Source organism: Argentina silus (assembly GCF_951799395.1).
Source record: "Argentina silus genome assembly, chromosome: 21".
NCBI lineage: Eukaryota > Metazoa > Chordata > Actinopteri > Argentiniformes > Argentinidae > Argentina > Argentina silus.
Window position 1 is genome coordinate 11901374 of NC_139675.1, and position 72089 is coordinate 11973462.

The 72089-nt window shown below is 42.6% G+C and overlaps 1 protein-coding gene and 1 long non-coding RNA gene across 2 annotated transcripts; one reads left to right on the forward strand and one right to left on the reverse strand.

Annotated features, from left to right (window-relative positions):
- Nucleotides 1-24777: 24777 nt before the first annotated feature.
- sfrp2 (secreted frizzled-related protein 2) lies at nucleotides 24778-26613 on the forward strand (the record flags this gene model as incomplete). Its single annotated transcript, XM_083692889.1, has 3 exons — nucleotides 24778-25279; nucleotides 26036-26116; nucleotides 26309-26613. 3 exons carry the CDS (start codon nucleotides 24778-24780, stop codon nucleotides 26611-26613), a joined length of 888 nt encoding a protein of 295 aa, XP_083549015.1.
- A 1564-nt stretch (nucleotides 26614-28177) lies between these two features.
- LOC310820909 lies at nucleotides 28178-42777 on the reverse strand. The gene is made up of 3 exons (XR_014554846.1): nucleotides 42709-42777; nucleotides 41777-41885; nucleotides 28178-28846 (listed from the first exon to the last, which is right to left on the reverse strand). It is a non-coding gene; the product is annotated as an uncharacterized lncRNA (long non-coding RNA).
- Between the last annotated feature and the right edge of the window lie 29312 nt (nucleotides 42778-72089).

The window sequence follows — 72089 nt, forward strand, 5'->3', positions numbered from 1 at the left end:
TGTAATACGCTGCAACCAAGTTTCCACTCCATGGATATTAAAGATGTGTTAATATTCCTGTTTGTGTCTGTGCAGCCTGACTGCAATGTGTGCAACCTGGAACACAACCCTTGTCTGCTGTTCACGACACCTCATCTTGCTCTTCTCACTATCCCAGTATTGTCTTCCCATCATCAACCACACAGCTATGAGACAAGTGGAGATGATTATTAGTAGTATTCTGTCTTTCCAAGTATTCTGTCTTTCCAAGAGGTTTTCTAAGTGTGACCCAACACTCATTCTTGCTCTTCACAGTATTGTCTTTGTCCTTCACAGCTATGAGGCAAGTGTCAGAAGCACATGATGGTATCCTCTCTTTCCGGAAGGTTTTAGGACCATGGCAGTCCAAACCGTTTCTCAGAGTGCCTGAAGGGCCGAACACTCCTCGGTCTTGCTCTTCGAAGTTCACATTCCCGATATTGTCTTTTAGGTCTCCCCTATGGTCTTCCATCACAGCTATGAGGCAAGTGTCAGATGACGATGATAGTATTCCCTCTCTTTCCAATGACTTTTAGGGCATGAGCCTGTAGGACGGAACACTTAATCTTGCTTTTCGCACCATCTATGATGGAGACCAATGGTCTTCCTTCACAGCTGTGACGGAAGTGTCAGATGGAGAATACCATCTTCATCTGTGTCTCTTTACAAAAGGTTTGGGGCCATGACAGCCTGCCTGAGAGAGGCTGTGGGATGAAACCGCCCCTTCATCTTGCACTATCCCTGCCCTCACTGTATTGGTTTTTTTCGGACAACCAGCACTCCACTTGAGTTTCACTCGTCTTGGCTTGTCTTGAGTGTTACTGGTCATATTGATGAGCCATTTCCTTGCGTTGGCTCATAATGGAGATAATGATACATCGATTGTTCATGTTTGGAAAGCAAGAATGTCTTCAGAGACTTGGCTCCGAGCTGTGTTTGTTTTAGTGTGGTCTGAGGCCTGTTTGTGACCACAACTCGTACTGCCGTATTGGTTAGTGATGTGGGTCCAAATGCCTCCACCCTTTTAAACTACTGATTGACACATGAATTCACTGTCTATCGAATATCTGGAATTTCGTTTGAAGGTGTGTCCCAGCCTTTTCATGCATAACTGTCTTTAGATTAGCTCTGCTCAATGTGCCTTTTGTACTACACCCATTTTCACCTGTCAATGGAAAACATGAAATGCTTTCAAGTGCCATCTGTGGCTAAAGACTATAGATAGATGACCTAAACTGGAGGACTGTGGGGAAAGTCTTAACCAGCTGTGATGACATTCAGACATGTTTCTCATAGCGCCTGTCACCTTTACCGTCTCTAATAGCATTCTGAACACCCAAGAGTTTTAGCTCCAGAAACAAAAGAGCACCACAGATTTTTCCACTTGGTCTGGTTTAAATCCAGAAAATTCTATCTTTAGCAACATACGCCTGGAGAGGCCAAGGCCCTTATCAGATAGCTTCATTCAGAATAATAAACAGTCCGTTTGTGTTTGAAGGCACCGATAGGTGCTCTATTTATTGATTTAGTTCTGGGTCAGTGTAAGCCTGCTGGGTGGGTTTGGGCTCGCTCTCTCCGCCCTGCTCTCTCTCCGTGGTATTTTGTGATTCCAGCAGTGAGTCCTTGGCCTCGGGAGTATGGCGATGGGAGAGGGAGAGCTCCCCGTGTCATGTGATCTGACCAAACAAGCAGAGGTGTCATGTCTCAGCACATAACTCAACAGTCAGGGGAACTGGGGTGGAATATAGGAACTCCTCTGTGTGCCGGCTGTCAGTCAGTGTGAACCATGTTTTATACAAAGGCCCTGTTCGAACAGGGCCAGAGACTAGAGAGATGGGAGGTCTGGGGCACACTGGCCTGGGGTGGAATGTACTGTATGGGTTTTGGTCAGAGAGCTTCCATCACAGCTCTCCTCTGTCTGTCAGTCAGTGAACAATGTGCTGGACAGAGGCCCCTGTATGAGTACGTAAAACGTGTGTCCTTCCTGCAGGAGGTGATGGGCTGGTAGGGAATTCACCATACAGTACAACTAGCACTGGTGGGGCCCTCAATAGTTGAAGTGGCAGATATTTGTTTCAGTTGTTATCTTTCATGTTTGAATTACTAACTATAGGGGTGTTGAGCAGACCTGGGTTCAAATTACATTAGAAAACATTTCAAATACTTATCTGTTAAAACCAATGGAATAGTCCCAAAAGTGCAAACCTCGTCCATCTGGCACGACAGGTAAAGTAGCCTCAAGCAAATGTTCAAAGTATCTGAAAGGGTTTCAAATCCTGTTCGGCCCAGGTCTGGCGTCAAGCAAACGAAACATTCAGCCACTTCTGTCATAATGATTAGCTGTGTCAGCTCTGATCTGCTCTTATGTGAGGAGTCAGATCTTCCCTCCTCGTGCCTTCCATTCACAGAACAGTAAACCGATCGCCTTGCGTCAGACCCAGACAACTACCTCATGCTTATGCAGGTCTGATGTTGTCTTGGGAAAGGGTGGGGGGAGGGGGCAAATTCAAGACAGATGCACTCTTAACCTGGCTTAGATTGAATACTCATGCCCCCCACCCCCCTTTCGCTTAATATTGAAACATGCACATTGGCTTCTAAACAAGTCCTGCATTGTGGCCTGTTTTCTCGGTTGCTGCTGTTGCTGCTAGCTCTGTTTGTAATGTCTCAACTGTCTTTTTTCTCTTCAGTGGTCACTGTAAAAACCTAGATTTGCATTTACTTGGCAGAGCAAAGCTCAACAAGGGTGGCGGGCGTTCAGTCTGGGTGACAAGTCATTTTATAATGATTCAGTTCTGGAACATAGTCAAACCCAGCGTTAACAGATTTTATCCAACGTTAAATCTAATTATGATATAAAAACAGCTACTCCAACTCCAGCTTATCCAAAACCAGAAAGAAAGGCATGTCTGCTCTGCCTGTTCAGACACGTGAGGACCAGACTTGCCTTTCTTTCTTCCTTTTTTGAATGTTCTGAAGTTGACTGACTTTCACCTTAAAGAAACGTTAATTCTATTTTTGGCACCAACAGGCGCAATGTGTGACTCATTTGTCAATGTTTAACGACTCTAACAGTAGACAGATGTTCTAAACATGAGAAACACAAAGAGACACATTTCCAAAGGGGCTTTATCCAAAAGGTGACCTTTACGGTACAAGAAGGAAGTTATTCATTGGAGACTCGTGTAGTATATTGTTTCTTGTATTTCAATTTTCATTGTTCACTCTCGACTGCATATCACCTTGCATGTATCCAAAGTGCACATAGTTTGTGACTTCCAGACTGACAGTTTTGACATTTGACAAAGATTGTGTAATTATGTGAACCTGAAAAAAAGGTTTATGTTTTAGTATAACTTAAAATGAGCACATTGGATTGATAACCATTTAGATACATACGAGTAAAGTGAAGAAGGCCTATGCAACAACAGTGTTATATTGCCTCACAGCATAAGCTCTTCATTATGGTTTCCACCCATAAGTGTATTTTGAAAATTATCTCCTCAAAAACATGAGTTCATATGAGTTGCTTTTAACAGCATCTGTCTCTGTTTATTTTGCGGGCATCTAAGGAGCAATGGGGAATTCAACGGTAAAAATTTCACAATTTTGAAAATTAATACCCTCAGACCCGAACATTACTGGGGATTATAAAATAAACACTGTAGCGCTGGGGGCTCTTAACGACATCTTTGTTTTCAAACACGGTTGAAGAGGGTGAGTTTTTGGCCGGACTATCGAGACAATTGAATGCAGCCCTTATGGAATTGAAATGGCTGTATTCGAACGTTGACTCAAAGACTACGTTTCAATACTCATGCTTCAATAACATTCAACTTGGAATTAACGGCCAATACATTGACTCATTATAAATGTTGTGCAAGTGTGGATACTGTATTGGATCAGAGTCAAGCTCTAAACATGCTTTTTAGTTGTTTTTTTTATGATTTATTATTATTAATCTTCATATTTTATCATGAGAACCATTCTGTACAGTTAATTTTGTTAATTTTGTTCCATGTGGGAAAACATGGACCTGTTTTGAAACTTGAATTCAACTTGGTCATACATATTTTCCCATAAGTCGTTCATCACTTTGTCATAGATTTCAGAAGGATACAAGGAGGCATGTGAAGGGGTAAATTGGAGGACGGGCTCATTGTAATGGATGGAACATAGGAGTGGTATCAAACACATCCTCATTCCATTTCATTCCTTACAAACGAGGCTATCCTCCAATTTCTCCCGCCGCCAGCCTCCACTGAATGGTCTAAATGGTCAGAAAGCATAGGCCGACGTTCACATCTGCATCAGGTTTCATATAAACCAGTTCCACATTAAAAGTCAGAGAGATGCCAGAGTGGTTGGATTTACGACAGTCTGTAATCTGTTTACTGTCCTTCAGCACTACTGTAGCGTCTGTTGCACTAATGTAGCGTCAGGGAAAACAACAGTCTGCTCCTCCATAACTCACCACTCGGCCCTTTAACTCCAGACTCTCAGCAGCAGATGGGCACAGAGTCAACGTCCTCGCTGCTTTCTCTGAGATCTGTACCATGCCTGGGTCCAAAAGTATTGTCAATACTTTTCAAAATTGTGTGTTTGCTTGAGTCTGCCTGGAGTGCCAGACTGGTGTGGATACAGAGATGGTCAGGGGGCAGGCTTTGTGCTTTGTTTGAGAGCTGGAAGAGAGGCCAAGGTTTGTTTTTCGATTCTTTCTTCTTTTTTGGAGTGGGTCTGCAAATGAAAGTAAGATGGTTGACGAACAGCGGGAGAGGGTCATGTTTACTCGTTGAAAGTGAAAAGTTGACAATAACAGGCCAGAATGCTCTTGCAATCTGTATACCTTATTGTTAAGAGTAGAATGACTTTGTCCCAGGGGGAACTTCAGATGTTATATACAGTATTTGTTATAAACAATTCTGAGGGGGAAGTGTATCATTAACTCATACTATCATTTATATCTAATGTACCCTGTGTTCACGGAGGTAAGGCCCTACAGTGCAATGGTACAGTGCAGAAGTAGCAACCAGTAGAGTGGGCTTTCTCCTCTGTGACCACAGCGTACATCCAGAACCCTGATCAGAACCACATGGAGCATCCTCTCTGTGGCTCTCAGATGTTTGACAAGCGTATGAGGAGATGTATGCCAGAGAGTGTGGCATTGCTAGTGCTCGTGAGAGTTGGAGAGAGGAAGGATGGATGGATGGATGGGTGGATGGATGGACGGATAGAGGGACAGGGTCACATGAGGCTGTAGGGGAGTATGTTTGTGTGAGTGAGAGATGTAGGGCCTTTTTTATGATCTGATGAATCTGATCCATCTGATGAATTACCCTCTGTGTCAAGTTCAATCACCTTCAGTGTTGTTATTTTTCCCTGTCATGATCACATTATCGACATCAGAGTATTATTATTAGATCTGTGCTTGAAAGCAAACAACTTGTTGTTCTCATCTATCCAGCCACATCGATGTGGGTTTAGAACAGGGGCCCTGCAGAAAGCCAAATGACCCTCGTCAAGACCCCAAATCACACGCATGAGAGAGGCAAAGGGAGGTGTGTGTGTGTGTGTGTGTGTGTGGCAGATCGTCACATTGGGCTGTAGACGGATAAAGGAGCCTGAAGCAATACATTTGGATCCAATCAACCCAGTGAATGTTTTTGTTGGCCATCGTATATGAAACAGATTAACTAACTGTTGGAGTTAAGACAGGCCAACAATTAAGGCTACAACGCGCTCACATTCTGGGCTCTAGTTGGCCTCTTTGTCCCCCCTCGCCCCGTTCTCGCGAACCCGGAAGTTGCTAACACTAACCGTTCAAAATTACGATTAAAGTTAAAAATTGATTAAGGTTAGGGAAAGTGGGTAAAAATGTGGGTGACTGTGACTCAAGGCCTTTGATATAGCTCAAAGGTTGGCTGGGTACTGTTCTTTGGCAAAAAGTCTCTTTCAGTGGGCAAAAGTAGTTTGATGAGGTGTACCCTTTTCTGTGTTAGGAGATTCACAACGCTCGGCAGCTTTTCTGTTTTTCGAATGTTCATCTCGGCTCATGCATAATGGATTTCTTTTAAATTAGATGTTTTATTATAAAATGCTGAAAGCCACAGCCTGTAATTCCCCAAAAAAACATCAGCCCGCCGCATCATGTTGAAGGGATGAGGTTGGAGACATGTTACCACTCTCCTCCTTAAATGTCTTTTTATTATTGTTTGTTTAAGCGTGCAAAGACAGGCGCCCTCCCTCTCTTGATACCCTATCCCTCTCCCTCCCCCCGTCCACTGGCCTTGTAGACGTCAGATAGTTACTCGGGATGTGGCAGCTAGACAGTACAACAGACAGACTTGCAGACATCAACAGACAACATAGGTTTTAGAACAGAGAATAATACCACAAATGCAATTAAATAAAAAAAAAGTATTTGTAAGACAGCACAATGCCTATACATGTCTTTTATTTTTTCTATTTGATTTATTTTATATATTTATTATGTCATCTACTTGGTGGGGTATAGGATGAGTCATGTATGTAATACTTTGTACGCACTGATGTTCAACTGGGCCAAGTATTTCAGAATAGTAAAAATTTATTTTAATCAGTTCAGTCAGGACACTCACTTTTAGTTTACTTTTCACCATTTATCTAATGGAAATGGTAATCCATTTAAGCTTGGCGTAATTGGATGGATCCGCTCTGTATACCCCTCTGCCTGGAGTAAAACAACCATGAATACTTATATATGATATGGCAGGGAGCCCAGGACCCCCCCCCCCCCCACACACACACACACCACCCCGCCATACATACAAAGCGACCAAGCGGGTCCAGCTGTCCTATCACCTGACGGACAGCTGTGGCATTGACTCAGAATGCCCCGCCTGAGCTAACTCTATGCTTCACTTCAGTCAGGACACTCACGGCAGTTTAAGCATTTATTGCATGAAAGTGGGAATACATTTAAGCTTGCTGTAATTGGCTGACTCCGCTCTATGTAGCTCCCTGGATCAGACGGGGATCATTCATCCACGCGTTGTGACCTCAACTATTGACTATTAACCCATACAGCACAGTGACATCCCCGCTGCCCTTCTCATCTGTATTTCATAGGGCAGGGACTTCTTTTTGCAACTGCGCTTTAGAGATGTGACTTTGGCTTTTCGACTCTACGCACGTCAGCAACCATACAGTGTTTGAAAAGCAGATACTAACTCTGGTTCATGGGAATATTCTACGTTGTGAACTGTGTGTTTACAGTGAATCCATTACTGTTTTTCTGCATATGTTTCAGGATTGTCCGAGGGATGTCAAGAAACATGGTTCTGTGCTAGTTTCTCAAGAACTGCTTGGTCATTCGACATTCATACTATGCAGTCAGAACCCAGCCAACCACCTGCTTAAGTGTGCGTTCTGTACTTCATCACAGACTGGTCTCATACGTTGCCTGTACACCAGGCTGTTAATTGCTGCACGCCATCGCAGACATCGCCATGTCATAAATGAACGCTGCTCAGCGCTTTTGCTTTGAAAATTCCATCTCATGTAATGATGCGTATGATGTTGAGGACATAACCGATCTTCGTCAGGGTAGCCGTCGACATCGTTGATGCCACTGAGGCGGCAGCGCCGAAGTGGAAGGAGTGGGGTGTGTCTATTGTAACACTGATTCCAGTTTAAAAAGTATCAAATGTGAAAATAAGTTGTCATTTCTGAAATGGTGAAACCAATATGTACACAGATATCAAATAAATCCTGAGCATCTCTTCTTTAACATCATAGTAATTGTTTGATTTCAAATCCAATCTTTTTGGAGTGAAGAGCCACAATAAAATAGTGTCTTAATTTACGCTCTTCAGCGTCCCCCTCAGTAGTGTAGGGTGATTGGGGATCTGTTTTAAGATGGTTGATCTCTTGGTGATGCGTCTCGCTCTCTTCTGTGTCGTGTGCTGTCAGCCTTTGAATGTGTACTGTTGAATGTGCAGCGTTGTGCTGACATGAAGAGGCTAACCCTTGGCTTATAACAGGCCTAATGGATTAACGTGTGTGTGTGTGTGTGTGTGTGTGAGTGAGAGAGAGAGACAGAATGCCTGCTCAACAGTGTAACACTGGATGTGTGGAGTTGTCAGACTTCCAAACTTGACCTTCAACCTCTACGGTGGAGCATTTCTCTTTCCCGAGAAGAAATGGAGGAGAGAGCAGGGGCAGAGATGGATACCTTTGCACCAGACAAACTCCAGGTTAACTCAATCATACCTCAAATGCTTTCAAGTACGGTATCTGACAAATGTGTTTGACCCAGGTCTGATCCCCGAGTCAGGGCCGGTGGGGTGTGGTCTGGCATTTCCCCCTGACTGATGCATCTGGCTGAGATGTCTGGTCAGGCCTCCATGGCGGAGGATGCCCTCTGTAGGGAAAGTGTGTGTGTGTGTGTGTGTGTGTGCGCGTGCGCGTGTGCGGGGAGAGATTTATGTTCCCAACCTCCAGGGTCAAATGGCCATCAGTGGTCACCCTGTAGAGGAGGAGAGAGAGACAGGTCCATGAGGTCCTCCTAAGCCCTGGAAAAAGAACAAGGCACATCCATGACTGTCTCTGGGGGGCCAAGGTGATCAAACTCTCTGGGGCCAAGTTTTTCCAACCCACCCAAGTTCCCAATGTCTCTCTCAAACACGCACACAAACTTCGACACACACACACACACACACACAGTGTTTTCCTTTCCCTGTTGACTACTTGAAAGTGTGAGGTATGGATCAGGAGCTCTGTATTGTAGCTACAGTGTGGGTGAAGTGAGTTATTTTGTGGATCTACGTGACGGAGGGTTGTTGCTTGTTGTTTGTTGGTGCTCTGTGCTGTGTATGTCAACAGAGGAAAAAGAGAGCATCTGGAAACATTGAAACCCCCGACCCAAACACACACACACACACACACACACACACACACACACACACACACACACAGTCACAGTGGTGAGGGTTCTCAGGGAAAACCTTGGCTTTTCAGAATAACTATCCAACCCCTCTATCACACACACACACACACACACACGCACACACCCCAAAAACCACCATGACCACATCAACCCCAATGCCAGTGGTGGAACAAACCCAGGTGGTGGAGGGGGTGGGCGGAGTTTATAACCGCTGACCAATAACGGTTAGCCATGGGTTAGCCCCACACTAAGGAGACTCAGAGGCTGTGACCGTGGTGGCTTTGATGGCTCTGCTAGTGCCTTGGCTGTAGTGGAGGTTGGAGGGGGAGAGAGAGAGAGAGAGGTATCACACAATTAGGCCCACAGACCCAGATGTGGGAAGATGAGAGTGTGTGTGTGTGAGAGTGTGTGTGAGAGAGAGAGAGTGAGGGCGCGTGGTGGGGCTACAAGCAAAGCACCATGTGGAGTTCATTTTACTCTCCCTTTATCCCTCTTCATCTACTCTTTGCCCCCCCCCTCTCTCTCTCCTTCTCTCCTTATCTCCCTCCACTCTCTCTCTCTCTCTTCCTCTCCTCCCACCCCTCTCTCAGGGTATTCTGCAGGCATTGGATGGATGCGTATGGCCTAGGTGAATTACCCATGCTAATGTGCCATATCCTTTTTGTGAGGCTCCTATTCACCCCTTAGATAGGGCTGTGTTCAGAGAAGGAAAATGTGTGTTCTACAGTATGTGCTACTGTTAAAGTTCAGACTTCTTTGAACCAAATCTCTATTTTTGATGTAATTGTTTGATGCATGTTGTAGAAGGATGGAGACACTTTTTTTGATTTCGTCTGGTTTTGAAGAACTCCATCAGTCTACAATGGAAAAAATAAGTGGAACTGCAAACAATCCCGCATCACTATACTGGGAGCTTGGCAGTTTCACGTTCACACACGGTTGCCCCTATTTTTTCCGTTGTAGACTGATGAAGGAGTCCGGTGCCGGTAAGTTCGGTGCCGGTAAGTTCCTCAAAACCACAAAAAACAAGTGTCTGTACCCTTCTACAACACGCCATTGACATAAAAAAAAAATTGAGATTTGCTTAAAATCCAAACATATCCTTTAAGGCCGATAGACACTACACAGCTGACCCCAACCATATTGTGCTGGCTCCAATATTTTCTTTTCCTTCCCTGCACTGTAATAGCAACTATGGTGGATGTGTTGCGTAACCAGGCCAGCCCAGTACAGCCCGCCTCAGTTCGGTTGGGTTCTGTCGTGTGAAAGAGGGTATGAGAGCTAGTGACTGTTTGGGGTCAATAATCGTGTTTTGAATGGTCAGGTGTTGTGACAATGGCTCTGTAACAAGTACAGAACATGCAGAATTTTCAGGTTTCGAGTATTGTATTCATAATCTCTGGTACTAGATTCCTGCTAATATCAGGAAAATCATGACTAAAGACCAGAGGAAAGAATTGGCTAGAATTGCCCTGACCTGAACAAGCTTGTAAACCTACTTGATTTCCCGACATTGAAGGGCTCACACTTATGGCTAAGCATTACTCACGTTTCACACATGTTTGAGACATTACTCCCTCTCTGTTTTGAAATGTGAATGGTTGAAACGTTGTCATGTGAAGAGAAGTTAGACGAACGTCCCAAAGTGAACCATGCCACGCGAACTATAGAAACACAAACAATAACTCCTAATCCCTTCCCTGCTGGCGGCGATCAGGTTTCTGGTGAACTATGTCTGTTTGTTCTTTTAAATATATTGTTTATGAACTGAGATACTTCATCCCGTTCTGTTTGGCGAGGAAGAGTGGCGTGCTTTTCTCAACAGATCATCATCATCTCCTCCACCCTCAAAGTTAAGCAAAATGGAATGGAGCACCATGTTGATACTGAATAAGTTTGTCACTTGTTGTTTTCTTTTCTATGGCTGCATCTCACAATTTTGTTCTTTGATTCCTCACCTACTCTCGTCTTTGCCTCTTTCTCAAAATGCGTTGGAGAAGTTCCAAGCTTACGTCCCTCTCCTCCACTGCGTTTGGAATCGTACGCGAGGAGAGAGAGGATGTGAGGAGAGGGGACGTGAAGAAATCAAGGACGTGGCCTACGTGTTGGAGCAGCATTCACGCAGAGCGGTGAACATGGAACGGATTAGGAGAACAAAGTGTCGTCAAGCTTCATGTAAACTGGTAATTTCATCTCAGAGAGCACGTAAGGTCTGGCAGTCACACAGGGGGAACTAACTAACTCTGAGAGTGTTTAGTTGGCCCAACTATAACCTAAAGGCTAATATGATTTAGGCTAAAATGCTTTATTGGATTGGAAAAGAAGGTAAAAGTTTTGATTGGAATCAGACGGTTTTATTGAATGCTATTCTATGTCACAGTTAGAAAGTTGGCCTCCCACAATCGAGATGGATAGAGTACAACATAACATTAGTTCTAGCTCTATTAATGCGTCCCAATTCTCCACTCTTATTCCCTGAAGTGTGCACTACCACACATGGATTTAAAAAGCATAATGATTGGCGTAAGGGCCCATGCTTACACCAAATAATTTCAAAGCATAGGATCGGTGTAAGAATGGGCTCTTAGACGAATCATATGCTTTGAAGTTCACGAGGGGTAGTGCACAAGAGCAACCTCAGGAAAAACGGCAGGGGCCGTACCACAGCAAAATGACCATGATTGTGCACAGCACCAGCACACCAGATTCAACTGATCATCACAAAATTCATCTAATTCATCAAAAAGACCTTGACTACTGCAGCAGGTTTTCTGGCAACCCAGGATCAGCAACTAAAAAAGGAATTCAGGTCAACGGTAGGACTGACCAGCTGACTTAAAGTACAGTATAGAGATGCAGTGGTATCCTAATTAGTTTTTTCTCAATACAAAGTCTCAATGCTAGCATACTGTAGCCCTACGGTACTTGATTGCAATTTAGAGAAGCTTGGCTCAACATCCTACCCCTCTTTCTGCAAATAAGGCCAAACGTATCAAACAATTACAGCTGAGGGCTTGAATGGAAGTTGTCTACTGTCACAAGAGTAGCCAGCTCGTTTGAGGTTGGAAATGCCCTCAGCGTTTACAAGGAGGCCATTGTTGGTGAACGTGCAGGCACTTTTTAATTGTGTGGGTGTGTTTTGATAGCGTGTGTGTGTGGTTCTAGTTTTAATGTTGGGTCTTTTCCCTCTCCTCCTCACAGCAGGACTCTGCAGGTCTTATGTACAACGCCTTGGGCTTGTTCCATTCACCTCCGCACCATTTCAGAAGCACACTCCCTCCCTCCTCTGTAGACCGCCTCCCTCCTTGGCACAAGGGGATTGAGGGCAAAGGAGAAGCTACTGTACTGTAAGTCAAAGCGAATAGTGTTGTAGTAGTGAAATGTACTGAGAGAAAGTAAGAATTAGGGTTTTTCATAAGACCAATTGGAGATTTTTATGTCACCGGCTTCTTATGCCACCGGATTTCATGTTTGTGGTTTAGGTAAAACAGAATATATTTTGTATTAATACATATGCACATAGGATGCCATAGACCTTCTCCTTGATACTTGCATTTTTGGTTGTTCAGCAGGCTTGGTGGAAAATAATGTCTTCTGGATCGCATGTTAATCATCAGTCACCTGGTCCAATGCTGTCTCAATTATAGGAATCATTTGAATTTAGTGCCTTACCTTGGTCCAATGTAATAAACAATGATTAATTCCCAGAGACTGCATTAAAAGTAGGTCTTGGAGACATAAAGAGACAAGACCTTTTAAATCCTCTATTTCTGCCTCATGAAATACTTTGGCATTTGGAAGCAGGTACATAATTTCATCTTGGGCTCTTAAAAAGTGTGAACTTAGATGCTGAAGTTTATAATAAAAATGCAATTTTTTGACACAAGAACGCTGTAAAGTTTAAAACGCTGTAAAGTTTCAGGGGAAAACCCAGCTTTTTTAGTGTGGTAAAATACACTGATGGAAGGTGTTGGATGGAAAATTTCTCCTCAGTATACAAAAACTTTAAGTAAATGTTTGACCCTATTCAAAATGGGCTGATTTTGAATAATATCGTCTGTAAATACTCTATTGCTGTACAGTTGAATGGTGACTGATACATAATGTGATCCCATCGAAATCATGTTTTTTATTTTACTTTTTCAATATTACCTTATTTATTTTTGTGGTTCCATTTGACCCTGTCCCAGATGATGTCTTGCCAAAGGGAATTACCCCATTGGTATGTACATGCTGGGGGACTCATTTCATCATCCATCAAACATTGTCAAAATAATTAGACATCTTCCAGCTGAAACGATTCAACATGCTAGAGCATGGCGGTGGTGGCTGTGAATGAACACTATACTCTGAGCGCACAGACTGGGTTCGATCCCGGGTCACCTGTTCGCACCACAAGACTAATAGCCTGCTGAGCTAAGGCCAGAGCACGGTGAAAGGCAGCACACTGCATAGTGTGGGCACACTGACTGAGTTTGATACCGGGTCACCTTCCGCACCTCAAGACTGTGTTAGCCCGCTGAGGTAATGCCTAGGCATTTGTCTCAGGTCAAGGTTACTCATCACAAGAGTGTTGTTCACCAAATCACCACCTGGTTTTTGCGGGCAGCAACATGTGGATACAAGCACAGTCAATTCACCTGAACGCTGTTGGCCATTATAGTAATGTGAAAGTCAGGTTATAGTATAGGTGTACTGTTGTAAAGTCAGGGCCAGGACTGACATTTGCGTGCAACCCTGTTACCTTAGTCATGTTGGACTTAAAGACCCCCCATTGTCACATTGGCCACATGAAGGCAAAATCTGAGTTGACCTCTGCCCTCTTTAACTCCCCAGTGTGCCCCTGTCCCTTCGCAAAGTCCTTCTTTTCCATGAGACCTTGATCTCATGCTGTGACTTTGAACACGCTATCCTAGTATTCGTGGACATGGCTTTTGCCAGTGCACGTACACGCGTACACACACACACATTAAATTGCAAGTTATTTACCATTTAGATCAAATCTACTATGACATCCAAGGTAAACTTGAGGACTTTAGCAAAATCTGGCAGCCTCATATAGAATGCACAGCAATGAGAACAAAATAATAATTCGTTTTTCATATTTTTTTTATTTAGTTAATTTATTGACGTGATTGAAATAGTTTTTTGTCCCAGTTTGTACTTGTCCGTTCGTGGTTTTCTTGTTTGTTTTAGACCAGTTAGTTTTGGGTTGTCTTGGTTTGCTTTTCTCGGAATAAACACTAAATTGCTTCCACATAATACTGACACTCACTCCTCCGCGTGGCTGGGTTTGGGTATGGGAGCTGAACCACGCAGCAACCCAGAGCATCCTTCCATTCATATGTATTGTATGTCTTACATTGTATGTGTAATTGTATTTTGTGTCATTGAAAAAAACTACCAGAAAAAAAAACCCTGTCAGGTTGAAACATACAGTAACCATTAATAATTTGATCTGCTTCAATCACTGATTGTTTCTCCTAGATTCTTATCGCCTACATGCTGGCTTTCATATTTCCTAGGAATTGCTACATTGTATGCTTAGTTTACATACATTATGCTTCTCCATGGTTTGGTTTGTATCAATGAATATTATTGGATGAAATCCAATTAAGATGACGACAGTTGTAAGCTTATTGATTAATGGATGATATCTGGAAAATGTAGCCATTTTACGGACATAAATGAAAACCAAACCTTATCTTGAAATACATCTGAAAATGAAATATGATTGTTTTTCTGACGATTAGTATGTTTTGCCAGCTGAATAATTATATTTTTATAGTATCCCTTAATTATTCCAACTGCAGAGACTGACCACATGCAGGTCAAATCATGTTTCATCTTACAGGGAGGTTGTTGTTTTTTGGGCCAAGATGGCTGGCGGGACCATTGTGTGATAGTTTTCTCAAGGTTGTGTGGAGGTTTTTCCAAGTTGTGAGGGTTATCTAAAGGTTGTGTGAAGGTTGGTTTCCCGTCTGAATCGGCTGAAGAGGGACATAATCGGTCTCAGCTGATCCCTGTAAACCAACTCCGGCCTTGTCTCCTCGGCCGCCTGCTCTCCTCTTGGATGCCGAGTCTTTATTTACACATGAGCCCATGTCTGGTATTCCAGAGGTCAGAGGTCACCCGGGGTCACTGAACAACCCACAGTCACCTTAGCTAAATTAAGAGAGTGGAGGGGGGGGGGACCCTTCCTAATACCTCTGCGATGGGGTTTGTGAGATTATATTTCACAACACAAACAGTCAAAGAGTCAAATGATCCGTGACTGGTGTTGAAACAGTAATTTGTTCATGTCACAGGGACTACCGTAGGTCCTTGTCTCAGTGCACTCTCCTGTTTTAGATACAAGCTTTATAGGGCTTCATGTGTTCTGGGATAACATCCGGGTTGCTTTTAAGAGCAAAGACTGTCTGAGGTGGAGAATTTGTGTTTCCGTCCCCATTTCCACCAAGTGAAGTTGTGCACTTCTAGGTTTGGATAGTGGATAAATGGATAGTTCACTCTAAAATAGAATTAATTCCTCATTAACTGTTTCAAATCTAATGGAAGTGGATGGGGTCCAGTTTCTGGCCACAATTGGACCCCATCTGCTGTTGAAAGTTGCTAAATAACCGGGATAAGGACTCATATTGACCTGAAGGTAGTGAAGGTATGTGGTTAATCACATAAATGAACTATCCCTTTCACTCTCTAGAAAGCTCAGATCATGCACGTGCTGTCAACTTTCACTGATATACCAAAATATTCAGCGATATACTCTGAAACAAATCTAAGTTCAGAGCTTGTACCAAAAATAATTTTACATATTTATTTTTTGTTTTACACATGCATGAGGTTAATGAAGGTTCAGGTTTTAATATATTTTGGCACTCAATGCAGAACTGATTCAACTGATTCAACCTTTTGAGTAAGTTCTGTAGATACCAAATGCATTCTGTATGAACCTCTGCTTCTCCTCTTGTTCGACCTGTCCATCCACCTCTCATTTTGCTCTACTATTCTCTCAGAGAGAACCCAGAGCCCAGTCTCTTCACAGCTCATTGTGGCCTCCTAGACAGGGACTGGAGTTGGACCAAACCAGCAGGTTCTCCATGATACAGGATGCAGATCTGGATCAATGTACTCTCACAAGTTCACCAAGTAGAGTGTGTGTGTGTGTGTGTGTGTGTGTGTGTGTGTGTGTGTGTGTGTGTGTGTGTGTGTGTGTGTGTGTGTGTGTGTGTATGTGTGTATGTGTGTGCGTGTGTGCGTGTGTGTGTGTGTCATGTATGCAGATACTAAAACTAAATGAAAAAGATAAAGCTTTATTTGAAATGAGGTTTCTATTCCAAATTAGCTCCACAGTGAAGCTGCATGTTCACATCTGTACGTCTAAGTTTACATTCTGTATTTACCGTATCTCCTGAAGGGGCCACTAACTTACAGCAACAACTATGTATCAACTGTGAAATGCCACTAATTTAAAAGTCTGGGGTTAAAAGTTGGTTTCTGAGGGGCATATAGACTTGCCTTTACACGCCAGGAAACGACCCCACCTCTGTGACAATTTACAGTTGGCCGCCATCGACGTCCGGCCACCACTCAATCTTGTTTAATTTCTTAACTCAACTCTCAACCCTGGTCTGTGTGTTTTTCCAGCGCTGTTCTAATATGTGATTTAGAGTGGTGGGTAGGTCGGTCGCCTCTCTCTCTTTTTCCATGAGGACTGATTTAGTTAAATGCCAAGGTCCCCCTCTCTGGTGGAATGTTTCTCCATGGGGGTGTGGTGTGCGTTTGTCTGCACTTTGTGTGTGTGTGTGCTCTTCTCTTCTCCTCTCCGTATGGGGTGGGGATCAGGTCTGGGTCTCCCAGAGACGGTGCAGTAACAGAGGGACTGCCAATGCTTTGGTCTGTGTCGTAAAAACCCCTCCATAGCACCCACCTAGTGTGAGTCTCCCAGCTCCAGTGTCGCTCAGGGGTTGGAGGTCAAAGAGCAGGGTCATTCGGAAGCATCCGCTTGTCGTTGGTTGTTGGTTTGCGGACATCCTGCCAGCGTAAACCTGCTAGGCCCAATTCTTACGTGCAACATTTTATGTTGTGACGCCCATTTGGATGTTTAACGGCAATGTTTCTTTTCTTTTTTTCTTTTTTACCGGCTGCCCCTTTCAGAACATTAAAGCCAAGCCAAAGAATTCCCAGAAATGTAATCATCACATGACTTAAGGCGAGTCACCCCAAAGCCCATGTGGTTTGAATTGTGAACCCACAATATGTGTTTGTTCAATGTACCCAACACAGAAGGTTTTATGGCCATTTCAATGGTAATCATAATGGTGTAGCCTTTCATCCAGGCATCTTAACATGCCTTGGTTTTGGTTGTTACTCATCCGCCACAAATCCTGACACCTCTGTTCATTTGATCAAGGCTTAGAGACGGGGACGTTTCCCGGATCTTCTCTGAAAGGGGAAGACCCTACGTGTGCTTAGGCAGTGGTTTGTGTTGTGAACATTTTTTGGCGCAGAAAAAAGTCATGAAGGTGTTTAACCTTCCCATAAAAGGCACTGAGCCTCATAGTTCTAATTCAAGTAGAAGCTGAAGTGGACCCATACTATAGTGTGTGTGTGTGTGAGTGTGTGAGTGAGAGGGAAAGTGAGAGAACAGACTTTGTCTCAGTCTTACCATAAAAACAGAATAAATAGAACAGACATGCCCATTCAAATCAACATTCCATGCTGGGTGTACTGGTGGCCATCTTTTCGTGTACCATTTGGAAGTTTTAGCTTACAGCTTTATTAACAACCAACTCAACTCAACTGACATTGGAATGTACAAATGTCAAATGATGGTTAGTTGCTATGGTGCCGTCTCTGAATGTGTAGCTTCTCTAATGAATATCATGGTCATTATTTATTACAATTCCATGTCAGCCATCTTTTGGTGGACTAGCCAAGTCGATGGTTGATGGTCGGAGGGACCACCTTCTGTTCATTCTATGTCTCTGGGTCTGACCCCACCAACCCCTATACTGAGCCATTATACCGGAATAATGGGAACATTTCATAAACTGCACTGAGCAGGCATCTATACGACTCTCTGGAACACCTAACAAGATTATTAGGGTTTAGATGAGGATGAATTCCTTCCCCCTGAATGTCGAGAGTAGCAGGAGAGATTGAGGCTAACAAGCTCATTAGTGAACATGGTCTGGTGTGCACTTCAGGACATATTGTCAGCTATAGGTTGATCCTCTGTTGGGGGTCCGGGGGCCCTCATAAGTGATAAGTAAGTACAGGCTAGTTGCAGACCTGGGTCAAATACATATGTGAAACACTCACATACTGTCATTGAGCGAGCTTGATAAAGTTTGTCTGTTGGCGACTTTGATCTAGTGCAGTCTAGCTCTCTCAGACAATGAATAGTCATATTAAAAATATTTGCATGACTTATTTTTTTTCCTGTTTTGGATTCTGTGATATGCGTTGGATTGGAGAATATTTTTCAGAATTAATGGGGCCCTATAGGGACCAAAATATGACTACCGTAAAACTTATTTGAGTAGCCCAGACATGTATTTGCTTTAACCACAGAGTGCACCCAGCGTGTTTTGGAGACCGGGGGGTTTTGGGTTTTTTTTTTAACCCCCGCTGCTGTTGCCAAACTGCTGCTCAAACCCACAACATGACAGAGCTGAAAATATACCATACTCAGAACAAATATCCACCAACATGATATGAAAATGATTAGCCTACAATAAATTAGTCAAAACCTTCATCTTTGATAGATATGGTAATTTATTATCGGTTTCATAGAAAGCTGACGTCGTCAGACTAGAATACATACTGGTAATGTTGCAACGGTCTCCCAGAATCGCAATGCTTTAATCATCTGCTAATATCAACAGAGAATACATACCAGTAAACATTTATTTTTGACCCGTCCTGTATTAGGGTTATTTATTACGCTTATTTGCTTCAATGTCATTAGTGGCTCGGTTGTTATGGGTGACAGGCGTTTGTTGGATACTCTACGCTTACTGAAAGTTGTACGGTACTCAGTATCCAATGAAGCAACATATGTAACTAAAAAAACTGTCTGGGCGAATCAATGACAGCCAAGGTCAGGGCCAAACCAAGGAGCAACCATTCAACAACATCACTTTACCAGTGGGTGTGGTGTGTGTCAGGTTATTCTCCGTTATTCTCCAGTTTGGTGCTGTTAAGTTGATTCTGTGGTTGTCATTATGGATTGTTTATAAGAACGACGAACGAGGACGTATTACATTATTTAACCGACACTAAAACTAGTTTCTATATTTACCGTAGAAATGCATCGCTAGTAACAACCGAATGACAGTAAACATAACCAGAATCTAGGTCCTACTGCTTTTCCTAGGCTTTATTCAAGTGAAAGAGGAGGGGGAAAGGGGAGTTCTGATTGAGGAATAGGACTTTGATGTGAAGACATGAAAGAGAAGTCTTGTTTTACATTAGAGCGGCCCGATGGTCAGAGCATGGTGCGGCCCCTTCACACTGCGAGAGGAACTTTATAGACGCACAATGAATTGATTCCTCAAAGGCTTCCTGTGGGGTTTGGGTTACTCCTGAACCCCAGGAAACATGCACTCTGTAATCGCTTGTGACAGTAGTCCGCCCTGAGATTCTCAATAAAAAAAATTGGAAAAAGAGAGAGTGAGGGAGGGAGGGAGGAATGTATGGTGGGGGAGAGATGGGGAAGGATGGAGGGAGTAAATAGTTGGGAGGAGTGGATGGAGAGAATGGAAAGAGATGGAGAAAGAGAGGGAAGGAAAGGAAAGAAAGAGAGGGGGAGGAAAGAAGGGTTAGCAGGCTACAGATGGTTTAGTAAACCAACAAGCTGGGTCTCATTTTCACACACAGGGTCGTAATGAGAACCTTCTGGAAGGCCTTCAAGGGTAGAGGTTTCCCCTTAAGCACAGGTCTAGGATCAGCTCACCCCTTCCCTAAGCTTAACCATTATGTTCACAAATACTAGACCTTAGATCAGTGCTTAGTTCTATCTACATCCTAAACTGCTGTACTCCTCCTCCTCTGCTATGAAGGACTCACTTTGGACCTGAGGTGTGTGTGTGTGTGTGTGTGTGTGTGTGTGTGTGTGTGTGTGTGTGTGTGTGTGTGTGTGTGTGTGTGTGTGTGTGTGTGTGTGTGTGTGTGTGTGTGTGTGTGTGTGTGTGTGTGTGTGTGTGTGTGTGTGTTTGAAATTGCATCCATTCATGCTATTTGTGTAGGCATAGTGAGTATGAGTGGCCACAGTATGCTTGGAAGTCATACTGCATTCACTCGTGCAATCTTGGATATTAAATAAATAAATGTGAAGTAAATAGTGATGCAGTATGTAAATATTTAATAAGTTGTACCTGAACACAACCCTTGTCTGTTTGCAGAGTACACAGGTTGACCTCACCGATGATTTAATAGGGCTATTCCGTGTTTTTTTGTTTTTTTTGGAACATTGTCGTGACACACTGGACACAACAGAGAATATGACCTCTGTTATCAGAGGTGTTGGGATCACAGTGGAAGAACCATTGTATGTGTTTCTTTGTCCATTAGTAAGTGGTCTCACTCAACCGTATTTCTGTTTCCCAATTCTGTACCCTTCTCCCTGAAGTGTGTTCTTGTACACTCCTCCACATGACTTTAAAAGCATTAGTTTGGTGTGACCTGTGCCTCTCTGTTGTCATTTGATCACCTCATTGGCCTGCTGAGAGACTAGCCCATTACTTGAACTGTCACTCCTTAGCAACAGTGTTTTTATAGCTGACTGGCTGATTCCCTGATATTAGTCTCAGGACTCTCGTTTTGGTACCACCAAAGTGGGATATTAGATATATTATTATACTAAAGTATTATATTCCTTACAGTACAGTACCACTATCCGGTCCTGGTTAAACTACGACGGCCTGTGTCATCCTAACAGCGGGACGAGCCCATCACTTGAACTGTCTCAACCTCGGCAACAGTGTTTAAATAGCTGACTGGCTGCTTCCCTTATATTAGACTCAGGACGCGGCGAGGACCCGAGGGGAGCCCAGTAGCAGGGTTAATAGGGGGCTTTCACGCTTCTAAGACCTCACAGGTGTCTCCTTAAAAGCCTGAGTGGAATTCACACACACGTCTTAGGGGAGAGGATGAAGAGGGGGAAGCCTTGCCCTATAAACCCTGGGTTTGACCTTTGACCCTGAGGCACTTGAGTGCAGTGTACCAGCCAACTCATGCTGTGTCCCAATGCTCCACCCTTACCCTGAAATTTAGACTTGTCTTGTGCAATCCCCCACAGACTTAAAAAGCAAATGATGAGTGTAAGATGGAACTCTCTTACACTAATCCACCCTCTTTTAAATCCACATGTAGACGTCATAATGATAATATAACATCACATTTATATAGTGCTTTTCTAAGAGCCAAAGGCTGAACGAAGAACCATATATGTGCCATTTTCAAATTCAGATGATCTCTGATTTTGCATCTAAATATCAGTAAACATTGTGTTCTTATGGTTTGTATACAACATCAAAACTCTGGGAAGATTCATATTGACTGTAGAGAAATATATCACATCACCGACATGTACCAAAACGGAGATGTATGGTCTTTCATGGCAAGGGTTCGAGTGTACAAGTGCACGCTGCAGGAGAAAGGAGGAGAATTCGGACGCAGGCAGCATCAGAGGTCCACACAGCCCTTAGATGACAAGACTATCATGTAGTGTTGCAGGGGAGGCATGTTTACTACTTGCATATAAAGCAGGCAAACTTCCAAGTCACTTTCAGGGACACGCACACTTGACACTGTGACTAGAGGTTGTTCGCGATGACGTTCGTGGAGGCTGACTAAATCTTCAGTGGTTTAAACTGTTTCGTGGAGAGTGTTGTAAAAGGAAGTGCCTCCCAGTCAGCAGTTTGCCCTTGCAGACAGTGAATACGTATTTGAGTGTGGAGATTTTACTCTGTTAAAGTAGGTGGGAAATAGACTTGAGGAATGTATTTTTTTTTTATAGCTGGGAAAGAACATGTTCCATAATCATTTCATCCTAAAAGCATCCGAATGCATGTAAGCCTCTTCTATCTCGACGAGTAGCTACAGTTCCTACAGTATATGATCAAGAGAGATGAAATGCATGACTCAGTTGGAGGTATGCCCTCGCCCCTAACACTCTATGATGACTCATTCCAGATGAAATAAAGACATATTTTCTCATCGCCAGCGAGACAATAAAACACCTAATTTAAAGGGACGGGTAAATGCTCAGCTATTCATTTGGAATTATAAACTGTTTATTAATGCCTCATACTTCTCTAGTCGTTTATATAAGTTCTGTCTTGAAGGGGAAAAAATCCCCAAATGTATCCTCTTTATCCCTCCCCAGTGAAATTTGGCGCACTTAAAGCCGTAAACTTTAATGATAGGTTTAATTCAGACGCAATAAACTGCTCTCTCTTTTTCAAAATTGAATTACATTCCTCCTTTGCCATTTACTTATATCAACTTGCAGAGCAAATGGAGTGATTGCCTGGCGAGTGGGGCTGGATGGGGGTCAAGTGTGTGTGTGTGTGTGTGTGTGTGTGTGTGCGTGTGTGTGTGTGTCGGAGAGGAATCTCTTGAGGAGTAAAGTTGAGATGGAAATACCACAGGACATTGCACTTCCTGGTCCCGATGGACAGTTTTCGAGGAGTAATAGTCATAGGATTTTCCGTAAAGATGTAGGGTATCAATCCTGCTTGTATGACTTTGATGGCACACGGCTCGGCCCTAACCCTAACCCTTTATGAACCCCTTTAAAATGTTCACCATTTTGAAAAAACATCTTTACTACTACATCCCTAAATGTTTAAAAATAATCTTTAAAATGGCTTTTGAAATACAATAAAAGTAAGTCTCAAGTTGATTTAGTTTTATAGTGCATTCCCAACACACTATACATCATATAAAAAGAAAACACATTAAGAAAACACATTACATAAATAAAAGCATATCCTTGGGGTACACAGAAATATGAACATGGGGTATGGCAGGAAGGAGGGGGGAGTTGCTACCGGCAACTGTATGCAGCAGGGGAGGCTGGTGGAGGTAGAAATCGGAGGATGGGTTCATTGTAATGCATAGGATGGTATGAAGAATAGTATCAAGCATGTGTGTTTGATACCATTCCTCATTCCAATGAGCCCGTCCTCCGATTTCTACCTCCACCAGCCTCCCCCTGGTATGCAGTTCTAAAATGGTGGGTCCTTGGGTTAGATTTAAAAGAGGTAACATTCTCTAACAAGGGCAGGTCTGCTATTCCAATTGTACTACAGTATTATGATATCATAAACTGCTAAGAAAAAGTCTCTAGCCTACTAAACACGTGCCATACTGTTTGCATTCTTTCAAGTTATTAACTACGTGGCAATAGATCATGAAGTGAACAAGCAAGATTGAATTTATTTTGTTTTTATAGAGAGACTCTGTTTGGACTGATTGTGTGAGTACTGTAGATACCGAATAAATAAATGAATTCTATTTTATTCATGTGTAACTTATGGGATCATTGCGCACTATTTTCTGAATTTAAACAAGACGCATTGCAATACATGATCGTAAATAAAGGTACTCCCAGTGCTAAATTGTACATAGGACTATGACTGTTATGTGCTCGTACTTACTATTGCGAGGTAGTGGTTTCCCACTAAGGTAAATGAAAGCATACTGTGTAGTCCCTCACCACATGTCAACTTCAACTCTCCCCTTTACCCCATAGATCAGGCCATCGGCTGCACGTCAAAGCGAATCCTGCAGGCATGAACAATGTCAACATTTAAGATGGAGCTTTCACCATCCTCTTTTTTTTTTTCTTCTATTTTTTCTGAGGGAGAAAATAGGGCAGCGTGTCAAGGCTGAGATGAACCATAGGGGCTCCAGAGACCCAGACCCAGGGGGTGCTGAGAGGGATGAGAGCCAGGCCAGGGCTGCAATCGCTGGGGGAGATTGAGTTTCACCCCTGGGTACTGAGCACAGAGCTCTGGTTCGACCAACCGGGGCATATTTCACCATGTGGTGTATAAACCTGAGGTATGGGCCAGAGGGTTTTAGCCGGCTAATGATGATGAATTAATGCATGGATGAATGGAGTCCAGAGGCACTTTACTTATGGACCTCTTAACTGCTTACCCGCCCCCTATAAATCAGGTTGTTAGGAGTTCACATTAGTGGATGTATTACTATTGTTTTGGGCATTTGACTCCACGAAAGCACAGGATAATGGAAAACCAAAATGTAGTGTTGTATAGGCCTACACTAGTCATTAGCAGCACTAAATTTGTGAAGAGAAGGTAGTTTTGTCGCACGTACCCTATCTTCATTTACAAACGGGTAAACGTCGAGAAACACTAAATTTGCATAAACGTCGAGAAACACAAAATTTGCATATGTCCCATCATAGTCTCATTTACAATTAAAAAGTGAAATTGTTAAATACCAGTGTACAACATAGAATGTACAGTAATGGCCATTAATTGCACTCAATCGGACTCAAAATAATTGCTAATCCGATGTCTAGTTGTATTTGTCTACCACTCGAAAGTTTACCTGAAACCAAGGAGTGAAAGCAAGTTTAGAGTAGATGAGAGTAGATGACCAATAGATGAGAGGTCTTCCAGCGCTGTGACTCCTCCCAAACAAACCTACAAGAAGAAAACCTCTCGTTTCTACTCAACTCGGAACATTGTGAGTGGTTCCCTCCTCGTGTACTGATGCTGAAGAATACCTGGATGAGAGCACAGAAGAAGTAATAAATTACGATTTCAAACAGTTTACACATCTCTGCAACAATGAAGCACTACATTCTCTCAGCAATATGGGCGATGATGGCGTTACCTGCGTGCATGGAAGCTATCCACGGATTGTACAATTTCGGTCAACCCGAGTTATTCTACAAAAAGAACACTTGCAAAGCTATCCCGGCCAATCTTCTCCTGTGCAACGACATAGAGTACACCGAGATGCGCCTCCCCAACCTGCTGGGACATGAGACCATGAACGAAGTGTTGCAACAAGCTTCGTCGTGGATCCCGCTGGTACAGAAGCAGTGTCACCCCGATACCCGAAAGTTTCTCTGCTCCCTTTTCGCCCCGGTGTGTCTGGATGATTTGGATGAGCCCATACAGCCGTGCAGGTCGTTGTGCGAGAGCGTCAAACAGGGGTGCGCTCCGGTGATGTCCGCGTTCGGGTTCCCGTGGCCCGATATGTTGGACTGCGACCGTTTCCCACCCGACAACGACCTGTGCATACCTCCCGCGGGCATCGAGAACTTCGTGCCAGTCACCAAAGAAGGTAACGTGATGTTCTTAGAGCAATGCAATATAGTTTTAATAAGTCACAATTTAACGTGTTCACCTGTAACCTGATCTGAGAAATACTATGTTAGGCTCTGGTTTTTCATGTTAGGGTAATTATTGATATCAGCTCTGAAAAAAATTGCCTATGTTGACTTATGTAGAATACATGAACACAAGGCCAGCACATACATAAACACACCATTTAAAATGACAGCCACAGAATACAAATGCTATTGGGATATTTTGTGTAAGTTGCTGCACTTATTTAAACATAGTCTGAGTTTATAGTACTGTTGTGCAGGACATGTACTATATAATAGCTTAGAACTATCCTGATCCCTGGGTTTGCCTGAAAGGATTTAGTGGGGAGTCGAGTGGATCTCTCTCTCTTTACACGGTTGGTGCCTTAATAGGGGGGATGTGTAAACCGCAGGACTTTTCCATGTGTCTGAGATCATCCTCGACACTGGAATGTGTGGAGGAATGACCTCAACACACAGTAGCAGACTACACCTACTCAGACCTGGGTTGAATACATTGTCAAATACTTGAACGTATATGACATGTATTTGACACAGGTCTGGTGAGTTACACTTGCTCTTAATACCTCTACTCCCTAAAGCTGTATTAATTGATATTGTGCTTGATGTGATATCTGTATTCTTTGTATTTCCATCGAATATGTAACCTGCAACATTATTGTATCATATGATGTGCTCTCTACAGTTTGTATTCTTCATTTCTCCTGTAGTGCCCAGGGTGTGTGAAGCCTGCAAGGAAAAGGAAGAGAACGACAATGAAATAGTTGACAACCTGTGCAAGAACGACTTTGGTAAGTCCCTTCTGAATATCCCAGGTGACAATTTTGTGACACATTGACGCACGCAATTCAAGTTCCGCAATTGTAACCTAAACTTTCCCCTCTCTCTCTCTTTCTCTCTCTCTGTCTCACACACACACACACACACACTCTCTCTCTCTCTCTCTCTCTCTCTCTCTCTCTCTCTCTCTCTACACCCCCTAGCCCTGAAGATCAAAGTCAAGGAAATCTCCTACATAAACGGCGACACCAAGATCGTCCCGGAGACCAAGAGCAAGACCATCTACAAGCTGAACGGTGTGACGGAGCGCGACCTGAGGAAGACGGTCCTGTGGCTGAAGGACGGGCTGCAGTGCGTCTGCGATGAGATGAACGACATCAACGCCGCCTACCTGGTGATGGGCCAGAAATTGGACGGACACCTGGTCATCACCTCGCTCAAACGCTGGCAGAGAGGGCAACGGGAGTTCAAGAGGATCTCGCGCAGCATCCGCAAGCTACAGTGCTGATCCGAGCCAGACCCCAGACCATCATGAGTGTTCTACGTCGTGGTTATGCCCCATCATCAATACTAGCATAGAGTGCAGGAATGTACCAGCCATGCATTGTCAATGGTACGCTAGTGTCGATTTCCGATCAGAGCCCGAGACGTCCGACCCAACGACGATGCCAATTAATTAGTTAGTCTGTCTGATGTCAGTGGCACAAACATCGCCGTTTTACTACGTTTATGCGGCACTGCCATACAATTCAGCTGTGTGTATACAGTGGTCAACACAGCCCGACATGTATCTCAATGTAGTGATCGAGTAAAATGACGGTATCGCCGCCTTTCTGTCGTCCTTCCCTAGGACTCTTGAGAGCAGTGTTTTAGCGTTGTCGATACAAGTTTATGTAACTACCTTAATTTCTCATTAAACACATATTTCTGTTACATTTATTATCCAGACTTGCTTCCGAGGCTTGATACATTTACTACATGTCATTAGGAGAGGTTGCGGTCCCTGTGTGCATGGCGTGATGTTGCTCAAACGTATTCTTTGAGATGATGATGTGAGACAATGTTGTGTGCTTTTGGTTTATTTTTTAAACTTTCTCCTTTTTTCTCAAGCAAAATGAGAGATAGCTGGCTATATTCTCTGCCTAAAAAATACTTCAGATGTGCCATTGATACCATTGTGCAAGTCCAGCAGAACCAGAAACAGGTCTGTAACATTTCAGTAATGCATACTTGGAGGCCTAGATCAAGCTCATTCTTAACCAATGATTTAAGTGCACAAATCTGTTTTCCAGATTTGTTGTCAATGGATCGATTGTGTCATCTTGTTGTATGTTAGCCGTAATACTGCACTGTGTCTTTCTTTTTTACCACAATGATTTCATGAAATATCTAGTTCACAGTTAACATTATGAGCTAAGAAATGATGGATGAACGTTCCATCGTGGTTGGTTCTGTGTTTAATACCTGTCTCTGTATTTCTTGTTTCTGCCAGGCAGCCTTCTAGATATACTAAGTTAACATATCAGGATTGTATATTTGTGTGTTTGATCATGATTTGTAGTGGGTGAATGCAGTGTGTGTGCGTGTGTGTGTGTGCATGCGTGTGTGCGTACTGTAAAATATACCTTCATGCAGTACTCTGTAAATATCAGATACATTTTGTACATAGTTTTCAGAGACGGCAAAAGTCAAGATGTGTGTGAATTCAAAGATGGTGACATTTGTTGAAGATTGAAACCTATATTTGTGTACTGTTAACCTGAAAATTCAAAATAATTTCTACTCGTCACCTGACACTGCATACTCAATAAAGGAAACATTAAATCAAGGGTCCTTGAAATACTATGTTAGTAAAGAATTGTGTGGTCTTTTTTGTTGTCTTTTAAAGGAGGGGAAGTCTGTTCACCTTGTTATTTTCGTATATATGTTCTAGGCAGTAGTTCTGAGAGGGTAGTTGGCGTCTGATAATACAAACTGACCAGACAAGGATTAAACCCACAGCCTTCTGGTTACTACGTCTGTGCCCCAACCCACTGAACCATTGAGATGGTTGAGGTATCATTTTTGTCAGTCATTGCACTTGGATTTTAATCAAATGTACATTACTTGTAGAAGATAAAACCAAAGTGTAATACAGATGAATTGGATCTTATGATGAAAAATGAAAAGATCTAAAACATTCAATCAGTTTTTGCATAAAATGTGTAGAATTACATAACTGCAGTTTGGGAGACACATTTCACCTCAGGAATTGAACACCCAGCCTTGTTATTGCCAGCTTTGAGCACCAACCAACTGGGCTATTGACTCTCACTCCTTTATATGTTGTTCTTACCTAGACGTTTCACATCCTAACTAGTACTGGTGGACAAGTACTCAACTTTAAACAAGCTCTCAGTGGGGTCAGTCACTACTATGTGTAAGAGTCTATAAGTTCAAGCCCAGCTGATAACAGGAATCTTACTACTTGTTTACTCAACAAAAACATGTCACAAGAGTTAATTAAACCGAAAAAGCATGTCCCAGAGTGAAGGGTCTCAGGGGGTGCATGGGATTAGATGACTTGCTCCCAATGAATGCAGTCTCTGAAGCCTTTTCTGACTTGTTAGGAACACAACTCCTCGCGTCTTCTCTGTCCTCCACTTGCGTCCTACAGGAAAGGCATCGGAGAAGAAGAGCGAGGTTCCTCCCCTTACGTATTCCCTTCCAATGCCTCCAACGAATCAAAAAGAAATGCACTTCTAGATGGGAAAAAACAGCATTGAAGCAGGTGAGCTTTGAATTGCTTTATTTCAAAAGATAATAAGATAATAATTGAAAACAAATAACACTGATGATTTATGACAATGATGATTTCACCATTTAGCTGTGACTGAATCTAATGTGTTTGTATTGTCTGTCCTCTGCTGCCATCTTGTGGTCAGATTGGACAGCCTCTAGGTCATCTTAGAGCTTTTCACCCTTGCTCTGCTTTGGTTCAAACCAACAGCAAAACATCCCATGATCATTACATTACATACAAAACAGTATTTTGCAGGGCAACATGCCAAGTTGTGTTCTGTTGTGTTTCCGCCCCTCCACCTATCTCCATCCTTCTCAGGCATTCCAGCAATCAGTTTGGTTCAGCTGCACCTCGTTCCTCATCACCTCCGTAGCCAATCAGAGGACAGCCCCCTCGTATTTAAACCCTGCACTTCCTCCCCTCGCGAGATCTTTTTGTTTCTGTCTGTCTGCTCTGAGTGTGTGTTTGTAAATTCAGTGTGATAGTTCTCTGTTCAGACCTCATTCCTTCATAATTCATCCATTGTATTTTCATTCCAGTTACAGGAGAGAAATGGTATAGGTAAGAGCAGCCCATGGGTATACATTTATGCATGTAGGTTACTCTTGTCTATATAAACTAGTTAGTTGGGGGCAAGGTGCCATTTGTTGTGTTTTTGGTTATCTTAGACTGTGTCTAGCGGCATTCTTAGGTATAGGTTAGTCTTAGTTTAGGTACCTTGTCTTTGGTTCTTTCTTTGGGCACAATTCCCCCCCCCCCTTGTCTCCTTAATCTTGGTACAATAAATCATCATTACATTGTTCCCCTTGTCTCCTTGTCATTGTTTTCCACTGTTCTCACTCCTTTGTAACTGTCTGCGTGTGTCCTATGTTTACGTGCCTCCTATCCCCTAGACCTGGGCCAGGGTCACCCGTCCCCTAGACCTGGGCCAGGGTCACCCGTCCCCTAGACCTGGGCCAGGGTCACCCGTCCCCTAGACCTGGGCCAGGGTCACCCGTCCCCTAGACCTGGGCCAGGGTCACCCGTCCCCTAGACCTGGGCCAGGGTCACCCGTCCCCTAGACCTGGGCCAGGGTCACCCGTCCCCTAGACCTGGGCCAGGGTCACCCGTCCCCTAGACCTGGGCCAGGGTCACCCGTCCCCTAGACCTGGGCCAGGGTCACCCATCCCCTAGACTGGACCAGGGTCACCCGTCCCCTAGACCTGGGCCAGGGTCACCCGTCCCCTAGACTGGGCCAGGGTCACCCGTCCCCTAGACCTGGGCCAGGGTCACCCATCCCCTAGACTGGGCCAGGGTCACCCGTCCCCTAGACCTGGGCCAGGGTCACCCATCCCCTAGACTGGGCCGGGGTGTGTAACACTACGTCTTTGTAACGGGCCTCTGGGCTTCTCTGTTGGGACCACCTCTAGACCTGGGCCAGGGTCACCCGTCCCCTAGACCTGGGCCAGGGTCACCCGTCCCCTAGACCTGGGCCAGGGTCACCCGTCCCCTAGACCTGGGCCAGGGTCACCCGTCCCCTGGACCTGGGCCAGGGTCACCCATCCCCTAGACCTGGGCCGGGGTCACCCGTCCCCTAGACTGGGCCGGGGTCACCCATCCGCTAGACCTGGGCCAGGGTCACCCGTCCCCTGGACCTGGGCCAGGGTCACCCGTCCCCTAGACTGGGCCAGGGTGTGTAACACTACGTCTTTGTAACGGGCCTCTGGGCTTCTCTGTTGGGACCACCTCTGTTGGGACCACCTCTGTGTATTGCTGTGATGAAAACGACTCATCCACAGGATATGACATTGTGACCTGGGTTTGGAGAGGGACGGACTGGTCTCTCCAAGTGGTGGGGTCTGACACTCAAGATCCCACTGACCTGAAAGTGGACTCTGCGCAGATTGAGCGGGCAAGCATAAGCAGCATGGGAACCGTAAGGGGCCAGTATTGCTGTGTTTACACAGTAGCATAACATTTTGAGATCATGAGAGCAAATGCAAGATTATGATTATGGAGTATGGTTACATGAATAAGCACATAAGAATATTAACAAGAAAACACATATAGCTATGGCAGAATTCATTGATTGGAGCCGAAGTTTTGCTCTTGCTGTTTAATGTTTCATGGTTCAAACTATATTCAAAGGTACTCTTCACCATTAGTGTATGACAGATTGTTCCTAATTTGTACCATTTTGCCTAACATCAGTGATTTCTATCAAGGTGCCTCCATCAATATGCTCCCCAGAATGAAGCTGCAGATAGGACAAGACAAGTGCTGCTATTATTGCCTGGCCTGTCCTGCTGCTACTCTCCTCAACAAGACTGGTGAGATTTATACCCCTGAATACAGAAATAACACCACAGGGATGTGTTCCCATATCATTTGAATTCATACATAGTGTTAAGCCTTAACTTAAAGTTATATAATGGAAGAATTTGCCATTCTTTGGCAGTGAAACTGGTCAGGACAGGGAGAGGCTGTACTTCACTGACTGTCACAGAGCTCTCCCTGGTCCTAAAGGGAACACGGTTGTCAGAAGCAGCTCTGTCCAGGGTTGTGAGTAGTGTGGCCTGCAGCTGGCTGGAGTTGTATATGAAGCTCAGCACAAGGATTTGACTCAGTTGTTCCGAGAGAAGATTGGTGGAGACCTGACCTCCTGCACTCTGGACTGGGAAGTGCTTCTGAATGGTATGGTCTTAATTGAAAGGAAAAACCAAGAACCTGCTGACACTCAGCCCTCCATGGAATGAGTTTGACACCTGTGACATAAGTCCTTGTCACTTGGTGCAGAACTTTTCTTCTCTGCAATTATGGTACAAATGCCAACCGACCTAAAAGTTGGAAGTAACTTTACAATATGTCAAGAAAGTATACTGCTAAAATAGTGAGCAAACATGAGTCCTTGCTGAAAGCATGTGCATTTAGTTTTTGAGGTGTTTTTCCTGTGCATCTAGTAAGTAGTTTTAGTTTTGCAAATTGTGATTTCCAGTGTTTGGTTTGAGTTTTGGCTTCACCAGATCAAATTGATGCTCCCAAACATGAAAATTAGGTTTCTGTCATTTTCCAGGACTCTTTATGTACAAATCTAGCCTTGCTCAAATCCTCTATTTTTGATAGGTGTGATTTAAGAGGTTGAGTTGGTTAGCATGATCTGCTCATGTTATAGGGTGCATGCTCTGGGTAGTAAAACTCAATCAAATAAACAAATTATATAATTTGTTGACATTTTACTTTCCTCCCATGTTAGTCAGCACAAGACCTGTTCACTAACTTATCTGAGTAGTTGCTGACAATTTTACAAAGCTAGCTACAAAGTAACTCAACAAATGTAATAGCATCCAACAGCAAACAGAAAAGCTGCGTAAATTCACAAGACACTGTAGGCTGCTAACAAATTGGTCAACATCATTCATCCCAGAACCAAGGAACAATTGCTGCCACTTGCTGCTTTTTGAGCAATTTAATTATGAACAAATATATTATGTAGCCTAACATTTACCCAGAAATGATTTGATATGGAAATCAGTCACTTTAGCCATGGTTTTCCCTTTTGGGCATGCAAGTACAATTGAGTCTCAAATCTGTACCCTTTGTCCTGAAGTGTACACTTCTGCTCTCCTCAACATGGTTCCTCAAGGATTAAAAAATAAGTTTAATCTCATGGTTTTACATCCATGGGTTGCAGTACACAGAAATAGGAGTGCAGAATTATGATGAAGACCATGCCTATGCCATGATGCTAAACCAAGATGGCCACCTTAGCCTTGACAAAATGGCCCCTGCATGTTCGAGGTGCTGTCTCTAAACCTTTACGACTTCTCTCCCATATTCAAAGCTTAATATACTCAGTAATACATCAATGTACTGGCCTGAACTTTGCTGACACACATTACCCCTTTGAGATATTCCAAAGGGGTAATGTGTTTGCCCACTATTTTAACAATATACTTTCTTGACATATTGTAAAGTTACAGAAACTTTTAGGTCGGGTGGGACCTAACTTCCTGTCTTGCTTCTGCAAGGTTAAGTATTGCATGGTCCTGAGTGGCAGAGTTGGAGGCAATGGAAATGTGCATTTGTTGTAAGCAGCTTGGTGACGGAATGGTATGGAACATGCTCCATGAGCAGAATGTAGCTATTTGAAATGTTCATGCTACTGATGTTGTTGCACTTCTTTTTTTTTTGCAGGTGTCTGCTGACGTCAAAATGACAGAGTGATGTCTTTGCGTCCCTGTGGTGTAATGGTAAAGGACAGGTCCCGCAAGCCCAGCTGAGGCCATGAGGTAAGTTGAGCAGTTTCCAAGTGACCTTCCTTTGGAAGGTTTAGGTGGTGGCTAATTATTGGTGAAGATGCTTCTTAGAAGAAGAATTTTATATATATAATATATAGAAAATTCTTCTTCTAAGAAGCATTTTTACCAAGAATTAGCCACCACCTAACCCTTCTGAAGGAAGGTGGATAAAGAGATATCTATAAAAAAATTTATTTTAAAAAACAGCTTTCTTCTCGATAACCACTGCTGGACATTGTTCTGGAAGGGCGGGGGGGGGACGCTCCCTCACATCCCCCCCACTTTCCTTTTCCCCGAGCCTTGTCCACAGCTTGCGGGGGGGACACTCCCTCACATCCCCCCCACTTCCCTTTTTTTTTTTTTTTGTCTGAGCGTTGTTCGCAACTTGCAGGGGGGGACACTTTCCTTTTTTTTTTTTGTCTGAGCGTTGTCTGCAACTTGCGGGGGGGACACTCCCTCACATCCCCCCCATTTCCCTTTTTTTTTTTTTTTTTAGTCTGAGCGTTGTCCGCAACTTGTGGGGGGGGACACTCCCTCACACTTTCCTTTTTTTTTTTTGTCTGAGCGTTGTCTGCAACTTGCGGGGGGGACACTCCCTCACATCCCCCCCATTTCCCTTTTTTTTTTTTTTGTCTGAGCGTTGTCCGCAACTTGTGGGGGGGACACTCCCTCACACTTTCCTTTTTTTTTTGCCTGAGCCTTATCCGCAGCTTGCGGGGGGGACATTCCCTCACATCCCCCCCACTTTCCTTTTTTTTTGTCCAAGCCTTGTCCGCACCTTCCAAGTCATCCACCGTGGTGACATACCGCTGGTCAGACCTTGCACTGATGTTCCGGTAAGCTACCTTAGGCAGCACGGCTTCTCTACCTTGCGATAGCAGCCACAGGGTCTCGCACATGTTCCAGAGCCATGACCGGGTCTCGAACCTCTAACCCCGTTATGATGGGGCAAGGTACTAACCGCACAGCCACGACTCCTTCACACTTTACATACTTCGTTTCTTTTATTTGACTGGAAGGTTTGAGGAATGTGCATTTGTTGTAAGCAGCTGGGTGACGGAATGGTATGGAACATGCCCCATGAGCAGAAGGTAGCAGGTTTAGATGTCCATGATGTTGTTGCACTTTTTTTTCTTTTTTTTTTTTTGAACCTGTCTGCTGATGTAAATGTCAAAATTACGAAGAGATGTGTGTTTGTTGTGAGCGGCCCGGTGGCACAGTGGTAAAGCACTTGTTCTGTAAGTAGAATGTTGCTGGTTCGAACCCAGCTGAGGCCATGAGAGGAAGGCGCAGCTGAGGCCGTGGGAAGAAAGCGCAGTGAGAGGAAGATGAAAGGGGTAGAGTAGACTTTACAAGTGAGATTGTCTTATACTTGACTTGAAGGTTTGAGCAAACATATTCAAAACCGAACCAAGCTCCAGAGCCATCACCGGGTCTTGAACCTATTACCCTTTGATGACGGGGCAAGGTACTAACCACAGAACCACAGCTCCTTCACACTCACCATACTTTGTTTCTTATATTTAACTTGAGGGTTTGAGGAAACATATTCAAAACCAAACCTAGCTCCAGAGCCATCACCGGGTCTTGAACCTACAATCCTCTGATCTTGGGGCAAAGTATTAACCGCTGAGCCACGACTTCTTTGCATTTTTTGTAATTCGTTTCTTATACTTGACTTGAAGGTTTGAGCAAACATATTCAAAACTAAACATGGCTCTAGAGCCATAACCAGGTCTTGAATACCTGCCTCTGACCCTACTTCTATGCTGTTCCACTCAAATGTTTTGAGATATCCTTTTACACAGTGTAGTTGTATGTGGAGTTTTACACAGTTGTGATGCATTGCTGCATTGATGTGGCTTGGGAGGGCAATGGTCTGAGCAGTGTGAGGTCCAATGCATACACATGCACCTGTTTGTGTGTGGAGTGTGCATGAAGTTGATCAATGCCAGGATTTCCATCCACCACAGTGGCACTGCACCTATAGTTAGATTGACATCCCTCTAACCCAATCAATCCATCCAATCTTGCCTTCAGCCAATAGGCTTCATCGGCAGGGCCAGTATAAAAGGACTGGGACACACCCCCAACAAACCCTTTACCGATGCACTCCTTGCTGAAACCATGTGCATTTAGTTTTTGAGGTGTTTTTCCTGTGTCTCGTAAGTGCTTTTAGTTCTGCAAATTGTGATTTCCAGTGTTTGGTTTGACATTTTACTTTACCCATGTTAGTCAGCATTAGACTTGTTCGCTAACTTATCTGAGTAGTTGCTGACAATTTTACAAAGCTAGCTACAAAGTAACTCAACAAATGTAATAGCATCTAACTGCAAACAGAAAATCTGCATAAATTCACAACACTGTAGGCTGCGAACACTTCATAGTCATCCAAGAACCTAGGAACAAATGCCACATCTTGCTGCTCTTTGAGCAATTTAATTATGAAGAAATATAGTATGTAACCTAACATTTACCCAGAAATGATTTGATATGGAAATCAGTCACTTTAGCCATGGTTTTCCCTTTTGGGCATGCAAGTAAAACAATTGAGTCCCAAATCTGTACCCTTTTTCCTGAAGTGTACACTTCTGCTCTCCTCAACATGTTTCCTCAAGGCTTAAAAAAGCTTAATCCTATGGTTTTACATCCATGGGTTGCAGTACACAGAAATAGGAGTGCAGAATTATGATGAAGACCATGCATATGCCATGATGCTAAACCAAGATGGCCACCTTAGCCTTGACAAAATGGCCCCTGCATGTTCACGGTGCCATCTCGAAACCTTTATGACTTCTGTATTTTTTCTCTCCCATATTGAAAGCTTAATATACTCAGTAATACATCATTGTACTGGCCTGCACTTTGCTGACACACTAACCCTTTGAGATATTCCAGAGCTTGTTTGTCTTGTATGACTTGACAGTCCTGGGGTCAGTTTTCTGAAAGCTTTGTAGCGAATGCAATACTTTATCAGGCCTACTCTGTCCTAGATCAGCACAGTGTAATAATGTGACAATAACCTTCTCCCCCGTCACCCTAACCCCAGTTACGGCGAGGAGCTGTCCCGGTGTCAGGAGGAGGTGCGGAGGCTGCAGGGGGCGCGGGAGGACTGCAGCGGGGTCAGTGACCAGAGGCTGCAGCTGCAGGCTGAGAACATGCAGCTGCGCAGGGAGATGGACGAGCTGCGAAAGACCAGCCTGCTGACGCAGAGACGTGCCAAGCAACGGGTATGGAGGGAGGGAGGGGGGGACAGGGGGGAGAGGAGAAGGGAGGGATAGATAGAGGGACAGGGAGATGGGACAACTGTGCAAGACCAGCCTGCTAACGCAGAGACGTGCAAAGCAACAGGTATGGAGGGAGGAGGGGGGAGAAGGGAGCGATAGCGATAGCGAGAGGGACAGGGAGATGGGACAACTGTGCATGACCAGCCTGTTAGCCCAGAGATGCGTTTTACAACAGGTAGGATGGATGTACAGAGGGATGGAGGCAGAGTGGGAGGGATTGGGAGTCAACAAGACGACCAACAAGTAGGAGTGAGTGGATTTAGTTTGCCTTTCTCATATTAAAAAAAAGTATCCAAAAATATGGTCTAAGCTGGGGGTTGAGGAAGCTGAGTTCCAAGCTGAGTTGTTATGGTCCGATCCCAAGGCATCAGGTTTATGAATCAAACATGTTAGACTAGGTTCAAGCAAAAGGAAGGAGGATGGAGGGAGGGCCAGCCTGAAGAAGCAGGGTGTGGATGTGCCAGACAGAGTAACTGACACACACACGTAGACGGATTTTGGTGGCACCAGCCTTGATTTCAACGTGTATAACTATTTACAGTTGAATGAGCCTGGCTCACCATTTGTCAATTCCTTTGCAATTGTAATGTCTGAAAAAATTGCACCCTCGCCATTCCTTTGTGATTGTAATGTATCTCACACCTTGTCCTTTGTTGGGAATGATATTTGAGGAGAGGGACAGCAAGCTGTTCTTTGAGTTTTGGGTTAGGCCCGCCACGGGCACCATTCTCCCGTGTCCTTGACGCACGTTAACGTATGGTTAAAACTTAGTCATATGTTGCTTTGAAACTGTTAAATTGGTTATTTTGTTGATACTCTATTCTCATTTTCTGTTAAAACAGCACAACATAATCGTGACCAGGTTATCACAGAGTTTACCATTAATGTCTAATGTTCACATGCATAGTTAGCAACACGTACACTCGAGTCATCACATCAGGTATTTGACCATGTGACCACTCCTCACAATTTCTTATAAGTATGGTAATAGCATTTTGGGTATTCTTAATGGAATCTAGGGTCCAATATGATCGACTGTCTGTCACACAGGGATGAGCAAAGCATTATCAATCATGAACTATCTTTTGGAGTCAGATATAACGTAATGTGAACTTGTGTTAGTTGGTCATGAGACCCCTTGTGTTGAGTTTGTTCGATCGTGTCCATAACTGTTAGAAGTAATAATTGGGAATAAATGTGTCTTATGTTTGACCCGTCATCTATTCTTCAGTGTTTTATTTTCATACTCTTCACACACACTCACCCACCCACACCGTGACCCCTTTCCTCCAGGTCTCCCAGATGGAGCAGGAGTGCAGTCAGAAGGAGCAGGGTCTGGACGCGAGGGTCCGAGAGCTGGAGGAGAGCAGCCGTAGCTCCAGCGCTGACCTGACCCATCTGCTCTCAGCCCAGCAGAAGACCACGCAGCGCTGGAAGGACGAGGCCAAGACCCTGACCAAGGCCTTTGAGAACAAACTCACCAGCCTCAAGTACTATTTATATAAAAAAAAATATTTGTACAATATTTGCTGAACCTTTATTTTACTAGAAGGTCCCATGTGAGGTCTGAGGACCACTTAAGATGGCATCTCCAAGAGATTTGATTAATTCAAGGCAGGTTCAAGGCTACAAGTTTATCCCAAAACAGACAGACATTTGGGCATGCGCCTACTTCAGTGTGTCTACAAGTGAGAACACAAAGCAGCACCTTTTCTACTGTCTCTGAATTTTACTGTATCTGAATTGTTTGAGATTAGATTTTCCCTAAATGGTGCATTAAAGACAATAATGAGCACCAGGGGAAAAATGGGAAGGGGGGGGGTAGAGATGTGGATGAGACTGGGGGGGAAAAAGGGAAGCCTGAGGCTTTCTATTGATTTCTGAACTTGTTTTTCTTCCTTCCTCTGGTATCGTCTGTTGGGTTCAGGGGAGAACTAAATCGACAGAAGCAACGCTCTCAGGAACTGGAGATCCAGCTGGAGGCTGACCATGAGACCATTGTGGAGGTGATTTTTACACACACACTCACACACACTCTCTCACTCTCCCACACACACACAGGCACATTGATGACTGACAGAAAAAGTGCGTTGGTCTTATGAGATGACCGCTATAACCGACCTTAGCTGGTGTTTGTGATATGAGGTGTAAATATAGATATCATGAGGTGTAAATATCAATGTCTTGCTCTCTTTTGGGTCCAGTATGAGAGACAGACGGCAGAGTTATAGGAGTCTACAGAGGCGCCTGACGCAGGCAGAACAGAGGGCAACCACGGCATCACAGCAGGTAAGGGTCCTCAGATGGCTCAATGAGAGGCGCTCAGTGATGATGTCAGCTACCTGACTTAATGTCGGGGCTTATTATTTTTAATGTCACCTAGCCCCTGGAGTACTAACATCAGTCCCTATTCTGTATGTCAGAGAATCACGTGTCCTACACAATACATTCCCATGTCAGTATTCTGTAAGGTCATATCGAGGATAAACATCATATTTTGAATAAACACTTTGATGTTGAGAGGATGTTGTGGCTTTGAATGTTTCCTAATTGTTCATAGAAATTTTTTCTAAATGTCTTTCCTCATTATTCATTTATTTTCTTTCAGCTCAGCATGCTGACATCACAGAGAAGGAAAACTGCGTCTATGGTCGACCTGGAGACACTATGATGTCATGTGCCAATCTGAGCTAGTGCAATATGAATGTGTGACTGATTGATAGTTCGCTGTGATCCTTGTTATAATGAAATGATGATAAATTTATTTGGATTGACATATTTTGTGGTCTTCATTAAATATGTTTTGTATATTGTTTTTAGGATTTTCTGAGCACTTGGACTCCACAAACTAACATGATGAGAATTTTAGTTTGATTCAATTTTATCAGGCTACTACCTATCCATCCATGGAAAAATCTGTTTATTTGGAATAGACAGAATTAAACTGGCCTATCTATAGAATGAACAAGAATATAGGCGGTTGAAACTGACATCACAGCATTGAAACCTTCAGTCATTCAGAAACTAAACTACACAAACTGGTTCTCAAGCAGAAAACTAAGAAAAACTCATCCTCAATTTAAAAATGGTATTTTTGCCTTCATACAGATTACAACATCTCATATTACTGCAAATAATCTGGTTAAACTCATATACTTATTGGAAAAAATGTTTTACTGATTTCAGCCTTGTCACACCATTGGAAAAGGAGAAGGTAAGGATTTACTTTGTCTGCCTCACATTAAAAATCACAAATGGCTGAAAATGTGTGTAAATAGATCAGTATATTAATTTAAGGTCAAAAACATTGGCTGCTGTGTCATACAGGATACAATAATACTGCATAAACTCCCAGCTTACCTAACCTCCATTATTGAAATTCAAGAACATACATTACCAAACTGGTTCTCAGAGTAGGTTAACTCTTGAGGTTCCTCGGGTCTCCACTGAACTGGGTAAATTTAGTTATGGTGCGCGTCACTGCTGGAACAATCTACAAAAAACATGTCAGTTGGTTGTTCTGGTGCTGCTCTGGCAGTTGAGGGTGTTCACTGAAGACCTCTTTGGTGAAGGATGTGATTGTTTCTCCTGATATATTGTGATTTTATATGATATATATTTATTTAGCTATAGCTTTGTTTGATGATAATAATGAACGTCAATAAACACAGTCATTCAACATACCTCTGTCTTTAGCTTTCTTTTCATCCTCCTTCATTTTTTCAAATGTTTAAATGTGATGTCATTAAAAACAAGTGTCAACTGAGCTCACAGGCAGCTCAAATGGATGATCTCCCCTACCAAGTGCTAATCCTACTCCTGCTCCATGGGTTTGAATCCAGTAATGGCCTGCTGGTTGACATTATAACAATGGTAGCCTGAAGTTTAAATATGATGAACTAAGAGAATTGCCAGAGAATTCTAGAAAGTTCGGAGGGATGTTGCTGGTGGCTTTAACATTGAGTCTATGGGAAACTGAACTCTCAAAATTGAACACTTGTTTTAGATTTTTAACCACCTCCATCACACACACATCTGGATTATCTGAATCCATAGCTGTTGCACCATGGATTTCATAAACTCTGTGTGTGTGTGTGTGTTTCCTCAAACCATCCAAGTCAAATATACAAAATGAAGTGTGTCAAGTGTGAAGGAGTCGTGGCTGTGTGGTTAGTACCTTGCCCCATCTTAATGGGGTTTAAGGTTCGAGACAGAGTCATGGCTCTGGAACATGTGGGGGACCCTGAGGCTGCTATCGCAGGGAAGATGAGCCGTGCAGCCAGGTGTCAACACCATCGTACGGTGGTTGGCTTGGCTCAGAATTTAGGAAGGAATTCTTTCTAAATTTTGTTAAGTGTTTTTCCTTTTTTGAGAGGATCTTCTCGATAACTCCCCTAAAAAGTAGAAAAATGCCAGGATTTCCATCCGGCACAGTGGCACTGCAACTATAGTTTGATTGACATGCCTCTAACCCAATCAATTCATCCAATATTATCAGCCAATGGGCTTTAGGGGCAGGGCTGGGACACATGTATAAAAGGACTGGGAAACACCTCCAACAAATCCTTTGCTGATGGACTCCTTGCTGCAAGCATTTTAGCTCTAGCAATGGCTGTTTTTCTGTGCACCCAGTAAGTGTTTTTAGGTCTGCAAATTGTGATTTCCAATGTTTTCTTTGAGTTTTGGCTTCACCAGATCAAATTAGATTCACATTGTTATTTTCCAGTAGTCTTTCCGTACAAATGTAGCCCTGCTACTCTCCCTCAAACGCTCAGTTTTTGATGGGTTAAGAGGTTGTGTTAGTCACCGGCTCATGTTATACTCCAATAGGATGCATGCTCGAGGTAGTAAAACTCATTCAAATAAACTAATATCATTTGTTAACATTTTACATTCTTCCCATGGCAGGTACAGATAACAGATGAAACATGATGAAACTGGCCATTTAGAATACTGGGGTAAAATGAAGCAAGACTGAATACAAAGGTAAGCAAATGTAGCTAAAGTTCTCTTGTGTGAGCTAGCATAGCACAGTGTTGTATTTTGCAAGATAGAAAAATGACCTGTTTGTTAACTTATCGAACAGTTTCTGACAATTTTACAAAATTAGCTACAAAGCAACTCTACAAATGTAAAGGCATCCAACTGCAAACAGAAATGCTGCATAAATTAACTGTAGGCAACAAATTGGTCAACATTATAGCCAGCTAAAAAACCTAGGAACGAACTACAGTTCTTGCTGCTTTTTGAGCAATTTAATTATGAACAAGTGAAGTTTGTAACCTGACATTTACCCAGAAATGATTTGATATGGAAATCACTTACTTTAGCCATGATTTTCCTTTTTTGGCAGGCAAGTAAAACAATTGTCCCAAATCTGTACCCTTTTTCCTGAAGTGTGCTCTTCTGCTCTCCTCAGAATGGATCCTGGAGGCTTAAAGAAGAAGAAGAAGACTTAAAAAAAGGCTTAATCCTTTGTAATGGTTTTACATCCATGGATGGCAGTACACAGAAATAGGAGTGCAGAATTATGACAAAGACCATGCATATGCCATGAGGCTAAACCAAGATGGCCGCCTTAGCCTTTACAAAATGGTCCTTGCATGCTCATGGTGCCATTTTGAAACCTTCCGTACAAATGTAGCCTTGCTACTCTCCCTCAAACGCTCAGTTTTTGATGGGTTAAGAGGTTGTTAGTCACCGGCTCATGTTATACTCCAATAGGATGCATGCTCGAGGTAGTAAAACTCATTCAAATAAACTAATATCATTTGTTAACATTTTTCATTCTTCCCATTTTAGCCAGCACTAGCAGTGCACACTGTCAGTTCCTGGCAGGTACAGATAACAGCTGAAACATGATGAAACTGGCCATTTGGAATACTGGGGTAAAATGCAGCAAGACTGAATACAAAGGTAAGCAAATGTAGCTAAAGTTCTCTTGTTGTGTGAGCTAGCATAGCACTGTTGTATTTTGCAAGATAGAAAAATAACCTGTTCGCTAACTTATCGAATAGTTGCTGACAATTTTACAAAATCAGCTACAAAGCAACTCTACAAATGTAAAGGCATCCAACTACAAACAGAAATGCTGCATAAATTAACTGTAGGCAACAAATTGGTCAACATTATAGCCAGCTAAAAAAACCTAGGAACGAACTACAGTTCTTGCTGCTTTTTGAGCAATTTAATTATAAACAAGTGAAGTATGTAACCTGACATTTACCCAGAAATGATTTGATATGGAGATCACTCACTTTAGCCATGATTTTCCTTTTTTCCTGAAGTGTGCTCTTCTGCTCTCCTCAGAATGGATCCTCAAGGCTTAAAGAAGAAGAAGAAGACGACTTAAAAAAAGCTTAATCCTTTGTAATGGTTTTACATCCATGGATGGCAGTACACAGAAATAGGAGTACAGAATTCTGACAAAGACCATGCATATGCCATGAGGCTAAACCAAGATGGCCACCTTAGCCTTTACAAAATGGTCCCTGCATGCTCATGGTGCCATCTTGAAACCTTCATGGCTGTTGTATTTTTTTCTCTCCGATATTCAGAGTTTAATATCCTTGGTAAGACATCATTTTACTGGCCTGCACTTTGCTGACACATTAACCCTTTGAGATATTCCAGAGCTTGTTTGACTCATGTTTGCTCACTATTTTAGCAGTATACTTTCTTGTATACTTCTTCCTGTGACATAAGTCCTTGTCACTTGGTGCAGATCTTTTCTTCTCTGCAATTATGGTACAAATGCCAACGGACCTGAAAGTTGGAAGTAACTTTACAATATGTCAAGAAAGTATACTGCTAAAATAGTGAGCAAACATGAGTCAAACAAGCTCTGGAATATGTCCAAGGGTTAATGTGTGTCAGCAAGTGCAGGCCAGTAAAATGATGTCTTACCAAAGATATTGAACTCTGAATATCGGAGAGAAAAAAATACAAAAGCCATGAAGGTTTCAAGATGGCACCATGAGCATGCAGGGACCATTTTGTAAAGGCTATGGTGGCCATCTTGGTTTAGCCTCATGGCATATGCATGGTCTTTGTCAGAATTCTGTACTCCTATTTCTGTGTACTGCCATCCATGGATGTGCACCACACATGCTCTCGAGAAACATTTTTTCACTACTATTGACATTTTCCAGAAATGTGAATTGAAATAAAGACAAAGCAGTGTTACATAAACAGAAGCACCAGCAACATGAAATAGCTGTGGCTATTCAGCAAGATCTTTGACTTCTAAGAAGGTTGAGCATTCAAACCTGTTCTGGAGTGTGAGTCAACTGTGATGCAAGTGAATTGTTGTGGTGGCTCTGTGCAAAGAACTTTGCCTCGCCTGTAAGAAATCACAAATGTGGTTTGGGACTTCCCTTTGAATATGTTTCCTCAAACATTCAAGTCAAATATATAAAAAGAAGCATGACAAACCTAGAAGCAGTGGTGGCAAAAGAGCTTTTGAATAGGTTCTGTCAAACCTTCAAGTCAAACATTCAAAACGAAGTCTGTAAAATGTGAAGGAGTTGTGGCTCTGCGGTTAGTACCTCGCCCCATCATAATGGGGTTGGAGGTTCAAGACCTGGTGGTGGCTCTGGACCACATTTTTGGAACTTGCTTTTGAATATGTTTCCTCAAACTTTCAAGTCAAATATAAGAAACGAAGTGTGTCAAGTGTGAAGAAGTCATGGGTCAGCGGTTAATACCGCTCCTCCAAGATCAGGGGGTTGGAGGTTCAAGACCCGGTCATGGCTCTGAAGCTTGGTTTAGAACATGCTTTTGAATATGTTTCCTCAAACCTTCAAGTCAAATATAAGAAACGAAGTGTGTAAAGTGTGAAGGCGCTGTGGCTCAGCGGTTAATACCGCTCCTCCAAGATCAGGAGGTTACAGGTTCAAGACCTGCTCACAGCTCTGGAACACATGCAAGACCCTGTGGCTGCTATCGCAAGGTAGAGGAGCCGTGCTCACCGGACATCGGTGCAGGGTCAGAAGGTGCGGACAAGGCTCGGACCAGCGCTGTGTCAGAAACCATCGGCGGACAAGGCTCGGACAAAAGTGGGGGGGGATTTAAGGGGTTACCCCCCCCGCCCTTCCAGAACAATGTACAGCAGCGGTTATGAAGAGGAGACGAGAAAAATTTTACAGCACTTAAAGGGATTTAAGGAGAAATTTAAATAAAACTACCTATCACATGAAGGTTGTTTTTTTTAGAGTTAACAATCTCTACTCCCTTTCATCTTCCTCTCTGTGCTTTCCTCCCACAGCTGCACTCACTGTGCAGCTCTCATGGCCTCAGCTGGGTTCGAACCAGCAACCTTCTACTTAGAGAGCAAGTGCTTTACCACTGCACCACTGGGCTGCTCACAACAAACACACATCTCTTCGTAATTTTGACATTTACATCAGCAGACAGGTTCAAAAAAAAAAAAAGAAAAAAAAAAAAGTCAAATAAAAGAAACGAAGTATGTAAAGTGTGAAGGAGTCGTGGCTGTGCGGTTAGTACCTTGCCCCATCATAACGGGGTTAGAGGTTCGAGACCCGGTCATGGCTCTGGAACATGTGCAAGACCCTGTGGCTGCTATCGCAAGGTAGAGGAGCCGTGCTGCCTCCGGTGGCTTACCGGAACATCGGTGCAGGGTCTGACCAGCGGTATGTCACCACGGTTGGTGACTTGAAGGTGCGGACAAGCCTCGGAAAAAAAAAAAGGGAAGTGGGGGGCATGTGAGGGAGTGTCCCCCCCGCAAGCTGCGGACAAGGCTCGGACAAAAAAAAAAGGGAAGTGGGGGGGATGTGAGGGAGTGTCCCCCCCGCAAGCTGCGGACAAGGCTCGGACAAAAAAAAAAGGGAAGTGGGGGGGATGTGAGGGAGTGTCCCCCCCCGCCCTTCCAGAACAATGTCCAGCAGCGGTTATCGAGAAGAAAGCTGTTTTTAAATTGTTAAATGAATAACCCCCCCCCCAATTTTGTTTTAGATCTCTCTCCCCATCCATCCTTTGGAAGGTTTAGGTGGTGGCTAATTCTTGGTAAAAATGCTTCTTAAGAAGAAGAATATTATATATATATATAACATTCTTCTTCTAAGAAGCATCTTTACCAATAATTAGCCACCACCTAAACCTTCCAAAGGAAGGTCACTTGGAAACTGCTCAACTTACCTCATGGCCTCAGCTGGGCTTGCGGGACCTGTCCTTTACCATTACACCACTGGGACGCAAAGACATCACTCGCAGACACCTGCAAAAAAAAAAGTGCAACAACATCATTAGCATGAACATTTCAAATAGCCACATTCTGCTCATGGGGCATGTTCCATACCATGACGCCACCAAGCTGCTGACAACAAATGCACATTTCCAATGCCACCAACTCTGCAACTAAGGAACATGCAATACTTAACTTCGCAGACGCAAGACAGGAAGTTGCAGTTTTGCTCAAGTTCTTCAACTATTTGGATGAAACTGAAAGTCACATTAGATTAGATTAGATTCAACTTTATTGTCATTGTGCAGAGTACAAGTACAGAGACAACGAAATGCAGTGAGCATCTAACCAGAAGTGCAGAAAAGTGCAGTGTGAACAGTATATACAGGTAGTGCAGTATATGGTAGAGAAGCCGTGCTGCCTAAGGTAGCTTACCGGAACATCAGTGCAAGGTCTGAGAGCAAGTGCTTTACCACTGCACCACCAGGCTGCTCACAACAAACACACATCTCTTCGTAATTTTGACATTTACATCAGCAGACAGGTTCAAAAAAAAAAAAAAAAAAAGTCAAATAAAAGAAAGGAGTCGTGGCTGTGCAGTTACTACCTTGCCCCATCATAACGGGGTTAGAGGTTCAACACCCGGTCATGGCTCTGGAACATGTGCAAGACCCTGTGGCTGCTATCGCAAGGTAGAGGAGCCGTGCTGCCTCCGGTGGCTTACCGGGAACATCGGTGCAGGGTCTGACCAGCAGTATGTCACCACGGTTGGTGACTTGAAGGTGCGGACAAGGCTCGGACAAAAAAAAGGAAAGTGGGGGGATCTGAGGGAGTGTCCCCGCCCTTCCAGAACAATGTCCAGCAGCGGTTATCGAGAAGAAAGCTGGTTTAACCCCACCAGTAATTTTGTTCGAAATCTCTCCCGCCATCCATCCTTTGGAAGGTTTAGGTGGTGGCTAATTATTGGTAAAAGTGCTTCTTAGAAGAAGAAGAATTTGATATATATATAAAATTCTTCTTCTTCTTCTAAGAAGCATCTTTACCAATAATTAGCCACCACCTAAACCTTCCAAAGGAAGATCACTTGGAAACTGCTCAACTTACCTCAGGGGCTCAGATGGGTTTGAACCAGCAACATCCTGCTTGCGGGACCTTGACCATTACACCACTGGGACGCTGACATCACTCTGTCATTTTGACATCGACATCAGCAGACACCTGCCAAAAAAATAATAAGTGCAACAACATCAGTAGCATGGACATTTCAAATAGCTACATTCTGCTCATGACGCCACCAAGCTGCTGACAACAAATGCACATTTCCAATGCCACCAACTCTGCAACTAAGGAACATGCAATACTTAACTTCGCAGACGCAAGACAGGAAGTTGCAGTTTTGCTCAAGTTCTTCAACTATTTGGATGAAACTGAAAGTCACATTAGATTAGATTCAACTTTATTGTCATTGTGCAGAGTACAAGTACAGAGACAACGAAATGCAGTTAGCGTCTAACCAGAAGTGCAGAAAAGTGCAGTGTGAACAGTATATGAGCAGTATAGTATAAGTAGTGCAGTGTAAGCAGTATATGAATTAGCAGTAGCATTATAAGCAGAATAAATAGGATGCAGTATGAACAGTGTGCTGAGCTGTATAGGCAATGCAGTCTAGCAATATATATGTATTAACAGTAACATTAGAGTAAATAGCAGAATAAATATGGAATGCCGTATGTACAGTATGTGCAGTGTATTAACAGTAGTATTAAAGAAAAATATAAGGATATGTGCATTATGAACAGTATAGTCAGATTATGAACAGTATAGACAGATATGTACAGAAGAGCAGTGGTATGGAGTAAGAGCAGTTTGTACAAGTGTGGATACAGTATGTACAGTTTATAGGAATACTGTGAGAGTAGTGCAATTGTCCGGGGGGGGGGGGATTGCAGGGGTTGGTAGGTTGTCACCTAGGTGCAGAGTTCGAGTTCAGTAGGGTGACAGCCGCACATACGCACAGCAATAACATAATAACATCATCTATTGAGTAAGTGTTGACAACAAAATGGAATGGAATTTTTTACTTTACGGCATATAGCTATTTCTCCCATTATAGTTCATCTTACTCCATACATGTTAACTCTCATTGCTCAACAGTTCAACTAACAATCAGTCTGTAATCACAAATGAAATAGGTCATCAGTAATACAACATGTGGCCTGGCATACAGGAGAGAATAGATTACTGTAAATGTCACAGTCATGCCATTTTTGTTGCTGTAACTACCTGTAACAGACGCAGTACTACCGTAAACTATATAGTACAATGTTTTTCTGCTGTGTGAAATAACTGTTTTTAACTGTTACTGTTTTTCACATTTGTTTTCAAATTAAAGTCGTCCAACCTGCAATGAGTATTGATGGTTATAGTTACTATTTAGTGTGTCATTATGAAATTAATGGTGGACTGAACTTTTCATTCGATGACAAAGGACACTGTTTTGATGCATTGATTAGCTTTTTGCCATGTATTCTAAGTTGTGAGTTATAGTGCATTTTGCAAAAGAAATGTGGTATTTGGCAACCGTGTTGAGTATTTAGGGGTATGTGTTAACTGTTTCAAGAAATGAGCTCAAGCGCTCGAGAAAAACTGTTACCGTGGCTACGCCTGTTCTTAAAACAGTTGACAATTAACAATTTTGCTGATCTGAGAGTGGGCCTGACATTTGGGATAAAGTATTGCATTAGCTCCAAAGCTTTCAGAAAACTGACCCCAGGACTATACCCAGATTCAAACCTACAATCCTTACATTCAGAGGCACAGACAGTCATTCAACAGCCCAGGAATCTAACCCCAGAGCAACTCACTACTGCACATGTAGCTGCACCTGTTTTCTTTAGCGGACATTGTGAGTAGTGGCGAGTCAAAAACGTTTTCTACCAAGTTATGTTCTGACTTTTGGTATATGAATCCTAGACTGTGAGTGGAGGTTGTATGAACCACGACTAGCAACCACTGCTAGAGAGCAGAGGCAATGCATCACTACTGTATAAAACTCCACATACAACTACACTGTGTAAAATGATTTCACACAACACATTTGAGTGGAACAGCATGAAAGGAGGTTCAGAAGCAGGTAGCCGTGCTGCCTCCGGTGGCTTACCGGAACATCGGTGCAGGGTCTGACCAGCGGTATGTCACCAAGGTTGGTGACTTGAAGGTGCGGACAAGCCTCGGACAAAAAAAAAGGAAAGTAGGGGGGGATCTGAGGGAGTGTCCCCCCCCCCCCCGCAAGCTGCGGACAAGGCTCGGACAAGGGAAGTGGGGGGCATGTGAGGGAGTGTCCCCCCCCCCGCAAGCTGTGGACAAGGGAAGTGGGGGGCATGTGAGGGAGTGTGTCCCCCCCCGCAAGCTGTGGACAAGGCTCGGACAAGGGAAGTGGGGGGCATGTGAGGGAGTGTCCCCCCCCCGCAAGCTGCGGACAAGGCTCGGACAAGGGAAGTGGGGGGCATGTGAGGGAGTGTGTGTCCCCCGCAAGCTGCGGACAAGGGAAGTGGGGGGCATGTGAGGGAGTGTCCCCCCCCTGCAAGCTGTGGACAAGGCTCGGACAAGGGAAGTGGGGGGCATGTGAGGGAGTGTCCCCCCCCCGCAAGCTGCGGACAAGGCTCGGACAAGGAAAGTGGGGGGGATGTGAGGGAGTGTGTCCCCCCCGCCCTACCAGAACAATGTCCAGCAGCGGTTATCGAGAAGAAAGCTGTTTTTCCTTCTTAATTTACCCCCCCAGTAATTTTGTTTGAAATATCTCTCTCTCGCCATCCATCCTTTGGAAGGTTTAGGGGATGGCTAATTCTTGGTAAAAATGCTTCTTAAAAGAAGAAGAAGAATTTGATATATATATGAAATTCTTCTTCTTCTTCTAAGAAGCATCTTTACCAATAATTAGCCACCACCTAAACCTTCCAAAGGAAGGTCACTTGGAAACTGCTCAACTTACCTCATGGCCTCAGATGGGTTTGAACCAGCAACATCCTGCTTGCGGGACCTTGACCATTACACCACTGGGACGCTGACATCACTCTGTCATTTTGACATCGACATCAGCAGACACCTGCAAAAAAAAAAAAAAAAAGGAAGTGCAACAACATCAGTAACACAGACATTTCAAATAGCTACATTCTGCTCATGGGGCATGTTCCATACCATGATGCCACCAAGCTGCTGACAACAAATGCACATTTCCAATGCCACCAACTCTGCAACTAAGGAACATGCGATACTTAACTTCGCAGACGCAAGACAGGAAGTTGCAGTTTTGCTCAAGTTCTTCAACTATTTGGATGAAACTGAAAGTCACATTAGATTGCAGTATATGAGCAGTATAGTATAAGTAGTGCAGTGTAAGCAGTATATGAATTAGCAGTAGCATTATAAGCAGAATAAATAGGATGCAGTATGAACAGTGTAAGCAGCATATGAGCTGTATAGGCAATGCAGTCTAGCAGTGAACAGTGTAAGCAGCATGAGCTGTATAGGCAATGCAGTCTAGCAGTATATATGTATTAACAGTAACATTAGAGTAAATAGCAGAATAAATATGGAATGCCGTATGAACAGTATAAACAGGTATGTACAGATATGTGCAGTGTATTAACAGTAGTATTAAAGAAAAATATAAGGATATGTGCATTATGAACAGTATAGACAGATTATGAACAGTATAGACAGATATGTACAGAAGAGCAGTGGTATGGAGTAGGAGCAGTTTGTACAAGTGTGGATACAGTATGTACAGTTTCTAGGAATACTGTGAGAGTAGTGCAATTGTCCGGGGGGGGGGGGGGGATTGCAGGGGTTGGTAGGTTGTCACCTAGGTGCAGAGTTCGAGTTCAGTAGGGTGACAGCCGCACATACACACAGCAATAACATAATAACACCATCTATTGAGTAAGTGTTGACAACAAAATGGAATGGAATTATTTACTTTACGGCATATAGCTATTTCTCCCATTATAGTTCATCTTACTCCATACATGTTAACTCTCATTGCTCAACAGTTCAACTAACAATCAGTCTGTAATCACAAATGAAATAGGTCATCAGTAATACAACATGTGGCCTGGCATACAGGAGAGAATAGATTACTGTAAATGTCACAGTCATGCCATTTTTGTTGCTGTAACTACCTGTAACAGACGCAGTACTACCGTAAACTATATAGTACAATGTTTTTCTGCTGTGTGAAATAACTGTTTTTAACTGTCACTGTTTTTCACATTTGTTTTCAAATTAAAGTCGTCCAACCTGCAATGAGTATTGATGGTTATAGTTACTATTTAGTGTGTCATTATGAAATTAATGATGGACTGAACTTTTCATTCGATGACAAAGGACACTGTTTTGATGCACTGATTAGCTTTTTGACATGTATTCTAAGTTGTGAGTTATAGTGCATTTTGCAAAAGAAATGTGCTATTTGGCAACCGTGTTGAGTATTTAGGGGTATGTGTTAACTGTTTCAAGAAATGAGCTCAAGCGCTCGAGAAAAACTGTTACCGTGGCTACGCCTGTTCTTAAAACAGTTGACAATTAACAATTTTGCTGATCTGAGAGTGGGCCTGACATTTGGGATAAAGTATTGCATTATCTACAAAGCTTTCAGAAAACTGACCCCAGGACTGTGCCCAGATTCACACCTACAATCCTTACATTCAGAAGCACAGACTGTATCACTCAACAGCACATCACAGCCACTCTTCACGACAAGGCAGGAATCTAACTCCAGAGCAACTGACTACTGCACACGTAGCTACACCTGCTTTCTTTACGGACATTGTGAGTGGTGGACTGTCAAAAACCTTTTCTACTAAGTTATGTTCTGACTTTTGCAGGTTTGCAGGTTTGCAGGTTCAGAGGAAGCTTCTTCCCTGCGGCTGTCACCCTACTGAACTCCAACTCTGCACCTAGGTGACAACCTACCAACCCCTGCACCCCCCACCCAGACAATTGCACTACTCTACCCTACAGTATTCCTATAAACTGTACATTAGATTAGATTAGATTCAACTTCATTGTCATTGTGCAGAGTACAAGTACAGAGACAACGAAATGCAGTTAGCGTCTAACCAGAAGTGCAAAAAAGCAGAAAGTGCAGTGTGAACAGTATATACAGGTAGTGCAGTATATGAGCAGTATAGTAGTGCAGTATAGTATAAGTAGTGCAGTGTAAGCAGTATATGAATTAGCAGTAGCATTATAAGCAGAATAAATAGGATGCAGTATGAAAAGTGTAAGCAGCATATGAGCTGTATAGGTAATGCAGTCTAGCAGTATATATGTATTAACAGTAACATTAGAGTAATAGCAGAATAAATATGGAATGCTGTATGAACAGTATAAACAGGTATGTACTGTATGTACAGATATGTGCAGTGTATTAACAGTAGTATTAAAGAAAAATATAAGGATGTGTGCATTATGAACAGTATAGACAGATTATGAACAGTATAGACAGATATGTACAGAAGAGCAGTGGTATGGAGTACAGTTACATACTGTATCCTCACTTGTACACACTGCTCTTACTACATACCACTGCTCTTCTGTACATATCTGTCTATACTGTTCATAATGCACATATCCTTATATTTTTCTTTAATACTACTGTTAATACACTGCACATATCTGTACATACTGTACATACCTGTTTATACAGCATTCCATTTTTATTCTGCTTTTTACTCTGTTACTGTTAATACATATATACTGATTATACTGCATTACCTATACAGCTCATATGCTGCTTCATACTGCATTCTATTTATTCTGCTTATAATGCTACTGCTAATTCATATACTGCTTACACTGCACTACTTATACTATACTGCAATACCTGTATATACTGTTCAGACTGCACTTCTGGTTAGACGCTAACTGCATTTCGTTGTCTCTGTACTTGTACTCTGCACAATGACAATAAAGTTGAATCTAATCTAATATGGAGTTGAATCCTAGACTGTGAGTGAAGGTTGTATGAACCATGACTAGCAACCACTGCTAGAGAGCAGACATCACAAGTACAATGCATCACTACTGTATGTGTAAAACTCCACATACAACTACACTGTGTGAAAGGATATATCAACACATTTGGGTGGAACAGCATGGAAGTAGGGTCAGAGACAGGTAGCAGTAAATGGCTTTGATGTAACTCTCAGGCCAAATCACTGTAGCCAAAAAGACAGGTAAAAAGGGAGGCATCTCATGTAATCTCAAATCTAAAACACAATCAAACAAAACCAAAACAATTATTTCTTACTGTAATTTGTTTGGTGAAGGCAACAACTTCTTCCCAGCCTCATGGCTGACTGATTGATTGGTAATGAGATTCAGCTGGGCTCCAACAAGGGTTGGCTGGAGGGGCATGGCAGTGGTGTTGTGAGGGGGAGGGGGATGTCATAATTCAAACACTCCTGGGGAGCTCAGAAGGTTATGACAGTAAGTTCATGTTCTCACATTTTTGGAGTAACTAACTCAAATATTACATTTTCTGCTTACTAACTGTCTAGGTGAGGGGAGAGGAGGAGGGTGAGCCTTGATTAGTGCAGGGGAGAGGAGGAGGAGGGTGAGAGTTGACTAGGTGGGGGGAGAGGAGGAAGGGGAGACTTGACGAGTGCAGGGGAGAGGAGGAGGAGGAGGAGGGTGAGGGTGAGGGTGAGGGTGAGACTTGACCAGGTTAGGGGAGATGAGGTGGGTGAGACTTGACTAGGTGAGGGGAGAGGAGGTGGGTGAGACTTGACTAGGTTAGGGGAGAGGAGGTGGGTGAGACTTGACTAGGTGAGGGGAGAGGAGGAGGGAGAGACTTGACCAGGTTAGGGGAGAGGAGGTGGGTGAGACTTGACTAGGTGAGGAGGAGGAGGGACAGTGTTCCTAATGTAGATTCCATAAACCTGATGGTAATCTTTATGCTGACTCAAGCATCTCCTTCACATCTGCTGTGGTAACCTGTGCTCTTTTCCCTCTCTCTCTCTCTCTCTCTCTCTCTCCTGTCTATTGCTTTTGCTCTCTCTCCTCCTTGCCCCCCCCCCCCCCCCCCCCTCCCTCCCAATGGCGCCCTCCTTTACTATACCCTGTGTTTACCAGTATTTGACTCCCCTCTGCTGGTGAAGATAAGACAGTACAACACAGAGACATCAGATTGTGCAGAATGTGCAGTGACTGGGAAAGTTTGTAAATGGTGGAATGAAACAGAAATACAAATTACACTTGCTCTTCCATTTTCTAATGATTGTATTAAGAGGTTAAACTGGAAACTAAGTTGTGAAGAGCCACTCCTTTAAGTTTGTATACATTTATAGCCTCTCCTTTTCAGAGTCTCTCAACTCTGGTCAGTCGTCACTGTCTGGTGGAGCAAGAATGGACTGAAGTACAGCGACTTTCTAATCACATTTCTTAATTACTAATTCAATCTTAACTGTATTTGTTCATCACTTCCTCAGTTTGTTGTTGTCCTCTCTAACATGACTATCTAGTGACCACTGTCTCAGGTGTCTTGTTTTTTATATGAGTCTTTCTATGCTGTTCTCTCCCAGACAGTGTAAAGTAAACCATGATTCATTGATGAGTTTACATTCAGGGCTGGTTTCCCAGACACAGATTAAGTATAATTCTCGCCTAACATGCATCTTCAATGGAGATTTAAGATTGAATATGTTATTTCGTCCAGGAAAAGGCTTGATCTGTGTCTAGGAAACCGGCCCTCATTGTTTTATTCTCCTGAGATGTTTGTGGTTGGTGTGAATTAGGTTGCTATTCTGCTGTCTCTCTGTGTCTCCTGCTGCAGTGTTGACAGGAGGCTGCTGCTGAGGTTGGTGAGGTGACAGAATACTCCAGCTGGTCTCCACCAACAGTTCCGTCCACACCGTGCGGTGAGTGTGTTTGCATGTGTGGATCATTCTAGCACAGATGTGTTTGTGTTTGTTTGAAAACAACATATATATTCTATATATATATATATATATATATATATATATATATATATATATATGATATGATATGATCACCTGTCATGTGTTGTCGTCATTGCTTACATTGACGATTGATTCCCCCAAGAGTAATTGCGGAAATAAGGTAGAAAGTTAAAGTTAATCATCTTCATAACACGCACAGTGAGTTGTTTCAAACATACAACTTTAACCTAAAATATCTGAATTTAAAAGATTAGCAAAAACTGGGAAAGCACAACATGAAGATTGCTGACTCATCAAAGGGAATCATCAATCAAACTTTGCTGTTGAACTTCTACGTTCAGTGGGCAGGCGAGGTGTGACGAGGCTTATTTGTCGGTTTCCCTCAATGGTACGGCTATAAAGTTCATACGTTTTAACATGGTTTTTCATATTTTCTGTGTCTGAGGCATTTGTTTGTGCTCAAGCGAGAAGATGTTTCTGTACGCTTCAGAATACATTCTGCTGCAGCTGTCAGCAGTAACATCATCAATTAAGACAAGTCAGCCAGTTCTTGTGGCTAACCATAACCTGACCGTAACCTGACCATCCTTTTTTAGGATAACTAGTGGATTGGACCTTGCAGTGAAGCCTCTGTAGTTCGGCTGGTAATGGTAGTCTCTGACACATTCACGCCAAGCTTTTTCTTAATTATGATTAGCATTCTTTGTCATCCACTGTAGAAGTCTTTCTTGGAATACCAGACGGTTTGTGATTGTGGAACTCACCAGTGGTATCCTTCTTTTTTGATGATGTTCAAAATTGTTGATTTTGGTAAGTCTAAGGTTTTGGCTATGTTTCTTATAGATTTTTCGGATATTTCAGCCTCATAATGGCTTCCTTGACATTCATTGACGTCTCTTTGGTTCTCATGTTGACAGACGTCAAAAGCAGAATCCAAAGGCAAACGCATTAATTGTTTGATTTGAAATCTAAACTCTTGGAGTAGAGACACAATGATCCCTCTTTCCAATACCTACAGAGGGCACTGGAGATAGATTTGATGGGTAGTTGAAATAAAGTGAGAGTCTTATTATGGTAGCGGATAAAGTGAAAGATGGATTGGTTGGTTGGATGGATGGATGAATTAATAGATGATAGAGAGATCTATAGATGAGAGAAGGTTAGATAGATCGGTAGATGGATACTGTAAGTAGATAAACAGATGAAGTTAGACAAATGAGGGGCAGATAGATAGATAGATAGATAGATAGATAGATAGATGAGGGACGGAGATGAGTTTTAGATGAGTTTTAAGTTATATATGGCTAGGTTGGGTGGATGGATGGTTGGATAGATGAAAGAGAAAGTAGTGGAGTAGAAATAAGGGTTCTAACTTTAGCCATTTAGGGTTGTTCGGCGTGTTCCAATAAGAGAACCCTTTTAGGAAGAAAGGGTTCAACTTAGAGTAAACTTTCCCTTATCAAGTAATAGGTAACTTAGTGAAGTACATTTTCATAGTATCTTCCCAACAATGCTCTCCAACTCTCCAACTCTGTGGCTAAGTCGATTTTGATTTGATTTGATACAGTATTTTGCAGCCAGCAACATCAGCAACCCAGTGGATTTGGGAATGTATTGGTTAATGATTAGTTTGTGACTTGTTTTTCAACTTAATGTTTTTTTGGCCTCCTTAGTTTAAAGATACCAGAGGGTCAGACTAATTCATCCGGTGTACTGAGTGGTCTCTGGCATGCCAACACTAATCTCTATTATCTCCCTTACCCTGGCATGTGCCCTTGGTCTTGTTGCTGATCCCACTGCTCCTCTGCTCACCTGTGACATATTCATTTCTATTGTATGAATTGTAAATACCTTTGCAGGTATACTACTGCCTACAATGAATGATTATATACATTAAATATCTATAGCTATTAAGAACAGTTATGTACCCTAAGCTTAGAAGATAAAATGCTTCGACATCCCTTTATAGGGGGTTCTAGGGAGAACCCTGTTCCATACAAATAAACCTTGAAGAACCATCTCGTCCTTCTTCTTATGAAATGGTTTCTAAGTAGAACCCTAACCCTCCGCCAAAAGAACCCTTGTGGAACCCTTTTTTCCAAGAGTGTAGTCATGATTAGTGGTTGGCAGTGTCTACCACCTCGGCTACTGATGCAGCTTTCGCCTGGACCTGTCTGGAAGCAGGGCTGGAAACTATCAATAAAACATTTATGTCCAGATCTGATTCCACCAATATTATGAATAAAACCAATTCAGTGTGTTCAGATATGCTCCCTCAGTTAACTTTGGGACAACCACTCAAAGCAATGCACAAAGTCTGCTGAAGTTTAATATTGGCCTTCTACAATTGCCTACCCTCCACTTTAACAGCAATAGAGTATACTGTATGTAGTGGACAACATGTAGGCTGGGTCCTTGTATGCTCTGGACTGACCTGCTGGCCATACTGTCTCCCTCCCTTTTACTTTTAAAAAAAAAAAAAATTTATCTGCAAGATGACTGTGTGGGGCCTATAGGCTTTCATCCTCTACCAGTGGTGACCTGCTGACTATGCTCAGCATTCCAGTATGGGTCAAATAACTATCAGCAATACAGCTGTGAGCCTGCTTCACCAGTTTGACGTGTTGAATACAGGCAGTACAGAATAAGAACTACCACCACCACACTAAACTATGGCCTGAGTGCAAAACATGGTAACATGAAGGTGTGGGGGATGTGTTAAAAATTGAGATATGCCCTCTTGTGGACAGACAAGGTTACTTCAAGTGCATCTGTTTTTTGCATTGAGGGCTGAAAACATGAAAATCTGAGTTACATGCTCAGAGACAGCATAACCCTGTCCAGAAACAACCCCTAAACTTTGGCCAACATCAATCATATTGAATAAGTGGTGTGTCTCTATATTAATTGACTTCATGATGTTGGGCGCTATTTATACCATTCATTGGTACAACATACTTTTATCATGGGTAGGTCCTACCTGTCATTTAGGTCACTCCACAAGAGTCACCAAGATATGACTATGATAGTAAACATATCTTTCTGAATAAAAGTTATATTTTGATCGCTGTGCAAAGACCTCTGGGAAATCACCCAATGATCCAATCATTTCTTTTATCATGTGATCTATGAAAATATCAAGGTAAGGGCATTGACTTTCACTCCAGTCTAGAATCTAGAATGTAAACTAAGTACATTCAAGTCTGAATTTTGAGAGCTACATTCCTTAACGTTTGTCTTTTTCTTGTTTGTCGTAATATATATATGTGGTTGCTGAGGTGGCAGCGAATGGGGATCGATCATAAATATAGAAAGAAAGAAAGAAAGAAAGACAGGAGTGCTGGATCAGAGAGAACTGGAGTGGTGCAGTGAATTAGTGCTGAGACCTGTCCTGCTCAACACCTTCCTCTCTGTGGTTCAGACAGGTCATGAGTGAATGACAACTACTAAATTGTAGTAAATGATGCTGAAGATGATCTGCATGTCGAAGATTATTTTCAAATACATCAAACTGATTCTTCACATTGAGAGAGAGTCTGTCGAGGGAGAACCCTTCAACTTTAACAATAGATAGTTTTTTTATTAATAGGATTTATTTAAACTGTTGATCCCCTTCTCTGATATCTGGGTGGAGCTGATGAGACATGGTGGTGGAGCAGAGAGTGGAGATGAGGCTCTTGGTAGAGCAGGTGGATGACATGTGGAGACAGAATGAAGGTATATTTCTGAAGGACATATTCGACACATTATCAGATATGGTATATTTTGTTGCAAATTTACCTCTGCTACATACCTTTCCATGTGACCTCTAGACATACAATTATATGATATGCCTTTAATAATAATAATAATAATAATAATAATAATAATAATAATAATACATTTATTTTATATAGCGCTTGTTTTACTGCATGCTGTTTGTCTTCTCTATCTGCCTCTCGACCAAACAGAACAGACAACAGAGCAGACACACACACACACACACAATCTCTCTCGCACACACACACACACACACATGCACACAATCTCTCAGTCAAGTCAAGCTGGTAATGTTGTATTGTAGCTCCTCCTATGTAAAGTTAGTAAACTAGACTGTAACAAATGCTTCTTCAATGCAGTTTAAGACTGACTGGGAAATTTGTATGAAAATGATCTGACAAACAGGGAAGACCAATATGTTAAGTTTGGGCAGAAGTTTCAGTTTGGCAAGAAGTTTTAGTTTGGCCAGCTGTTTTTTTACTGTTGTTTCATCTTCTATTAGGAATACATCAGAGAACTTCAAACGCAATAAAAGTCTTCAAATCAAGGTGCAGCAGTTCATTGCCATTTTTTGGGATTTGTGAAAAATGTATGACGAAATATTCGTATGTGTTGATGAATTTAACCAGCTGACCCGCAGCACAGTGACATTCCACTACTTAATGGAAAAGCAGTGGGATCATCAGCGCCCTCATGTGGACAACTTCATAACGCGCAACCTGCCACCTGGGTACACTGATACTGTAGCTACAAGGGTGAGATTAGACTTCCCAAACAATCTGGATAGAATAATGGGGTGACAAGTTTTGTTCCATGAATATGGCAGGAATACAATTACATCATTTCCGAACAACCTGAAGAATAGTTGAATTTCATAGATATTATTCATTCAGGATTGGTCTGAAGCATTGGAGAATGACAAACTGACATGACATCTACCAGTTTCATTTATAACCAACACACCTGACTTTAATTTCCTTGATTGGGGAATGGCATTGTGGGAAGTCAGCCATATTGTTGTTTTAGATCTGCTAACTGTTTCTATCCTGGTGATTGCTACAGTAGATCGAATTCATCTGGATAGGTCTGGAGCAATGGAGGATGGCAAACACACCTGATAATTATGAGTTTAATTGTCACCAACACACCTGATTGTCCTTTTTATTAGATTTCCATTCCATATAAAGCCTAAGCATGCATCGGACTCCTTCTAAAGAAGTGGGAATCTCTTAATAGTTCCAATGGCTGTTCTGTTCATTTTCTCAATTCCAAGATGAGCAAAAGAGACGCAAGTATTTTTCCTTCCCTTTGTCTAATTCATACCTCTGTTTTGAGGACTTTCCTTCTTTGGCTATTGCTTGCCATGTGGTTCATCATTAGCTTAACATTTTGTATGTTAGTCGTGACTAGCCTCCAGCCATGTGAGTTTATTCCAACTTCATTTAACATTTGATATTACAACTAATCCTTTGTTTATTTTCTAGGTAATCATCCGTCATTCCACCCTTTTACCCCAAGTCATATACCAACTCTTATTAATAAATGGTCAGTGGATCGAGCACACTGACGGCAACCCAGCTCCTGAACCCCACCCAGCTCCTGAACCCGACCCAGTCCAATGTGTTTTTCTTTGTTCTGTGGGTGTTTTTTCTCTGTCTGGATTTCACAAGCACAAATCTGCAAGTTGCCAGCAAAGGATTTGAGCTGAGCCCCCATGTTTCAGTCTGTTGGCCAAAGTCTCTGAGCTATCAGGGGTCATGGTTAAATTGCCATGTGCTTTTGTAGTTTATATCCAATAAGTTGAAACGGAACTGCAGTTAAAAGCTAGGGGGTGGGGGCCTTATGACTGGTAGTCTCCATTTTAGTTATTTGGGTGGGACTTGCTATGGGTTGGTGTGGGATCGGCACATGGGCCCTCTCTCAATTATTAGAAACTTGATTCCTCCACTCGCTTCCTTCTCAAAAAGCATTGGAGGAGAACATCTTAGGAGAGGAACCTCAATCTTCTCCAATGCTTTCTGAATAAGAAGCTAGGGGTTGAGTTTCTAACAATTGAAAAAGGCCCATGGTCATCTTCAATGGTTCTACCTGTAGAATGTCTTCCAGGCAGACGGTGCCCCCTACTGGTGTACCTTAAGGCTATACTAGGACAGCAGGAAGCAGTAAACCAATGTTGGCTGTATAGTACTTGGTACTGTCAGTTGTTGCGCTCCTGATGCAATCAGTTTATTTAGGGAAGTGAGCTCTCGAGTGTCTCTCTGATCAGAACCTACAACTGTGAGGTATTTAATATACCATCTCTGGTTTATTCTGTTGACTCTGAATACAAACATTCAGCATATGCTTACCTCTTTGCTAGGAAAGGTGGGATGGGCTGGGATCAGCTGAGGTGAAGTTAAAAAAAAAGATCTAAAGAACTACCAATTAAAATGGAATATATCTTAGCATACACAACAGGAAAAATACCTCAATGGACATAAATGGCCATGTTAAAAATACATATATGTAATAACTGTTCAAATGAAAACAAAGTACAGAGGTCCTCTTATGAGATCACACAAAAACCTTTACTGTAGTGTCTCATTGTTGATGTCATATTTCTTTATGATCCATACCAAACCGTTGACCTTTGCAAGTATGTCTGGTTATCTACTCTAACCTGAACTGGAACTCCAAGACAAGCAAATCTCCCTCCCCTTTTCACTGAAGACCTCTCTTTGCTATGAGATGCTTTGGAGACAGAGGCTTCCTCGCATCATTAGGGCACTGTGCAGCTGATTATATTTATATATATCATCATATAAATGCATCAGTAGGTAAAGCTACTAAAATTATATCAAGTACACCATGGGCCACATCCCATTTTCATTAGTGTCATATCCTTGCCTCCTTTTCACAAACACTCAAGCACTTGATTGGTGCGACATGCTATTCTGTCTTCTGTGGTCAGGAAGGAAAGGTGAGGAAGCCATTTTAATTAGTTGTGTCTTATATTGGTGGCTAACTTTTCCGTTTTGTGTGAAAGTAACAAGAAATGACTGTTTAGCTGAAAATGTTATTGGGTTCATGTTGGGATTGGGCCGGTTAGCGGTTTCATGTTGGGACTGGGCCGACTAGGGGTTATTGGTTTCATGTTGGGACTGGGCCGGTTAGCGGTTTCATGTTGGGATTGGGCCGGTTAGCGGTTTCATGTTGGGACTGGGCCGACTAGGGGTTATTGGTTTCATGTTGGGACTGGGCCGGTTAGCGGTTTCATGTTGGGACAGGGCCGGCTCGCGGTTATTGGTTTCATGTTGGGACGGGGCCGGTTAGCGGTGTAATGTTGGGACTGGGCCGGCTCGGGGTTATTGGTTTCATGTTGGGACTGGGCCGGCTCGGGGTTATTGGTTTCATGTTGGGACTGGGCCGGTTAGGGGTTATTGGTTTCATGTTTGGACTGGGCCGGTTGGGACTCCATGTTATTGCTATGGGTATGTTGTTTCAAACAAATAGTTTAAGCAATTGAGAAACTCACTTCCTCTCTTGCTTATGCAACGTTAAGTGTTGCATGTCTCTGAGGAACAGAGTTGGTGGCTCTGGCGGTTGTGCTTGTCAAGCGCATTTGCAGACAGATGTCAAAATGATGAAATGTGCATTGGTTGTGAGCAGCTTGGTGGTGTAATTGTATGGGACAAACCCCATGAGCAGAAGATAGCTGGTTTAAATCTCCACACTTCTAATCTTGTTGTACTTTAAAAGGTAAGTCTACAGATGTAGATGTCAAATTTAAGAAGATGTGTGTGTTTGTTGTGAGCCTCGTAGTAATGAACCTATTTTTGACACAATTGGCAGGAAAGCTTCAATACATCAGAAAGCTTTGATTCCCCATCACTACATTTAGCAGAGGCTTTTATCCAAAGCTACTTACAGTAACTACATTTGTGTATATTATACAAGTGAATCAACTATAATTCAGTCACTGCAAGTAAAACCTTCCATAAGAATAAGTGCCACCGGCAGTCGCAGTAGAGAAAAGAAGAAAACAAGTTGTTTGGGTTTCCAGAGGGAGGTTCTAGAGACTATTCTCCTTGAAAAAACATCTCAACCATCCCAAGAAGAGTTGGTGGTTGGTGTGTCACTTGGCTTCGAATGAGAGAGAGGTCGGGCAGATGCTCTTTGACTGCAAGGGCCTTCATCTCACAAATCCCAAAAATATTTCCAAAGCACTCAAAGGTTCAATTTGAAAAACTTTTCTTAGAACACATCTTACCAGAGAGTTGTTAAAAACAGCCACCACCGCAAACCGCTTGCCCCACACAATCCCTCAAAGAGAGTGGCGCACACAAGGCAAGGCTTTTAATATAGGAGGTTAAATGGACAGCAGGTGTGTTGATGACCACAAGAGGGCACTGAATGGATGATCAAACAGAAGTAATGCGATTCAGTCAGTGGCAATGGCAACATGTGAATGCCCTGATCAGCAAACACTCAGATAGTACAGTTTACAATAGAGAAATAGGGACTCTGGCTCATATTGAATCTCGGCTGTATTCATGTGAATGTGAGAAGGTTGTAAGAACTCAAATGATCCCTGTGGGTTGGAATCCATCATAGCCATTATTATTAAGGCCTTTCAAGTGGAACGCTGGGGCGCCTTAGACGGTGGAGAGCTCAACCATCCAAGCCCATCGTCTGGACTTGCTGCAAGCCTTTTTTTTAGGCGTATAGCTATCAATACAAAAATCTGGATAAGAGTTGAAAAGTTAGTCAAGGAATATCAATTTGTCTTGTTTATAGCCCCTTTGTCTTTGTTTATCTTTTGGAATAAACAGAATAAAACTAATAGGGCAGGTGTGTGGTCTGCTCTCAGCTCCATCTAGTGGACAAACCTGTCTCACCTTTGTCTCACGTGTGACGCTTGATTTCCTTTGTGCTGTTTCTGATAACTTTTTACATTCTCCAAGAAGAATGTTTCTCACTCCGTGTTGGGGAGCTTGTCTCCCCCAGGGAGAAGAAGGGATTAACCTGAGACAGGTTTGTCCACTAGATGGAGCTGAGAGCGTTGTGGCTCAGCGGTTAATACCTTGCCCCAAGATCAGGGGATTGGAGGTTCGAGACCCGGTGATGGCTCTGGAGCTAGGTTCAGTTTTGAATATGTTTCCTCAAACCCTCAAGTCAAGTATAAGAAACAAATTGCAAAAAATGCAAAGGAGTCGTGGCTCAGTGATTAATACCTTGCCCCAAGATCAGGGGATTGTAGGTTCAAGACCCGGTCATGGGTCTGGAGCTAGGTTTGGTTTTGAATACGTTTCCTCAAACCCTCAAGTCAAGTATAAGAAACAAATTGCAGAACATGCAAATGAGTCGTGGCTCAGCGGTTAATACCTTGCCCCAAGATCAGGGGGTTGTAGGTTTGAGACCCGGTCATGGCTCAGGAGCTAGGTTTGGTTTTGAATATGTTTGCTCAAACCCTCAAGTCAAGTATAAGAAACGAATTGCAAAAAATGCAAAGGAGTCGTGGCTCAGCGGTTAATACCTTGCCCCAAGATCAGGGGATTGTAGGTTCGAGACCCGGTCATGGCTCAGGAGCTAGGTTTGGTTTTGAATATGTTTGCTCAAACCCTCAAGTCAAGTAAAAGAAACGAATTGCGAAAAATGCAAAGGAGTCGTGGCTCAGCGGTTAATACCTTGCCCCAAGATCAGGGGATTGTAGGTTCGAGACCCGGTGATGGCTCTGGAGCTAGGTTCAGTTTTGAATATGTTTCCTCAAACCCTCAAGTCAAGTATAAGAAACAAATTGCAAAAAATGCAAAGGAGTCGTGGCTCAGTGATTAATACCTTGCCCCAAGATCAGGGGATTGTAGGTTCAAGACCCGGTCATGGGTCTGGAGCTAGGTTTGGTTTTGAATACGTTTCCTCAAACCCTCAAGTCAAGTATAAGAAACAAATTGCAAAACATGCAAATGAGTCGTGGCTCAGCGGTTAATACCTTGCCCCAAGATCAGGGGATTGTAGGTTCGAGACCCGGTCATGGCTCAGGAGCTAGGTTTGGTTTTGAATATGTTTGCTCAAACCCTCAAGTCAAGTAAAAGAAACGAATTGCGAAAAATGCAAAGGAGTCGTGGCTCAGCGGTTAATACCTTGCCCCAAGATCAGGGGATTGTAGGTTCGAGACCCGGTCATGGCTCTAGAGCTAGGTTTGGTTTTTAATATGTTTGCTCAAACCTCGATATTGCCTTTAGCCAATGGGCTTCAGGGGCGGGGCTGGGACACATGTATAAAAGGACTGGGACACACCTCCAGCAAGTCCTTTGCTGATGGACTCCTTGCTGCAAGCATTTTAGCTCTAGCAATGGCTGTTTTTGAGGTGTTTTCTGTGCATCCAGTAAGTGCTTTTAGGTCTGCAAATTGTGATTTCCAATGTTTTCTTTGAGTTTTGGCTTGTATGTAGCCCTGCTACTCTCCCTCAAATGCTCAGTTTTTGATGGGTTAAGAGGTTGTGTTAGTCACCGGCTAATGTTATACTCCAATAGGATGCATGCTCGAGGTAGTAAAACTCATTCAAATGAACTAATATCATTTGTTAACATTTTTCATTCTTCCCATGTTAGCCAGCACTAGCAGTGCACACATTGTCAGTTCCTGGCAGGTACAGATAACAGCTGAAACATGATGAAACAGGCCATTTAGAATACTGGGGTAAAATGCAGCAAGACTGAATACCAAGGTAAGCAAATGTAGTTAAAGCTCTCTTGTGTGAGCTAGCATAGCACTGTTGTATTTTGCAAGATAGAAAAATAACCTGTTCGCTAACTTATCAAATAGTTGCTGACAATTTTACAGAATCAGCTACAAAGCAACTCTACAAATGTAAAGGCATCCAACTACAAACAGAAATGCTGCATAAATTAACTGTAGGCAACAAATTGGTCAACATTATAGCCAGCTAAAAAAACCTAGGAACAAACTACAGTTCTTGCTGCTTTTTGAGCAATTTAATTATGAACAAGTAAAGTATGTAACCTGACATTTACCCAGAAATGATTTGATATGGAAATCACTCACTTTAGAAATGATTTCCCTTTTTTGGCAGGCAAGTAAAACAATTTTGCATCCCAAATCTGTACCTTTTTTCCTGAAGTGTGCTCTTCTGCTCTCCTCAGAATGGATCCTCGAGGCTTGAAGAAGAAGAAAAAGAAGACTTAAAAAAGGCTTAATCTATTGTAATGGTTTTACATCCATGGATGGCAGTACACAGAAATAGGACTGCAGAATTATGACAAAGACCATGCATATGCCATGAGGCTAAACCAAGATGGCCGCCTTAGCCTTTACAAAATGGTCCCTGCATGCTCATGGTGCCATCTTGAAACCTTCATGGCTTTTGTATTTTTTTTCTCTCCAATATTCAGAGTTTAATATCCTTGGTAAGACATCATTTTACTGGCCTGCACTTTGCTGACACACATTAACCCTTTGAGATATTCCAGAGCTTGTTTGACTCATGTCGAATAGTTGCTGACAACTTTACAAAATTAGCTACAAAGCAACTCTACAAATGTAAAGGGATCCAACTGCAAAGAGAAATGCTGCATAAATTAACTGTAGGCAACAAATTGGTCAACATTATAGCCAGCTAAAAAAACCTAGGAACGAACTACAGTTCTTCCTGCTTTTTGAGCAATTTAATTATGAACAAGTAAAGTATGTAACCTGACATTTACCCAGAAATGATTTGATATGGAAATCACTCACTTTAGCCATGATTTCCCTTTTTTGGCAGGCAAGTAAAACAATTTTGCATCCCAAATCTGTACCTTTTTTCCTGAAGTGTGCTCTTCTGCTCTCCTCAGAATGGATCCTCAAGGCTTAAAGAAGAAGAAGAAGACTTAAAAAAGGCTTAATCCTTTGTAATGGTTTTACATCCATGGATGGCAGTACACAGAAATAGGACTGCAGAATTATGACAAAGACCATGCATATGCCATGAGGCTAAACCAAGATGGCCGCTTTAGCCTTTACAAAATGGTCCCTGCATGCTCATGGTGCCATCTTGTAACCTTCATGGCTTTTGTATTTTTTTCTCTCCCATATTCAGAGTTTAATATCCTTGGTAATACATCATTTTACTGGCCTGCACTTTGCTGACACACATTAACCCTTTGAGATATTCCAGAGCTTGTTTGACTCATGTTTGCTCGACTCATGTTTGCTCACTATTTTAGCAGTATACTTTCTTGACATATTGTAAAGTTACTTCCAACTTTCAGGTCGGTTGGTATTTGTACCATAATTGCAGAGAAGAAAAGATCTGCACCAAGTGACAAGGACTTATGTCACAGGTGTCAAACTCATTCCATGGAGGGCTGAGTGTCAGCAGGTTTTTGTTTTTTCATTTCAATTAAGACCATACTAATTCAAAAACCTCTGAGCAAAACCTGTAGACACTCTGCCCTCCATGGAATGAGTTTGACACCTGTGCCTTATGTAGTGCACCACACATGCTCTCAAGAAACATTTTTTCACTACTATTGACATTTTCCAGAAATGTGAATTGAAATAAAGACAAAGCAGTGTTACATAAACAGAAGCACCAGCAACATGAAATAGCTGTGGCTATTCAGGAAGATCTTTGATTTCTAAAAAGGTTGAGCATTCAAACCTGTTCTGGAGTGCGAGTCAATTGTGATGCAAGCGAATTGTGGTGGTGGCTCTGTGCAAAGAACTTTGCCTCACCTTTAAGAAATCACCAATTTGGTTTGGGACTTCCCTTTGAATATGTTTCCTCAAACATTCAAGTCAAATATATAAAAAGAAGCATGACAAACCTAGAAGCAGTGGTGGCAAAAGAGCTTTTGAATAGGTTCTGTCAAACCTTCAAGTCAAACATTCAAAACGAAGTCTGTAAAATGTGAAGGAGTTGTGGCTCTGCGGTTAGTACCTCGCCCCATCATAATGGGGTTGGAGGTTCAAGACCTGGTGGTGGCTCTGGACCACATTTTTGGAACTTGCTTTTGAATATGTTTCCTCAAACTTTCGGGTCAAATATAAGAAACGAAGTGTGTCAAGTGTGAAGAAGTCATGGGTCAGCGGTTAATACCGCTCCTCCAAGATCAGGGGGTTGGAGGTTCTAGACCCGGTCATGGCTCTGAAGCTAGGTTTAGAACATGCTTTTGAATATGTTTCCTCAAACCTTCAAGTCAAATATAAGAAACGAAGTGTGTCAAGTGTGAAGGCGCTGTGGCTCAGCGGTTAATACCGCTCCTCCAAGATCAGGAGGTTACAGGTTCAAGACCTGCTCACAGCTCTGGAACACATGCAAGACCCTGTGGCTGCTATCGCAAGGTAGAGGAGCCGTGCTCACCGGACATCGGTGCAGGGTCAGAAGGTGCGGACAAAGCTCGGACCAGCGCTGTGTCAGAAACCATCGGCGGACAAGGCTCGGACAAAAAAAAAAGGGAAGTGGGGGGGATGTGAGGGAGTGTCCCCCCCCCGCCCTTCCAGAACAACGTCCAGCAGCGGTTATCGAGAAGAAAGCTGTTTTTAAATGAATGACCCCCCCCAAAAATTTTGTTTTAGATCTCTCTCCCCATCCATCCTTTGGAAGGTTTAGGTGGTGGCTAATTCTTGGTAAAAATGCTTCTTAAGAAGAAGAATTTTATATATATATATAATATTCTTCTTCTTAAGAAGCATTTTTACCAATAATTAGCCACCACCTAAACCTTCCAAAGGAAGGTCACTTGGAAACTGCTCAACTTACCTCATGGCCTCAGCTGCGCTTGCGGGACCTGTCCTTTACCATTACACCACTGGGACGCGCAGACAACTGCAAAAAAAAAAGTGCAACAACATCATTAGCATGAACATTTCAAATAGCCACATTCTGCTCATGGGGCATGTTCCATACCATGACGCCACCAAGCTGCTGACAACAAATGCACATTTCCAATGCCACCAACTCTGCAACTAAGGAACATGCAATACTTAACTTTGCAGACGCAAGACATGAAGTTACAGTTTTGCTCAAGTTCTTCAACTATTTGGATGAAACTGAAAGTCACATTAGATTAGATTAGATTCAACTTTATTGTCATTGTGCAGAGTACGAGTACAAGTACAGAGACAACGAAATGCAGTTAGCGTTTAACCAAAAGTGCAGTGTAAGCAGTATATGAATTAGCAGTAGCATTATAAGCAGAATAAATAGGATGCAGTATGAACAGTGTGCTGAGCTGTATAGGCAATGCAGTCTAGCAGTATATATGTATTAACAGTAACATTAGAGTAAATAGCAGAATAAATATGGAATGCCGTATTAACAGTAGTATTAAAGAAAAATATAAGGATATGTGCATTATGAACAGTATAGACAGATATGTACAGAAGAGCAGTGGTATGGAGTAAGAGCAGTTTGTACAAGTGTGGATACAGTTTGTACAGTTTATAGGAATACTGTGAGAGTAGTGCAATTGTCCGGGGGGGGGGGGGGGGATTGCAGGGGTTGGTAGGTTGTCACCTAGGTGCAGAGTTCGAGTTCAGTAGGGTGACAGCCGCACATACGCACAGCAATAACATAATAACATCATCTATTGAGTAAGTGTTGACAACAAAATGGAATTATTTACTTTACGGCATATAGCTATTTCTCCCATTATAGTTCATCTTACTCCATACATGTTAACTCTCATTGCTCAACAGTTCAACTAACAATCAGTCTGTAATCACAAATGAAATAGGTCATCAGTAATACAACATGTGGCCTGGCATACAGGAGAGAATAGATTACTGTAAATGTCACAGTCATGCCATTTTTGTTGCTGTAACTACCTGTAACAGACGCAGTACTACCGTAAACTATATAGTACAATGTTTTTCTGCTGTGTGAAATAACTGTTTTTAACTGTCACTGTTTTTCACATTTGTTTTCAAATTAAAGTCGTCCAACCTGCAATGAGTATTGATGGTTATAGTTACTATTTAGTGTGTCATTATGAAATTAATGATGGACTGAACTTTTCATTCGATGACAAAGGACACTGTTTTGATGCACTGATTAGCTTTTTGACATGTATTCTAAGTTGTGAGTTATAGTGCATTTTGCAAAAGAAATGTGGTATTTGGCAACCGTGTTGAGTATTTAGGGGTATGTGTTAACTGTTTCAAGAAATGAGCTCAAGCGCTCGAGAAAAACTGTTACCGTGGCTACGCCTGTTCTTAAAACAGTTGACAATTAACAATTTTGCTGATCTGAGAGTGGGCCTGACATTTGGGATAAAGTATTGCATTATCTACAAAGCTTTCAGAAAACTGACCCCAGGACTGTGCCCAGATTCACACCTACAATCCTTACATTCAGAAGCACAGACTGTATCACTCAACAGCACATCACAGCCACTCTTCACGACAAGGCAGGAATCTAACTCCAGAGCAACTGACTACTGCACACGTAGCTACACCTGCTTTCTTTACGGACATTGTGAGTGGTGGACTGTCAAAAACCTTTTCTACTAAGTTATGTTCTGACTTTTGCAGGTTTGCAGGTTCAGAGGAAGCTTCTTCCCTCCCTGCGGCTGACAATTGCACTACCCTACCCTACAGTATTCCTATAAACTGTACATTAGATTAGATTAGATTCAACTTTATTGTCATTGTGCAGAGTACAAATACAGAGACAACGAAATGCAGTTAGCGTCTAACCAGAAGTGCAAAAAAGCAGAAAGTGCAGTGTGAACAGTATATACAGGTAGTGCAGTATATGAGCAGTATAGTAGTGCAGTATAGTATAAGTAGTGCAGTGTAAGCAGTATATGAATTAGCAGTAGCATTATAAGCAGAATAAATAGGATGCAGTATGAAAAGTGTCAGCAGCATATGAGCTGTATAGGCAATGCAGTCTAGCAGTATATATGTATTAACAGTAACATTAGAGTAATAGCAGAATAAATATGGAATGCCGTATGAACAGTATAAACAGGTATGTACTGTATGTACAGATATGTGCAGTGTATTAACAGTAGTATTAAAGAAAAATATAAGGATATGTGCATTATGAACAGTATAGACAGATATGTACAGAAGAGCAGTGGTATGGAGTACAGTTACATACTGTATCCTCACTTGTACACACTGCTCTTACTACATACCACTGCTCTTCTGTACATATCTGTCTATACTGTTCATAATGCACATATCCTTATATTTTTCTTTAATACTACTGTTAATACACTGCACATATCTGTACATACTGTACATACCTGTTTATACGGCATTCCATTTTTATTCTGCTTTTTACTCTAATGTTACTGTTAATACATATATACTGATTATACTGCATTGCCTATACAGCTCATATGCTGCTTCATACTGCATTCTATTTATTCTGCTTATAATGCTACTGCTAATTCATATACTGCTTACACTGCACTACTTATACTATACTGCAATACCTGTATATACTGTTCAGACTGCACTTCTGGTTAGACGCTAACTGCATTTCGTTGTCTCTGTACTTGTACTCTGCACAATGACAATAAAGTTGAATCTAATCTAATATGGAGTTGAATCCTAGACTGTGAGTGAAGGTTGTATGAACCATGACTAGCAACCACTGCTAGAGAGCAGGCATCACAAGTACAAGCATCACTACTGTATGTGTAAAACTGCTCAACTTACCTCATGGCCTCAGATGGGTTTGAACCAGCAACATCCTGCTTGCGGGACCTTTACCATTACACCACTGGGACGCTGACATCACTCTGTCATTTTGACATCGACATCAGCAGACACCTGCAAAAAAAAAAAAAAAAGAAGTGCAACAACATCAGTAACACAGACATTTCAAATAGCTACATTCTGCTCATGGGGCATGTTCCATACCATGATGCCACCAAGCTGCTGACAACAAATGCACATTTCCAATGCCACCAACTCTGCAACTAAGGAACATGCGATACTTAACTTCGCAGACGCAAGACAGGAAGTTGCAGTTTTGCTCAAGTTCTTCAACTATTTGGATGAAACTGAAAGTCACATTAGATTGCAGTATATGAGCAGTATAGTATAAGTAGTGCAGTGTAAGCAGTATATGAATTAGCAGTAGCATTATAAGCAGAATAAATAGGATGCAGTATGAACAGTGTAAGCAGCATATGAGCTGTATAGGCAATGCAGTCTAGCAGTATATATGTATTAACAGTAACATTAGAGTAAATAGCAGAATAAATATGGAATGCCGTATGAACAGTATAAACAGGTATGTACAGTATGTGCAGTGTATTAACAGTAGTATTAAAGAAAAATATAAGGATATGTGCATTATGAACAGTATAGTCAGATTATGAACAGTATAGACAGATATGTACAGAAGAGCAGTGGTATGGAGTAAGAGCAGTTTGTACAAGTGTGGATACAGTATGTACAGTTTATAGGAATACTGTAAGAGTAGTGCAATTGTCCGGGGGGGGGGGGGGGGGGGGGGGGTTGGTAGGTTGTCACCTAGGTGCAGAGTTCGAGTTCAGTAGGGTGACAGCCGCACATACGCACAGCAATAACATAATAACATCATCTATTGAGTAAGTGTTGACAACAAAATGGAATGGAATTATTTACTTTACGGCATATAGCTATTTCTCCCATTATAGTTCATCTTACTCCATACATGTTAACTCTCATTGCTCAACAGTTCAACTAACAATCAGTCTGTAATCACAAATGAAATAGGTCATCAGTAATA